The 72,089-nt window shown below is 40.4% G+C and overlaps 1 protein-coding gene and 1 pseudogene across 2 annotated transcripts; one reads left to right on the top strand and one right to left on the bottom strand.

Annotated features, from left to right (window-relative positions):
• Positions 1 to 18,525: 18,525 nt before the first annotated feature.
• Positions 18,526 to 19,150, bottom strand: LOC102954027 (annotated as a pseudogene).
• Positions 19,151 to 20,477: 1,327 nt separating this feature from the next.
• WRNIP1 (WRN helicase interacting protein 1) lies at positions 20,478 to 45,382 on the top strand. Of its 2 annotated transcripts, XM_007073193.3 has the most exons (7): positions 20,481 to 21,680; positions 23,856 to 24,047; positions 25,288 to 25,529; positions 38,928 to 39,157; positions 43,158 to 43,313; positions 44,010 to 44,089; positions 44,673 to 45,382. In XM_007073193.3, the coding sequence occupies exons 1-7, from the start codon at positions 20,865 to 20,867 to the stop codon at positions 44,946 to 44,948; spliced, it is 1,992 nt and encodes a 663-aa protein (XP_007073255.3). In that variant the 5' UTR covers positions 20,481 to 20,864; the 3' UTR covers positions 44,949 to 45,382. The 2 variants fall into 2 exon arrangements, with proteins under 2 accessions (XP_042841798.1, XP_007073255.3); XM_042985864.1 differs by lacking the exon at positions 44,010 to 44,089 and having other exon boundaries at positions 20,478 to 21,680; positions 44,673 to 44,891.
• The last annotated feature ends 26,707 nt before the right edge of the window (positions 45,383 to 72,089 follow it).

Below are 72,089 nucleotides of genomic sequence, written 5' to 3'. Positions count from 1 at the left end.
TAGAAATAGAAGTAAGTGTGAGAGGTTATAACAACGTTTTAAAATAGAGTAATTACCATTTATAGGAGGACATCCTAGGGTTTGGACCACTTCAAGTGCAGAGTATGATTTCCGGCAGATAACGGGAAGTTTCTCAGAGTTCAGAAAGACTGCAAAGTTCTCTGGTAAAGGTCTTTATTCTCAGTCAGTATAAGTCTTCTGAAAAGACAAGCGTCCACTCTGAAAGGAAGTATCCTCTCTCTCAAATGCCACTTTGAGCCCCTGTTTAAACTAATATGGTCCTTGATCTCATGTTGCTCAGCTGTTGCCTTCTTAGTCAGATGGGGAAGAACATTAATTTTAGACACTAGGCTTTTCAAGGCCAATGGCTCCATTTCAGAGGTCAGGTAAGGAGAGGATGTACTGGGAACAGTGGATGAAATATCACCTTCACCTTTTCTTCTCATCAGTGTGGTAATACTCTCAGAATTAACAAGCTGCATTTGCCTTTGGCCCTGTTCTTCTGCCCCTTTTAGACTCATGACGATTTAAGTGCTCATTCCCAGCCAAGAAGATTCTGGGTGTGAGAATCCCACAGCCACCTTTGTTTGCCCATGTGACACTTTGAACATATACAACTAGAATATTAGAGATCTTTTGAAACCTTGACTGCTTAAAAAAACAAAACTAGTAATACACACAATCACACAATTCATCAAGACCTGGAAACTTTTCACCTCTTTGGAGGCTTAGTTGATCCCTCCACTCCTCACCCCAACACCAGCCTCCAGTGCTCTCTTACTTTTCCAAAAGAAAAAAAGTTATTATTCTTAATTCAGATCCATGTGTTCCATAATATAAAAATATATGTTTCCATTTTGAGTAGCATATAAAAATTATAGCAAAATCTTTATAAAGTAAAAATTAGGTGTTTTTGGAGAACTATCCTTTAGGAGGAGTAACTAAGCAAAATTAGACATTTTTTAAAGATAGATTATTTAATAAGGTGGTTATGAAAAGACAACAGATTTGAGGTTATCAATTTTTCCCAGAATAGTTAAATTGTGAAAAAGTGATAAACTGATAAAATGACAAATCTCCTGCCAAAGAAAACAACACATGTGGCCTTCTGCTGATTTGACTGTAATTTTCACCTAGACCATCCAAACAACAGGATCAGATTTTCCATCCCCTCTGTTCCAGCAAACCAGCCACAGGCTCCAATGAACCAGAAAACAACAAAATCTTTACCTTTGCTTCTTTTTCTTAATAAGTTGTTTTATTTTAGAGTAGTTTTAGATCTACAGAAAAGGTGAAAAGTGAAAATATAGTACAGAAAGTTTCCTAATGCCCTGTACCCAATTTCCCCTATTTTTAACACCTACACTGGTCACAATTAATGAACTAATGCTGATATTAAACTCCACGCTTCACTAAGAGTCTATGAGGGTTTTTTTTCCCTAATGTCCTTTTTTTGTGCAAGAATCTCATCCAGGATTTCAGATTCCATTTAGAACCACTAGAATTTGTGATGAATTGGGTCTGGGGTATGAAAGAAAAAGGATATAGACAAGGGTGACTTTCCAAATTTTTTGCTGAGCATTTGAAGGAGGGAGTTGACATTAACTGAGATGGAAAAGGATGTGAGAGGGAGCAACTTTTCTTGGGTGGGCGGGGGGGAGGAATCAGGAGCTCAGTTTTTGATACGTCCATTGGACATTCAAGTTGAATAAGTTGTGAAATAGAAATCTAGACTTCAGGTAAGAAGTCCAGATTGGAGATAAAAATTTGGAAGTCATCACATGTAAATAGTTCCATGCACAATATGTATTGAATAAATATTTGTTGATTAATTACTAGAGGGAAGCTTTTTACTTGTGTCTATTTGTTATAAAAAAAAAGAAAAACCAATTAAAATAATCCATGCTACTTGCCTTCTAAAATTAGATGACTGTAGTCCACTTATGCTATGTCATACTGTCTCCAGCTTCTGATAGCACAGAGGACAAGCAACCTGGTATAATACTTGATCACCAAAGCAGAACAAAACAAAACAAGAAACCAGGTAATATATGCATGTCCATTATGATCTATCTGCCTAGTCTTAGCACCCTAAGTCTATACCCATAAAATAATTGGAATCTCTTAAAGATACTCCTATGCTTGAGAAAGTTCACAGTAAGGCTATCAGCAGATTCAGTGATACGTTTCCTGGATAGCCCTGATATTTTGAAGATATAAACCCTTAAAAAAAAATACCAACCTCAGAAAAACCATATTCCACAGAGTCATGGGAACTGCAGTTCTTTTCAAGGGACATTTTCATTAACTACCAAGAAACTATACCATCAGAAAAGCCACACAAAGCCACGTAAAGTCACACAATGACTATGTTCTGGTTAGCATTCAAACAAGGCTAGATAATGCTTATCACTTCTATTTGTACACAGCATTATGAATATTTCCAGAACAACAAAGCCTCTTGAACATTTATCCATAAAAGTGGAGCAATCTTCACAAATACCAAAATGCAAACGAAAGACTTCCCTGTTATCCACATAACTATTGAATTTTCTTCCTTTCAAAAACCACCATTGAGAATGACCCATAAAAGCAAAAATGGATAAGTTGCACTTCATTGAAATTCAAAATTTGCTCTTCAAAAGGCAGCATAGGAAAATGAAAAGACAAACTACAGAACTAGAGAAAATACTGTGAAGTCACACATTTGATAAAGGACTTGTATCCTGAATATACAACAAACTCTTACAAATCAACAATATAATAACAATCCAGTTGTTTAAAATGGACAACTGATTGGAAAGACATCTCATCAATGAAGATATATAAATGAATGGTTACAAAGCACACAAAAAAATGCTCAAAGTCAGTCATTAAGGAGATGCAAATTAAAATCACAATGAAAACATTTACACCCACTAGAAGAGCTATAATTAAAAAGACAGACAAGAGCAAATGTTGGCAAGGATTTGGAGTGCCCAGTACCCTCATCATACATGTTGGTGGGAAAGTAAAGTGGTACAGGTGTTTTGGAAAACAGTTTAGCAGTTTCTTTAAAAATTATCTCCCATGTGACCTTACAATTCTTTTTCTGGGTATCTACCCAAGAGAAATGAAAACAGGAACACTCAAGGCTTTGCTCATGAATGTTCATAGCAGCAGTATTCACAACAGCCAAAAATCGGCAGCTACCCAAATGTCCATCAAATTGGTCCAATGAATAGAAAGAGAAGATGTGATACATCCATTCAAATGGAATACTACTCAATAATAAAAAGGAATGAAGTACCAATCCCTGCTACAATATGGATAAACAAAAACATTGTACTAAGCAAAAAAAGCCAGAAATGAAGGCCACATACTATATAGTTTCATTTGTTTGAAATGTCCAGAGAAGACAAATCTAGACACAAAAAATAGATTAGTAGTTGCCCGGGTCTGAAAGCAGGAACAGGGATTAACTGTAAGCAAAATCTTATTGGGGCGATAAAAATGTTAAAAAAAAAAAAACTGTTCTGTGGTGGTAATTGTCCAACTCATGAAGCTTCCTAAAACATGGCTGGATTATATACTTAGAGTGGGTGAGTGTTATATGCAAGTTATACTTCAATAAATTAATTTAGAAAAAAGAAAACCTAGTAATACGATAAATAAAAAGTAAACTTGTTCAAAGAAAAAAAGAACAAAGCACTGCTGAACATTTGTGGTAACCAAGCTTTTCCAGGTGACCAAGGCTGGAATCCAATTATACCCAAACTTGTTGGGTTATCTGGAGCCAAAGAAAGGGAAAGGGGAATGGTGAGTGGGGAAAAGTCAAGACTCTTACTCTTCTCCTGGGATGAACACCACATAATGCATAGCTTTGTAATTAATAGAAAAATCAGTGGCAATTTAAAACTAAATTCTATCTCATTTTATCTCAGAATACTTGAAAGGCTAATGATGTTACAGAACATCACGATGTATTTACAACCCAGTTTGATATTAGGCCCTTAATATTTCCAAGTGACAGTGAATAAGTAGCTAAATTCTGTGCACTAAAAAATAAAAATAAAAAATAAGAGGGTTTAAAAAAACTAGATAAAAATATAAATGGAGCCATTTAAAAATTAATCTCCTCCAAAATATTAAGTAATGTTTTAGTTCATTACTTCTGTAATGGTTTCACAATTTGTTCATCTAGTTATATCCTTTTTTTACTTTCATATAAAATGTAAATGCACGTCACTGAGTAAATATACTGTGGATAAAATAATACGTGTGAAATTCAATAGGAACAAAGTACATTGTGAAAATACTATTCATAAATAAATTTCCAAGGCTGACATGACTTTCGTATAATTTTTGTTAAATATTTTTCCCTTTCTCTGACTTATTTATTAAAACTTAAAATTCTCTACAGAGAATTTACATGACTAGAACAATGAATCTCCATATACCCTTCACAGAGATTCACTAAATGTTACACTTAATGTACTATATTTTACATATTAATTAATTACATATTAATTACATATTTATTAGTTACATATTAATTAATTAGTTACATATGTAGCTAAATGTTACACTTAATGTACTATATTTTATATATTCACTAAATGTTACACTTAATGTACTATATTTGCTGTGTCTCTTTTCTGAGAGTAAGTTACAGACCACATGAACCTTTATCCCTAAATACATTGGCATATGTCTCCTGAGAATAAAGACACTTTCTCACATAACGGGATCCATTCACAAATTACACAGCACATTTAGTTGGCATGTCTTTTTAGTCTACTTTTATATATTCAAGAAACAATCACGCAGTCTTTTTTTGTTTTTTAACCCTTCATGACATTGACATTTTTGGAGACTCCAGAACACTTTCTTCACAAAATATCTCTCAATTTGAATTGCCTCATTGTTTCTTCATGTTTGAAACTGGGCAAACCATTGAGCACGAAAACCACACAAGTGATGTGTCTTTCTCAGAACGTCACAACAGGCGGCACATGGTGCAGCTTGTAGCGTGATCCGTTATGTTAAATTTGGTGGTCTGATTAAGGCGGCATCTGCCAGTTTTCTCCAATGTAAACTTACCCTTTTTCTCTTTGTAATTAATAAGTAACTGAAAATTTATGGATATCCTATTCTCCAATAGTCTATAATCCTAAGAGTTTAGTGTTTACTCTTGCCTATATCAATTATTACCACAGGAATTATTAAGTGGTGATTTTCTAATTCTATCATTTCTTCTACATTTATTACTTGGTATTCACCAAGAGAACAGCTCCCCAACTCTATCCTGGTCCCCTTTGCTTATTAGTATCACCATGAACTTGTGGATTTTTAAAAATGAATATATGTCCCCTATATTATTCATTTTGATGCTCAAAGTTTTCCAGATTTGGTCCATTCAGGGCACATCTCAGTGAGTTCCTTGTACTTCTGACATGCCACCATTATTTTTTGAGTATTTGCTTACTTTCTGGCATAACAAGTTGTTCAAAGCTCACATTGTATATTTCCAACTCTATTTCTATAATCTGCCATTTCTCAAAGGAGTCCTGGTTCCTTTTAGAGAATGGTATTTAGAAATTAAGAGAAAGACAATGGGAATGTTCTTTGATACTGGGATGTCATTGCTTCTAGCTGGTTCAGGGACAGAGCTAGGAAATATAACTTTTTAAAAATCATGAGTTCATACCTGTATATTTCTAATTCCAACTCAACACCATAGGATTCTTTCTTCCCCTTCCCTCATTCCTTATATGTATCTCCCTCTCATTATTTGGCCCTGAAAATGAAAAAACACAATAAAATGCTTGCTACAAGGTAAAATTCATGCTACTGCGTGACTATTCTAAACAATGAGGGCAAGTCTAAGAGTGTTCACACCCAATTTTTAAAAACCCCATTCTACAGCATGAATCATCATTTTCTTAGTTTTTGGAATTGGAAAAAGGGTATATTTATGTTTACATTCTTGGGAATGCTTTTCTGCCTTCTAAATTAGAAGCGAATTTCAGGAGCTAGAAGAAGCTTATGATAGTAACAGGGCATGAAATTACAGAAGTGCAAAGCCTAAGTCATGCTCTTCTGACCAAATGTTGGCCTGCTTTTCCCAAGAGGGTAAGGTTCAGGCAAGGAATTTTCCATAGGGAAAAATACTTCAGTACAGAGGGTACTAGTGGCTGATGGGGAGATGGCTGAAAACTTCACATACTTTTAGGGATGTGTTATTTCCTGTTAAAAATAAAACTTGTATTTTTAGGTAGAAAATAGCTATTATGTAATGGTTCATAACAGGTTCTTAGATTTTATGCTCTATGCTCAAAAGCATTGAATTTGTGTGTGTGTGTGTGTGTGTGTGTGTGCGCGCAAAAGGACCATAGCAGCTGGCAAAATGGTAAAATGGCATTATACAGAAACATTTTCTGGGTGGGCATAGAAGGATGAATACCCTCATATACTTCTGATTGGAATGGAAATTGCTATAATCCTTATGGAAGGTAATTTGGCCATATCCTCTGACTCACAACTGCATTCCTAAGAATTTTGCCCCAAAGAGATAGAGTTGTAAACAAAAAAAATCTTTGAAATCATCCATGATGATGACATTATTTATTATATTTCAAACCCTAAAAGAGAAGTACAAGCTGGTTAAGTAGATATGGTACTTCCATGAGAAAGAATATTATGCTTCCATTAAGTCACATGTAGAAGAACGTTTAACAATATGAGAAAAGATGAATGTGAAGGGAGGAGGGGGCAGATTATAGAATAGTATATGAATGAAATTCCAGTCTTGACTAAAAAAAGATACTCTATAAATATATAGATGAATGCTAATACAGATAGATACAGTTTGGAAAAATGGGTAAGGTTGCTATACCCAAATATTAACAATGGTTATCTCTAGAGTAGGGATGAGAATTAGGTTTACACTTTTCAAGAATTGCCAGTTTTTCTAAAAACATGTATTTTCTTTTTAATCTGAAAAAAATTTCTATTAAAATAATAAATGCCTAGAGACTGTTAAAAACTGAGAACAAACTGAGGGTTGATGGGGGGTGGGAGGGAGGGCAGGGTGGGTGATGGGTATTGAGGAGGGCACCTTTTGGGATGAGCACTGGGTGTTTATGGAAACCAATTTGACAGTAAATTTCATATATTAAAAAATAAAAAAAATAAAAAAAATAAAATAAAATAAAATAAAATAAAATAAAATAAAATAATAAATGCCATAATAAAGAGACATCCTAATGGGTAAAGCTTGTGCTTTGAAAACAGCTTAGGCTTGCATTTGAGATTTACTTGCTGTGTGAACTCAGAAAAATTGCTCTGTTTTCCTGAAGCCAGGTTTTTTTCATCTGTTAAATGAAGATAACATTTACCTTACAGGGTCACTTAGATATAAGAAATGAGATAAAAATAGCTGATGCATCAGAGAGACTTGATGAAATATCAGCCTTTATCGTTACCATTGGTAATATCATTGTTATTAATATTACCAAATCTCATTTAAAAATAAATCAATTGAAAAACTTGAAGTTTAAAGTCTAAGGAAGAAAAATACTCCCAAGTATCTCAATTTTCTTAACCACAGTATAAGATCACTTACTGTTACTGTATGCCAGGGCCTTTTCAGCCTATGGCTGCAAACTTGAAATATATTTTTCATTCATTGGAATACACACATTTAGAAAGTACATACAACTATACATACAGCTAAGAAATAATTATAAACCACCACCAAAACTAGAATATTACCAGCATCCCCAAATCCCATTCCTTTGTCCTCTTTCTTGAATTAACCACTAATTTGAGTTTTTTATAATTATTTCTTTGATTTTCTTTGTAGTTTTGCCACTTACATATGCACACTAAATACATCGTTTTGTTTCGCCAGTTTGGGATTTGTATGTAAATGTATTCATACTCTTTGCATTATTTTGTATCTTTTCATCAGTTAAAGCTTTCTGTGATTCGTCATATTATTGAGGATAGCTGTCTTTGTCATTTTTCATTGTTGTGCAATATATCAGGGTATAAATACTATAAAATTTATACATGTACCCTACTAATGATGAACATTTTGGATATTTTTGGTGTGGGACTTGTATGGATATTATTATGTATACATGATGTATATGTATATTTTCAATGTATACACCAGCATAAACTCCTACCAACACTATAAGAATGTTTTTGTTGCTCCGTATCTTTAACAATAACTCTTTTTTTAATTGTTTTAAATATATTTATTTTTGAGAGAGAGAGAGAGAGATGAACAGAGACAGAAAGTGAGCTAGGGAGGGGCAGAGAGAGAGAGGGAGACACAGAATCCAAAGCAGGCTCCAGGCTCTGAACTGTCAGCACAGAGCCTGACACGGGGCTCGAACTCAGGAACCGTAAGTAAGATCATGACCTGAGCCGAAATCGGACACTTAACCAACTGAGCCACCCAGGTGCCCCATCTTTAACAATAACTCTTACTGATCTAGTGGATGTACAATAATACATTATTTTTTGTTTATATTGCACTTCTGTCTACTGAAGGCCTGAGAACACTTTCATGTATGTATATAATTTGGTTTTTGTCTTTTATTAAGTGCATATTTCTTTGCTCACTTTTTATTAAGTTTACTATATTTTTTATTACCATGTATTTTTCATGTATTTTATTATTACTATTAATTAAATTTAAATATTTTTAAATATTTTTTAATAATATAAAAACTGTGCTTGACAGTAATGTGTATTACAGATATTTTCTCCCTAGAAGGCTTATAAAGTCAGAGGAAGAAATAAAAGGTGTGAGGATTTTTTGGAACAAGAGAGAAGGTCAATATCACTCAATAACCACATAACGTTGATGGTGTGCATAACCATGAACATAGATGTAACACTGAGTAGAAATGATGATAGCAGACATCCTGCTTCTGTTCCTGATTTCAAAAGGAAAGATTTCACCATTTCACAGTTAAGATTAATATTCGCTGTAGAATTTTTGTGGATTCTCATTATCATATTAAGAAAATTCCCTTTTAGTTTTCTAAGAGTTTTTAAATGAATGGATGTTAAGTTTTATTAAGTGCTTTTATTTTTGTGAGTCTTTTGAGATGATTGCATGATTTTCTCCTTTAATCCATCAATGTGGCTCTTTATATTATTGATCTTCTAGTGTAAATCAACCTTCAGTTTTTGGAATAACTCAACTTGGTTATTCGTTATTATCCTTTTCATATATTACTGAATGAGATTTGTTAATATTTTATTTTTAAGATTTTTCCACCTATAGTTCTTGAGTAGGATTAGCCTGCAATTTTTCTTTTAACAAAAGTCCTCATGGGGTTTTCAGCCTTCTTTCTGTTTTAATATATGCATTTAAGGCTACAAATTTATCTCTGAATATTGTTTTAGGCACATTTCTCAGGCTTTGAAATGTAATATTTTTGTATCCTTGAGCTCAAAATATATTCTTATTTCCATTCTGATTTCTTCTTTGACTCATGGGTTATCCAAAATGTGTTTCTTTCTCTAGAGAAGGTCTCTCTGTCCCTTTGTCAAGCCCTGGGAGCACTTCTCAGAAATTCAAGACTTAACAAATTTTCGGCTTGAGGCTCAACCCAGGAATGCATGACCAGGCTGCAGATTTCTCACAAAACTGAGCCTGCTGGCACAATACTCAAAGATAGGCACTTTTAACATTATTGTCTCTGTGCTTTTGCTCAGTGCCGAGGGAACCTTCTCCAAGGTCTCAAGGGAGTAGTTATGGGGAGCTGGATTTACTTCTCATTTACTGTCAGCATCAGGATATTGCGCTTTGGAGGGTGCCAGCTTAATGGAGGAAGGTCTAGTAGACCCCTCAGCTTGGGCAGACCCCAAGCGTGCCTACTGTCATCCTCACCATGAAATCACAGTCTATGCTCTTTTGTGTCTGGCTTTTTTCACTCAACATGATGCTTGTGAAAGTCTTGTATGTTGTTGCATATATCAGTAGTTCATTCTGTTCTATTACAAGGTAGTATTGCACTGTGGGAATTGACCACAGTTTGTTTATCCCTTCACCTACTGATTTACATTGTTTCTAGGTGTTTTTTGTTTTAGTTTGGTTTCGAGTTTTTGCTGTGAAGAATAAAGATTCTATAAACGTTCTTCTACAAGTTTTCTTGTGGACAGGTTTTCATCTCTTTTCAGGAAATACCTAGGAGTACAAGTGCTAGGTCACAGGATGAGTGTATGTTTAATTTTATAAGAAACCAAGAAGTTTTTCAAAGTGCTTGTAACATTTATGCTTCTACCAGCAACGTACTACCAACGTGTGAGAGTTCCAGTTGCTCACATCCTCACTAACGTTTGGTATTGTCAGTCATTTGAATTTTAGTCATTCTCATGGTCATGAAATAGGATTTCACCATATTATTAAAAATCAACATTGTTGAGATAAAATTTACATAAATAGACTGCACTCATTTTAAGGGTACAGTTTTATGGGGCGCCTGGGTGGCTCAGTCCGTTGTGTCCAATTCTTGATTTTGGGTCAGGTCATGATCCCAGGGTCATGGGATCGAGCCCTGCATCAGGAACCCGCTTAAAATTCTCTCCCCACTCTCCCCTGCGCGCTCTCTGTCTCTCAAAACAAAAAAAACAAAGACAGGACAGTTTTATGTTTTTATAAATACATACACCTGTGTAATCATCTCCTCAATCAATATACACCATGTTGCTATTGATATCCCCCAAAATCCCTAATATTCTGTCACCATTAGTAATCCCCACCTCTCTGCCCCAGATAGCCACTGATATAATTTCTATCACTAAAGATTCATTTTGACTGGTTTAGAATTTCACATAATTGGAATCATACAATATATACTCTTTTGTGTCTGGCTTCTCTTTTATTCAGCATGTTTCTGAGACTTATTTATCTTGTTGTATGTATTGGCAGTTTATTTTTTACTGAGTAGAATTGCATTGTGTGACTAAACCAAATTTTGTTTTTCCATTCATCTCTTGATGGGCATTTGGGGTATTTCCAGTTTAGGGCTATTATGAATAAATCTGCTATAACCATTTGCATACAAGTCATTTTGTGGACATGTTGTAGACATGTTTTCATTTCTCTTGGGTAAATTTCTTAGGAATGGCATCAATGGGTCATGGGGCAAGGGTATGTTTCACTTTTTAAGAAAATTGCCAAATGATTTTCCAAAATGTTTGTACCATTTCATACTCTTATAAGCAATACATGAGAGTACCAATTGTTCCTTGTCTTCTAACGCTTAGTATTGTCAGTCTTTTTTTTATTTTCAGTCATTCTATCAGGAATGTAGTGGTATTTCACTGCCATTTTATTTTGCATGTCCCTGTGCATGTATCATGTGTTTTTTTGACTATTCACGTATGTATTTTTGCGAAGTATTCTTTTATACCTTTTCCCCATTTAAAAACTGGGGTGTTTTGTCTTAGTATTGAATTGTAATAATTCTTCATATATTCTGTATATAAGTCCAGTTCAGATATTTATGTATTGAAATATTTTCTCTCAGTCTGTGGCTTGTGTTTTTATTTTCCTAAAGGTATCTTTTGACAAGCAGATGTTTTAAAATTTTGATGAAGTCCAGTTTATATATACATATATTTTTAAATAACTAGTGTTGTGTTCTCCCAAAAAATCTTTGCCCCAAAGTCATGAAGGTATTTTTCTATGTTTTCTTGTTGAAGTTTTATTCTTTATTCTATTCTTTTATTCTTTCTTATTAAAGTTTTAGCTTTTACATCAAGGCCTGTGATCCACCTTGAATTAATTTTTGCCTGTGGTGTAAGGTAGAAGCCAAAGTTCATTTTTTCTCTTTTGTTTAATCACATTTTGACAGGATCATTTGTGACCTTCACATTAATTTTTAATGCCTTTTTTAAAGGTCTCTGAGATTCTCCTTTGCAATGCCTCACTCTACCAACCAGTCACTCACTAAGCAGCTCCCAATGTATCCCTTACTTATTTCTGAAAATTCCTCAAAGAGTTCCTTAAATGTGCTACAATCTGTTCTGTCTGCTGCATTCATCATGTTGTGCCTGCAGGGCTCTACTATCCTCGCATAGTGAAGGCCAATCAATGCTCAGGAGTCTCCTTAAAGAAGTCTGACTGCTGGCACTGCTCATGGTATCCATGGTGCAAACATCAAAGTCTGTGCTGTGAGTGCTGTCCACAGTTCTCCTTGAGGTGTTCCTTAAGCTGCCCATCCACAGGGGCCAGAGCAGAGCTGGGGAATATGGCCTCCTCTCCAACTCAGTGCTGCTGGGTCTTCTAGCTGCCAAAGAAGCACCATTTATGCCCAGAACATTCAGTTTCTCACAGTTTGCTCATCTTCTGGTCTTCACCCTTCTCACCATAAGGTTTCAAATGCAGTTTGATTGGCAAGAAAGAAACAGATGTCATGGTATATCCTCCACATTCTCTTCTGTCTTCCATTAACAATCCATGTCTCCTGAGGTGCCTGGGTGGCTCAGTCGGTTGAGTGTCCAACTTCGGCTCTGGTCATGATCTCACAGTCCATGAGTTCGAGCCCCACGTCGGGCTCTGTGCTGACCACTCAGAGCCTGGAGCCTGTTTCAGATTCTGTGTCTCCCTCTCTCTCTGAACCACCCCCGTTCATGCTCTCTCTCTGTCTCAAAAATCAATAAAGTTTAAAAAATTAAAAAAAAAAAAAACAATCCATGCCTCCCAAAAGCAAGTTAGTCTTACTTCCCAGTGGCAATTCTCCACTGTTCTAGGTGACCATCTTATTTTCAACCTGAGAAAAAAAAGTATCTTTTTTCTTTATGGAAGTTTGTCTAAACACCTCCATATCAGCAGAAAGTCTTCACCAAGACTTTCCATGCCTAAAAACCTACCCAGGTGATTTTTTTTTTAATGTTTATTTCGAGAGAAAGAGCACAAGCAGAGGAGGGGCAGAGAAAGAGAATCCTAAGCAGGCTCTGCACTGTCAGCACAGAATTCAATGCAGGGCTTGATCCCATGAACTACGAGATCATGACTTAAGCCAAAATCAAGAGTCGAACACTTAACCAACTGAGCCACCCAGGCACCCCTAGTCAGACCCCTAGTCTTTTTACAAAAGAACCAGAATGCTCCAAATGTGAACCTTAGGAGAAAAGAGTTAAGTCTGTACTTTAAGCCTGCCTGATTGGTTTTATTCATGGATTCCATTCAAGTACATTCCTAGTGTCTACTACATGTCAGGCATGGGGCCTGGCCCTGAGTGTGCAAGGTGAAAAACTCTATCTTATAATGGAAGCACAAACAGGATGCAAAGAGACATGTAAATGGGCAATTATAATGCTATGAGGTATCCATTATAATAGACAAGGTGTCAAAGGGCACCAAAGCATATGGCAAAGAGCATCAAAGCAATCTGGAGGGTCAGGGCAGGTTAACAGGACTTATCTAAACTGAAGGGTAAATAGTAACCCAAATATAGCAAAAGGCTAGAAGGAAACCCTAGGGTGAGGAAGATACATATGTGTGAAAACATGATGAATATCTTTAGTGTTTTTACCATTAAACATAACAATGGCTGCTAGTTTGTGGCAAAAAAAAAATCTTTTTAAGGAGGTATATTTCTCTATTTTATTGGAAGTTTTTTTTTAATCAGGTATTAAATTAGAATTTTGCCTATGTTACTTCAAATTTCACTTTAGAAGATTAAGAGACCTGCTTTCTCCATTAATTTAATAATAGCTAGTACTGGCTAATGCAATTCAAAAAGAAAACAAAATAATAGATAAACGTATTGAAAAGAGACAAGAGTATTGTTCTGACATCAATTCTCTGACACTAACTGGGTGTCCTGTAATTCTTTTTACTTTATTTTATTTTATTTTAAATGTTTATTTACTTTTGAGAGAGACAGAGCATGAGTGGGGGAGGGGCAGACAGAGAGGGAGAGAATCAGATGCAGGCTCCAGGCTCTGAGCTGTCAGCACAGACCCTGATGCACGGTTCGAACCCACAGACTGCAAGATCATGACCTGAGACATCGGATGCTTAACAAACTGAGCCACCCAGGCACGCCAGGTGTTCTGTAATTCAATTCAATTCTGACAACCATTAACCAGGTTAGTATCAGACACCACAGGCTAAGGGAAAGTTCTCCACAAGACTGCCCTCACTTCAGACACCACCATCAATCTGAGGAGCTGCACTCCTGACCAACTGAATACAAATCTGGGGGTTCCCATGATCCCCTCAGTTTTGGTAAATCACTAGAACACATCACAGAACTCAGCAAAAGCACTCTACATGATTACAGTTTGTTGGTAAAGGATATACATAATGCAACGTCTGGAGGGCACCAGATGCAGAGCTTCCATGCCCTCTCCTACAGGGACAGGGCTCATCACACTCCCTGCCCATCAGTATGTTCACCAACCAAGAAATTCAACTGGGCCTTTGTGTCCAAAGTTTTTACTGGAGTTTCATTATGTAGGCATTATGGACTGAATCCCTAGACACGTGATTGAAAATCTCCAATGGGGGCGCCTGGGTGGCGCCGTCGGTTAAGCGTCCGACTTCAGCCAGGTCACGATCTCGCGGTCCGTGAGTTCGAGCCCCGCATCAGACTCTGGGCTGATGGCTCGGAGCCTGGAGCCTGTTTCCGATTCTGTGTCTCCCTCTCTCTCTGCCCCTCCCCCGTTCATGCTCTGTCTCTCTCTGTCCCAAAAATAAATAAAAAACGTTGAAAAAAAAATTAAAAAAAAAAAAAAAAGAAAATCTCCAATGTCCTCCTTCGCAGGTCAGTCTGAAGGTCTAATTATGTGTTTGGTCTTTCTGGTGACCAGCCACATTCCTGAAGCTATGTAGGAACCCATCAGAGGCAACTTCATTGGCACAATAAAGACTCCCCTGTCATTCAGGAGATTCCAAGCATTTTTGAAGCTCTGTATCAGGAACTAGGGACAAAGTTCAGATATATCATTTTTATATTATATCAATAGAAAAATCACTTAAAACTAATAAAAGGGATTCAAAAAAGGCCAAATACGAAATGAATTCATAAAACTCAATGCATTTCTTTTATACCAATAAGACCAGTCAGAAAATAGAACAATCCAAAGGCCTTATTACAATATTAGGAAAATGTATACAATTTATCAGAATAAACTTAATAAAAGATGCGGCATACATTCCAGAGGATACGGGGGAATGTCAAGAAAAGAAAGGAGCATGAGGTTGGGTTAAGGGAGAGGAATCACAAAGCAGGAAGAACAGATAACCATAAGGCTCACTTCTAGGATGGTGAGTAAAAGTGTCAGGGATGTTTCACAGTGGGATTAACGGGATTCGGAATGTCCAATGTACCTTGGGTATGAATATGAGGAGGCAAGATGAGGAGGTTCAATAATACTTGTGGCTGCTGAATAAAGGGCTTATTTGATGGGAATACATCATTCCCATACTGACTCTGGAGAAGGGGGACAGGGAAGATGGTTACACTGCTCAAAGTAGACTGACAAGGCCAGTTGAAAACAATTAAATTAAGCAGTGGGTTATTAAAAGAGAAAAATTAAGCCTGGCTTTTATTGCTTTACAATGTTCTCATTTCCTGCAACCTTATAATACAGTTCAAATTTATCTGTATCTATGCTGATTTTAAAAGAAAGTTTAAATTTGGTTAGAAAAGTTGGTATGGTAGATTCATTTTATTTTTCTACCATCACCATCTAGTGGAGAAAACTTTGAACTTCAGACAGAATGAGCTAGGGTTCAGGAAAAAAAAGAATAGAGGCATTGTGTGTCAGGTACTACACTACACATTTTATATTTATAAAGTCATCTAATTCTCAACTGCAGGTCATGTAGTGCCTCATGGAAGTAGGCATTGTTGTTCCTCTTTTAGATTTGGAAACTCAGTCTGAGAAGTTGAGTACCTTGCCCAAGGTCACACTGTGGCCAGCTCAAACCCACATTCCTGAAGTCCAAGTCAAGTGCCATTTTCACCTCACAGTACATCCAAATAGCTCAGTTTTATTCGTGGAAGTAAAATATACAAACACATATGGAGAATTTTGTCTTTTCTTTATATTTTTCCCTCTTTCTTATTATTTCTTATATACATATACGTCAATATATATGAGCAAGTCATATATAATATATATGAGCAAAGTATATATGTTAAAAGAAAATAAAATTATACTATAGAGTTTTGTATCTTCTAATTTTTACTCCATATTACATATTTTCCCATTACAATAAATACTTTAGATTTACTCATATATACATACTAGGTAACAATAAAGACAGATCATATGTAATCATATGTAATGTAAATATACAGTGTAATCTTGAAATGCATTTCAAAAGACTGGTAGAAGCTGCTAAAATATTAATAAAGCTGATCTATGAGTAGATATTTCTATAATATGTATTATTTCTAAAAACAAAAACAAAAAGAAACATTTTAAGCCTTACAGTTACCAAAAGGAGAGTCAAGAAACTTCACAGTTGTCTAGTTTATTGTCATTATTTAAAAATAATTTGCCTGTGTTAGGGGTGACCATATATGCCTATCTTTCTATAATTGTTTAAAATTAAGATACCATATTACATTTCCATCTTTAGTAATACTTTTCTCACAATCTGTTTTGAAAGCAGCCCTACAACCTGAAGGGTAGCAGGATTTGCCACACAAAAATATACCACTTTCGCAGAAGGATTACAGTTGACCCTTGAACAACAAGGGTCTGGACGGGGTGAGTTCATTTACATACGAATTTTTATCAAAAAAAAAAAAATAGTACTGGTATGTGGAATTTAAGAAACAAAACAAATAAACCAAGGCGGGGGGTGGGGGTGGGAAAGAGAGAGAGAAGCAAACCAAGAAACAGACCCTTAACTCTAGAGAACAACTGATAGTTATCAGAGGGGAGGTGGGTGGAAGATGGGTTAAATAGGTGATAGGGATAACAAGGGTACTTATGACAAGCACACGGTGTTGTATGGAAGTGTTGAAATCACAATACTGTACTACACTGTAAATGGATTTTCTCTTCCTTATGATTTTCTCAATAACATTTTTTCTCTAGCTTACTTTATTGCAATAATACAGTATATAATATATACAACATATAAAATGTGTGCTAATCCACTGTTTATGTTACTGATAAGGCTTCCCATCAACAGTAGGCTATTAGTAGTTAAGTTCTGGAGGAGTCAAATGTTATGCATGGATTTTTGACTGGAGTGGGAGTGGGGGGGCTCCACTGCCCCTAACACTGCAATTGTTTGAGGGTCAACTAAGTGTATTTTGAGGTGAAGGCAACTAAGAAGCAGCAGATACAAGAAAAGCTCTCTACTCTTCCTGCTATTTGCCTAAAAGCAGAACAAAAATTTGTAAAGGTGCCCCCCGCTTCCCTCTTTACCAGAAAGGACACACAGTATATTAGTTACCATAGATAACTCTAGACACTTATCAGCCCACAGATGGCATGAGAGGATCTACATAACAAACTTTACTTACTGGTCCTTATCTTCAATTAGTTTCCCATATATTGACCTCCCCACAATTTGCCACTCTTGAAACAGTCCTTTTCCTTTGTCTTGTCACTCCTCTACAAATTAATTATTCTTTTGTTAAGATGCTATATAACCCCAAGTTCATCACTAAGTACTTCATGTGTATGAGTGCTGTACATGTTAATACATTTGTTTTTCTCTTTCTTTTTTAAACTGGAATATGAATGTATTTATTAGGATGCTTACAAGAATGGCACACTAGCACTGTCCTTCTGATATGATAAAGAATACATACATCTGACCCATATTGTGGCAGGGAGGGGTAAAGGCTCTCAGAACTGATACCAACTATCCACTGTAGACATCTCCATTCACCAGAGAGGATGCTTCTTGAATCCGAACATCTCTGCTGTAGCTTCCAGTCAGGTCTCCATGACTTGCCCTGACTGCATTCCAGCATCAGCTGACTCTCTTTACTCTTGCCACTTTGGACTCCTTCAAGACCTAGGTCAACTTCCCCATGTCTAACTGGCCCAGGTGCAGCCTCTGGAATTCTGCAGCACATCTTTGGTAGGCTGCTGCCCTGGCACCCTCAGGGGCATGTTTAGGAGTTGGAAGGAGAAGTGGGGGAAACACATTACCAAAGCAAATGGGGCAGATTAGCAAATGACACTTGGACATACACCTAACAATCTCACAGGATACATGCTTTGTCCCCAAATGATACATAATCCCCATAGAGAGCAAACGTGTATGGAATGATTTTGTACACCAGGCACAGAGGATAGAAGTGAATGGTGTTTGCATCCATCCTGTCCTACACACAAAAGGAAGTTAGTGCCTGAAAACTGGAACCAGATCTCTATCCTGGCTCTTCCCTGCCTTTGAATGGTGTCACCACTATGTTTCTGCCTGTGCTCGGCATTAGTTCATTTTTCAAAGGAAGGATAAGATGGCACAGAGTAGAATGGGAGATTGAGCTGGGGTTAATACATGCATAACAACCTATAAAACAAAAATAATACAAAAAAGCAAAAACCATATTTAGTACTATAATGCAACAAGAGAAGGTAGCTGGAGATACTACATGCTAACACAGACACTATGACACATGTCCCCAAGGGAAGAACTCAGTGTGGAAGGAGCAGAGGCCACCGTTTTAGACTGAGTCTTTCAATGGACAGCTGAACGGACTGGATTTGCTGCTTCAGCTGTGAGCCTTCTTTGATGGTAACAGAAGAGGTGATGATAATCCTGGAGAGCCCACAGGCCCACCCCAGGGCCCGCTTGGAGCGCACAAACATGTAGGGCACGTTCTTATCCTCACATAGCAGTGGAAGGTGCAGGATCATCTCCAGCAGCTCAGCATCTGCAGCCATTACGATGAACTCAGAGTTGCCTCTGCTGAGGGTTCTGGTGGCTTCATTAGCTCCTTTCCAAAGCTGCTTGTAGTTACATGACTGCTGAACAAGGTCCAGTAGTTTTCTTGGTGAGGTGGGTGTCTGTGAGGGAGTAGGCCTTTGGATTTATCTCAGCCTCAGTCACTGCAACTCCCAGGTCCTGCCACCCATCTGGGAGAGCAGACACATCAGAGCAGCAGCGTGTGCCTAGGCGCTGTTTTTCTCTTTTTAATCTGCCTTTTGTAAATTTAATTTACAGGGGCCAATAAACGTAAGATGGATAGAGGGAAAAGATGTTTTCTCTCCTCCAGAACCTTCTAAGTACTTGGCTTCTGTGATGTTCCTGTGATGGTTGCTCTGGGGATAGGTAAATTTCAGATTATGATCACCAAAGAATAAAGATTCTTAACTCATTTTAGCATACCTTTTCTATTAATCTTATTTTTCCTTTGGGACTTATCTAGTTTGAAAAACCATGAAAAATCAGATCTCACACCTTTGCACAATTACCAGGAAGTTGGGTCACTACACACTTTACAGCCAGAATCAACTGAAACAATGCTTCCTTTACTCTCTCTTTTGATTACCACCTTTTATCTAATTCTGGTTCTTTGTGAGTCATTCCTCTTTCTGTAAAATCATCTTATATAAAAGACTTATAAGATCCTTAGGTGTCTGCTTTGGGACAAGTTTAATGGAGATGTTCTTGTGCAGATTAAATAAAAATCCCATACTTGTCAACTTTTAGAAAAGTGCATCCTTTCCTACAATTCATTATTTTTTCATTCATTCCCCCTCAACTTATTCTCTTCCAAATTATAAAAAAAAGAAAAATGCATGCTTCTGATACATTTTTGAAGGAGAGCTTTACAGAAAGTAGAAAATCACAAAAAATGGTAACCCTATCATTCGAAGATACACAATACCACACTTGGGTGTTTTAATCTCATTTTTTTTCTATTTATGGTGGGCATTTTCTATCACTGCCTATAATGTAACTTTAACTGGCAATAAAATAACATTTTATTGCTATGGGGGTAAATATGCCTAACTTGACTAACTCACCTCATTTAGAACTAAGTCTAATTTTTAACTATTAAATGTAGAAGACAGGAGACAAGCATCTAAGTATGTGCTTCAGGTAAAAGGCTCGTGGGTAAAAAGGCCAAAAATCTAAAAGAGGGTGAGGTGGAGGATGTTCTCCTTATTTGCATTTCTCTGAGGTAAACATTTTTTTTTTCATACGTGTAGTTGTTGCATTGTTTTCTTTTGTTCCGGTCCTTTGTCCAGTTTTCTTCTGGAGCGGTTTGGTATTTCCCAATTTCCCTTTAATTACCAACAACCTGAGGGGCCTCCTCTCCCCGTCCGGCCGGCCCCACACGCCCGCTGGGTGTGAAAAGCCGCTTTCCCAAGAGCAATCTCGGCGCGTTTTCACCGACTCCTTTCCGGTGTCACCGGCCTCGAAGGGCGCGGAGGGACGCCGTTATCGCCACCGCGCACTTCTGCGCACGCGCAACCCGCCACCCTCACGGCCCCTCACAAAGGTGGCTCTCGCGGCCGGCCGGAAGTGGACGCTCAGCGGTCAGGGCGGGGTACTGTGTACTACACTTCCCGAAAGGCTGCGGCAATACGATGCCAGCGGCGGCTTGGTCGAACTGCCGCGGACTACACTTCCCGACGCGCCGCGCGAGACGTTTCCAGCGGCTGCTGAGGTAAACGGCTGCGGACTACTCTTCCCGACGCGCCGCGCGAGACACCGCCGGCGGCCGGCCGAGGGCGGGCCGACGCGGGAAGCTCCGGACGTGAGGCATGAGCTGCGCCCTCCCTCGGCCCGCGCGCGTTCTGCTACCTCCCCGAGCGAGGGTCGCGCGGCGCGGGGCCTAGCGGCGGGCATCTCAAGCCCTCGGCGTGAGCAGGAGCTGCTGCGACCGCGCCGGGAGCCGGCGAGGGCGGCGGCCACCATGGAGGTGAGCGGGCCGGAAGACGACCCCTTCCTGTCGCAGCTGCACCAGGTGCAGTGTCCCGTGTGCCAGCAGATGATGCCCGCCGCGCACATCAACTCGCACCTGGACCGCTGTCTGCTGCTCAACCCCGCCGGGCACGCGGAGCCCACGGCCGGACCACACCGCGCCGGGGAGCGGGCCAAGGGGCTCTCGCCGCCCAGCGCCAAGAGGCGGCGGCTCTCCGAGAGCTCGGCTCTGAAGCAGCCGGCCACCCCGACGGCGGCCGAGAGCAGCGAGGGCGAGGGCGAGGAGGGCGACGACGGAGGCGAGACCGAGAGCCGGGAGAGCTACGACGCGCCGCCCACGCCCAGCGGCGCCCGCCTCATCCCCGACTTCCCGGTGGCCCGCTCCAGCAGTCCCGGGAGGAAGGGCTCGGGAAAGAGGCCGGCGGCAGCGGCCGCCGCGGCGGGCAGCGCATCTCCGCGGAGCTGGGACGAGGCGGAGGCGCAGGAGGAGGAAGAGGCGGTGGGCGATGGCGACGGGGACGCCGATGCGGACGGCGAGGACGACCCGGGCCACTGGGATGCCGACGCCGCCGACGCCGCTGCCTTCGGGGCCAGCGGTGGGGGCCGCCCGCACGCCCGGTCGCTGGCGGCGGAGGAGATTCGGCAGATGCTGGAGGGCAAGCCGCTGGCCGACAAGATGCGTCCCGACACGCTGCAGGACTACATCGGGCAGAGCAGAGCCGTGGGGCAGGAGACCCTGCTCCGGTCCCTCCTGGAGACAAACGAAATCCCCTCTCTTATCCTGTGGGGACCGCCCGGCTGCGGCAAGGTGAGTGCCGCCTTGACTGAAGGGTTCCGAGTATTGATCTCTACGGGGTCGGGCGTGCATCTAACGGTCAGAGAGCCCTGGCGGAGGCCGTCCCCGAAGAATCCGCCCGTCCACCCTGGATATTGAGATTGAGGCCTGAGTGCAGGGCCTCAGGTACCATCCGAGCCGGGCAGTGCCTGGCCCACAGGTGGAATCAGTGATGGGTGTAGAAAAGACACACCCCACCAGATTTGTAAGACACGTTTTCTGGTCATTTTCAAAATGAAGATGTCTGAATTCATAGGCTTACAAAAATATTTGGACTCTTAGATTTGATCTTTGTGTTCCAACGTGCGCCCCCACCCTCCCATTAATGACCCAGTTCTCAAGGAAACGACGTGTTATAAATTGCAGAACATTTGTATATTTTATTTGTAGGTATATGGGTTCAGCTTTGGGGTGGGGGGGGAATCAAAATTTGTTTTTGTTTGTTTCAGTTGTGTTTCCTTCCCCTCCCTGTAGCTGTTGGTTTAATTTAACTGATTTTTTTTTTTATCTTTGAGAATCTATTTATTTAACAAGACTAATAGAAAACTCTTTTCCTTTTGCAAATTGTCTTGACCTAGCATTTCCATAACTCTCCTCATAATGCCTTCTACTTTAGAGAAGAAACATCAATGCATTTTGATGTCCATCTTGTTAGGAACTAGCACATGTCCAGAGGAAGGCAGTTAGGATACTGGGGTCTGTAAGACATGTCATTAGAAGAATACTTAAGAAACAGTGGCAGAGTTAAGCAAGGTAGAGAAGGCTAGAAGGTGTTTAAATACTTTTTTCTATCCACAGAAAGAGAGAGGAGGATGAGCACCAGTGAGTGAAAGGCAAAATTCAGGATCAGAGTGTAAAGAGGCTCTCTTAGCTTTGTGACTCAGACTCCTTAGTTAGTATACAAGGGCTTTAATGATTTTTTCCCCAGTTTTTCTTTCCAGCTTCATCTGCATCTTAATCACACCTTCCTTTGCTCCAGTTCCTAGAATGCATCTTGCTCATTTTGTGTTTTCTTCACACTGATACTTTCCCTTTGGCCAGGAATAAATCAGGTCTATCCCAGATAATATTTTACCATGGTGGTAGATTTAGTAGTTACCCCATTTAGGAGACTGAGCAGGAGTATTATTAGTAGTTGTTCATGAACTCTGCATAAGATCATGAGCATGGCTAATCAGCTGTCGGTGAACCAGATGGCAAGAAAAACTCCCTAGGAAAATGAGTAGGGTAAACTAATAGAAGATGCCAGGCAAGAGATGTAATGGGCCGCTCAGTGTAGTGATTGGTGATCAGGCACAAGCCTAGGTTTATGTGGGAGTCTATAGGCTGGGGTTTGATAAAGAAGCAGCCACAGTATCTAATGGTACCATACAAATTTTAGAAAATAAAGTGCCACCTTTCCATTCATTCAGGACCAAATTTGTTCTTCTCTGTAAACATAGTTTTTCTTTATCCCTATTCTTACTATTATACTTTACTGCTAACAATAATAATGATGTTAATAACAGCATATGCACATAAGCACATTTATGGGGCACCTGGTTAAGTTGACAGTCACTGATCTCGCCATCATTTTCTCATGACTGCTAACATGATCCGAGTGCTATTGTTTCATCTACTTCCAAAGTAGACATTCAGAGGTGGCAACTTGCAGTGCTCTTAAATGCTTGGGAATTGTCATTGGTCTTACAGTGCAAAGGCTCACTCCTTTTCTAGGCTTCACTGATAAGTTTCCAGTTGTAGAATTGATTGATTCTGTGGTTCTGACTCACATTTCTACACCTAGTCCTTCAGCAATAATGCTTTCTTGGCTGGAAGAGGTCACAGCTGTCACTCAGGCTCTGCTAAATCAAGACAGCCACCCTTTATGGGGATTCCAAAGATCTTAGAGTCCCCAAAAACGGAATCAAACAGGGTTAGGTATAAAGGAGAAAAGGTCAGGATTGGCCTAAGTTTTAGCTACTTTCCTGTTTTATTTTTAACATTTTTTTAAATTTTTAAAATTGTGGTATGGTATTTTGGATTGTATCTTTGCTGCTGAGCATTCTTAAGAGTTCAAGTTGCTTGGTAAATAGTGCTGATGCTGCTTGTGTTAGTGCCCATGGGTGTCTGATCAGCTTTCCAAACTCTGTGTGTCATATTTTCTAGACCACTCTGGCTCACATCATAGCCAACAACAGCAAGAAACATAGCATAAGATTTGTGACATTGTCTGCAACAAATGCCAAGACAAATGATGTGCGAGATGTCATAAAACAAGCTCAAAATGAAAAGAGCTTTTTCAAAAGGAAAACCATCCTTTTTATTGATGAGATTCATCGGTTCAATAAATCTCAGCAGGTATATTAACTTCTTTCTACGTTTTGGTCATTATGAACATAAACTATGTGAGGTCACTTTGAAAAGCGTAAAAACGCAAATGATAAGGACTGTTGTTATTGTTAATTTTCTGTCTATAGAGAGGTTTAGACTATCAGTCCATCTCCTTTGAGCCTGTTTCCCCACTTCGTCTTATTGGGTTTTTTGTGGTTTTTTTGGTGACAAGAAAATGCTTTCTCTATATGATAAATGAAAGTATTAGTATGGCCCTGAGCTATACATATCAGAAAAGCAGCTTGGGATCAAGTTTATCATTTTTACAGATTTGAATCTAAATATTAGGAGTCACAGTAAGCAGTTTACCTTGATTGTAAGATCATTATTTCAACATTTTTAAACTTCTCTCCTACACAGTGTTACTTTTTCATTTTCAAAATTAAAGAGTGTTTTCTGTGACCTCAGGTTCTCAGCAGGGTAAATGTTACAAGATCTAATCATTACTATTATTTAAATGGCTTTCTGAAATAAAAGTACAAGGACAATTTATTTTTATAAACAAAGCCAAGCCATTTTTGCATTCTTTCTAAATAAGCATTAACTTTTTTTTCAAGTATACTTCTTTCTTTGATTTATTGCAGCTTTTTAATCAGAGAAAGAAATATTTTACAAAACCCTACTAAGCTTTTGTTCCTGATCTGAATCTCTTTTTAAGTGGACCCTTCAGAGTTCTGACAGGTTGTTATTGCTCTAGGTTTCATTAGACCATTGACTCATCTTAGTATTTCTTCCCTGTAAGGCAACATCCAGTGTTTATATAGTCACCAATATGTATTTACCAGCTTTGTTAGGAAGAATAACTATTATGATTGAGTACTCACAAAGGAAGAAAGTTTTAGAAATCCTAATGTTTTTGTGTTTTATTAGACTTCTACAAATAAATAGCTGCTATATTTAAGCTATCTGGCAGGATAGAAGATACTTTTCTAAGTAAAAAAAATCATTTACCTAGAAACTACATTAGAATAATACTTTGGGCTATTAGTGTACCAGCAAATGGCCAGGCTTAGACATTCATATTCTAAAAGATGTGTTTTCAGCTTAAAAAGCCTGAGTTGCACTCTCCCAACAGTGCATCCATATCCAATGAATATAAAGCTGTTCCAGAATTCAAAATTAGGAGAAGGAAAGAATAACCAACTTACATAGGATTCTGCAGGTTGTTGACTGGAATCAATTTCTTCTGTTTTCCTCCCATGATTAGGACACTTTCCTTCCTCACGTGGAATGTGGGACGATCACTCTGATTGGGGCAACCACGGAAAACCCTTCCTTCCAGGTCAATGCTGCTCTCCTAAGTCGCTGTCGGGTTATTGTTCTTGAGAAGCTTCCCGTAGAGGCAATGGTGACTATTCTAATGCGAGCAATCAACTCCCTGGGAATCCACGTCCTAGACTCCAGTCGTCCTACTGACCCTCTGAGCCACAGCAGCAATAGCAGTTCAGAGTAAGTTGACTGTGGGCAGTATCTTGGGGGCATACACCTCCCAGAGATTCCCCTGGCAGAGGGCCAGAAACGGCTGGATGGCAGTAAGGAGAGGGTGGGGACAAAGAAGAAATGTTGATCTAGTAATGAAAACAGAAGTAGAGGGAAGTGGTCAATTATACCAACAAGTGTATCTTTGCAAGCACTTCTTTTAAGATGGATTTTATAGCCCTATACAGGGTGCATCTAATTTTTCAAGCTTTAACATCTTTTTGCCTGTTGTTTTAGTTTTTGGGTATTTGCTTTGTGCTTAAGGATTTTGTTCTTTTTCTAACACTTTTTTTAAAAAGGCTTGGAAGACTATGAGAAGGCTTATTAATTATTTTCTTTCATGAAATAGACTTACAGATCTTTCGAGATTTGTATTCAGATTCCAATTTCTTTTTTCCTGCACTTCTCTTTTAGAAATACTAAATAAAAATTAATGTGTTATCAAACATTTTTAAAATTTTTTTAGAATTATTTTTGCACACTTTAAAAGTCAAACTCAATTCTATGAAAGTAAAGAAATTTTGACTGAAAATAATACATTAAAAGCTCTCTCTTCCTTTTGGCAATCTATTCCTGTATCATGAGTGCCACATGAGTTCATTAATACATAGAGTATATATGGTGTATAATCAATTAGATTACTTGGGTCAGAGGTTTTCTTTATACTCAGATATATTCTTCAGATGTCATTTATTCATGTGTCAACTGAAATAACACAGTGGAACATAATCTGGTCTGATGAGAGACTAATGCCTGCCTCTTCATGCTCTGGACCCCACAGCTGCTGGTGCCTGCCCTGAGGCCAAGTTCTGGAGCCACTCTTCTGTGAGGATTAAAGTACAAGACATAGTTTTAGATTCAGGGTTTAGGTTTCAAAAGTCTCTCCCTGTGTGTTTGGCCTCTCCCATTTGCCTCTGTCTCTTGGAGGAGGAATTATGCTGTGCCTCATGAAAGCCTTGAAACATGGCCAAGGACCCCCAGGCACAAAAGGTCACATCATTTTAGGGTGGAATTGTGATGGCATAGCCATCAAAATTATGGCTAAAAAGACATATGGAACCTGCTGGTATCAGTTAATGTACTCACATCTAGTATAGCTTTCCTTTAAACAACATTTTCACTATAAAAATACATATAACCAAGTGATAAACATGATAAGAAAGGGGGAGAAATATCGCAACATATTTCTGTGTATTTTTTTTCTGTGTGCTGATTATCGTAATATATCTACAACTTTGTATCCTGCATTTTTATTAATTTAGGGTAATTTTATTGATTTCATTCAGGTCATGATTTCATGGAATTGTTGTTCAGATACCCTCAGGCTTTTTTCTCCAATCATTGCCATGCCATAATTAGGTGAAATGAGAAGGACAGTGGAAGAACCATGGAGCTCATTTTAAAAAGGATTTTTACATCTTAACAGGATCTCTGAGTCATTTGCATGCACATTAAAATTTGAGAGGATCAAGTGAAAGAATTAAGATTTCTCTTATTATTGAAACTGGGAGCCTGATACAAAAGTGAGCCAATGATCCTTAATCTGCTAAAATTGAATTTCAGTCAGAGAAAACCTACCATGTCTAATAGGTTGTTTACTTTTTCCACTATCCCTCATTTGAAATTGATGCTAATTATTACTTATTTTCATTCACTTGTTTATTTTGTTATTCCCATCCCTCCCCTTCCTGGTGAGGGCTAAGAAGATAAGAATTTGTCCTTCTTATTCAGATTCCCAGCACAGTGTCTAGTGTATATGTGTTTAATAAATGCTTTTTCAATGAGTAAATTCTGACTTTCAATATGAGAGAAGTAGTTTGATTTTGATTTTGGAGTGTGTAGCATAAGGGTTGATTGCTCCATTCCTCAGGTATCAAGAACCTTTTTCTTTAATATTGTCTAAGCAAACAGTGAAATCAAAGTTTATTAAACTTGAATAATTGGTCTACTTGTTAGCAATTCTGACAAGAAAGTTAAGTTGGGAAATGGCATAGGCCACAGAGAGAACTCTTGTAAGTGACTTCCTAACAGAAGCACCTGACCACCCTAATTGCTGTGGAGAATTAAAAATGGATTTTATTTTCTTTCAATTTTAGGTAAAATTAAACTTTCACGTCTATTGACTGGCTTCAAATATATATACATTCTTGTGGGTGTAAGTTAAATTTGGTTACACTAATCCAGCTGGAAGGATAGGAAAGACTTTTAACCCCAAGTAATTACTTTCTCTGGGAAGCCATGAGTGCATTTGTAGTCTTATATTTTGGTGTCCTAGTTTACAGAGAAGTCTAGACTGTTTCAGGTTGTAGATGAGATGAGCTGAGCAGGTACTGGTCTGAAAATGAATCAAGCTGATGCTTACCACCATTCTTGATTTTTCTTGAGGAATTGTGAATTCTTATGTAGTATATACATTTGTACATGACATATTCCCATTAGAGTGAGATAAAGCCTTCTTTTTAAGCTTTTCCCTCTGTGTTTATTTATTTAACATAAATTGAAGGCCCTGCATATGCTAGACCTTGGCTGAGTATTGAAAAGCACATTCCTGTGCCTTTAAAAAGCTTAGTGTGTGATAAGGAAATAGAAGAGTAAATTGGCTTCCCAGGGACATATGATTGCAATATGACCAAGGAGCAGTGGGGGATAGAGAAGAGGCATCTAGAATATGTGAAATCAAATATTTCACCTGCTGGATGAGGGAGATGCTGAGTTAAAGTTCGGAGGGTAAGCAGAACTTAACTAGATGAAATGGAAAGCTCATTTTGGCAAGGGGATACAGCATGTAAAAGGCAAGGTGGTAATAAGTAGTATGATCCATTCATTATGGCTGAGTAGAAGAGTGGATGTGAGGAAGTGATGGTCAGTGAAGCCAGAGAGGGAGGCAGAGCCAGATTATGAAAGACTTGTGCTCTAAAAGTAAGGTGAGTGATGTGGAGAGCTATGGGAAACCAAAGAAAGTTTTTGAGCGAGAGAGTAAGTGACATGCTCAGCTCTGTATTTTAGGAAGAGGAGTATAGCATTGGAGAGGATGGGATGAATGGAGTCAAGTCCCATCTTCCCCACCCCTCACCAGGCAGCAGGAAGACCAGTTAGGAAGCTATTGTAGTGATGCCGAAGACAAATGACAAATGCAGGTGACTTGAACAACAAAGCCAGGATCTGCTCTGAAAAATTGCAAAATCAGGTCTGTAGGCTTGGGTGTGAGGAGGGAGGAAAAAGGAGTGTCCAAGATGACTTTGATACCTGGTGACTGGGCAAGTAGTTGTATGCTTGAAAAGAAAGATACAAGGAGATGTGGAGTTCAGTTTAGGACTTGTTCAGTTTGTGGGGCCTCTGGATGATTCAGATGGAAAGGTTTTCTAGGCAGTTAGATAAAGAAGTCAGGAGAGCAGTAGAGATGTTTGAGCCCAGAGATTTGGGAGCCACCGGCATTTCAGGGATCGTATATCCCATGTGTTTGAATAGGAGAGCTAAAGAGGGCGAGGAAATAAGGGCAGTGAGTTGAGGACTTACCAGCATTTATTTTGTGAGAGGAGACAAAGTCCAGAAAGATAAAAAAACCATAAGGATGCTTCAGCAAGGAGGGAGTACTCAACATTATGGAACCACTTAGGGTTAGGTTGGGTTGCATATAACAGGGAAAAGAATCAAATTAACTGGCATAACCAAGATAGAACTTTCCTTTTCATGTAAGAGTCTGAAGATAGACAAGCGTAAAAAATGCAGTTGCTAGTCAGCCTCATGGCATCCTCAGGGACCTGGGCCCTTATCTTTCTGCTCTACCACCTTTAGCACATGACTTCAACCTCATGCCCCAAGTTGCTCTAGCCACCATACCTGCATTCCAGGCAACGAGATGGAAGAAAGGCATCTTCCCTATACTCTCCCATGTTTACCACCTCACAGCTTTAGTGAAACATCTGCAAAATAGTACTCTGTTCAATTGTGAGTTGATTGTGAAGAGAAAGATAGAGATAAGTTGGTAAGTTATGTTGAATTATCTGTACCATGACTCTTTTGGTTTGTATGGGTAATCAGTAGTGTTCATGTATTTTGCTAAGCATTTTGGTCACATGGTACAAACAGCGAAGCACGTTATCTGTGCACTGGGTTAATTTTGGAGACCAGGAGAAAAAAAAAATCCATGGTCTATTATCCATTGAGCTTGTAATGCTGGAAATGAGGAAGTGAACTAGTGGTTAGTCACTCCAAGAACTTGCAGCTTTGAAGGATTATAGATTCCACATAATAGGACACACACATATCCAAAAACCCCCTAAAGAAGCCGTTGTTTGTGGGCCAGATAACATGCATTCATTTCTGGATATGAAGAGAGAGAAGTGAGGAGCCATGATTGCCTTGTCACTAACTAGGCAGAGTTCCAACAGTTGGTTGGAAGAGTTAACATGGCTCTGTCCTTCTGATGTGAGGGTGCTGTGGCTTAACTCAGACTGGGGCTTTTCTCTGATCACAAAGAGGAGGACCGAGACAAAACAGCTGTAGGATCATTTGGTTTGTTTTTATTAATATTATTATTAATATTATTACCTGCCTTTCAAAAATAACCTTTTCTAACACTGAATGGAAAGAAAGGTAGTGGAACACTAGAATAGGAAGTACCAATCAGGAGTTACAGGTTTAGTTAGAGTGGATTTTAATAACTCTCCTTAAAAATAATTTGATACAAAGAAAGAAAGGTACATTAGCATACATTATAAAAATTACAACAAAAATAATGGCAACCAGAAACATCAATCAGTTAACAGACCTTGTATCTGTTTCCTGTTCCTGCCATCACAAATTTTGGATATCCCCTGCCTTTTGAAAGTTCACATTACACCACTTCACATTCACAAAAGACCTACATTAATACCTATTGTCATTAATGGAAGAAATTTGAAGAGGATTTTCACTCTTACCCCAAAAAAAGGCAAAAAGCAAAAACAGCATTCAACACTTGTTTTACAGTGAATCATAGAGACAATGCCCACCTAGCAGGGAGAGTGGCACCACCAGGCCCCTTCCCCGGCAGCTACACTCCGCATCTCGGCATCCTGCCACTATAGTTTTGGATTATGTCTGTGAGCATGTGCTTTATCTCAGTCCGTTTTGTACATCTGTTGGTAAGATGTGTCCTAAGATACCAGAAAAGCCTAAGAGAGGTCACTTTTGGGGTTTGAGAACACTAAAAAATTTTCATTATAAATTAATGGTAATTGCCTCTTCAATGCCATTTTGCCTTGTGAAAGGTTTCAAGGGTGAAACCTTTTGGGTGGGGGGAAAACCTGTACCACAAACTGGGTGGCCTACAACAATATTTTTATTGTTTTATTCTCTCACAGTTATAAAGACTCTGAAATCCAGCTGTTGGCAGGCCACATTCCCTCTGAAGGCTCTAGGATAGTCTTTCCTTCTAGCTTCTGGTGGTTCCTGGCATTCCTTGGCTTGTGGCAGGATCAATCCAGTATCTGCCTCCATCTTCACATGGCAGTCTTTGTCCCTCTGCCTTCTCTCTTATTGTCTCCTGTGAGGACATTTGTGATTTAGGGCCCATACTAAATCCAGGATGATCTCATCTTGAAATCCTTAATATAGTTAAATTCACAGGTTCAGAGATTAGGATTTAGGCACAGCTTTGGAGGCCACTATTCACCTCACTATTCCCTACCAGGTATAAGCTATAGTGTAATAAGGAAAGATGTGTGCCTCCATGGGATTAAACACAAAGGGGATTTATGTCTGTGAAGTTTAGGTTCTCTCTTTTTGGAGAAAGTAGTTTTGTTTTGTCTTATTTTTAGTCTTGTTATCCTGGAAGCAGCAGAGTTGACTCTGCCTTGAAGATTTGCAATTCTAGAGAGAATGCTACTGACTAGACTAGTTAAAATGATTCTTACAAGAAAAATGGCTAATGTTTATTGAGTGTTCATGATGTTAGGCACTGCCCTAAGATTTTATGTCTTATTTAATTCTCTCTGATGTCGGTATTGTTATCTCCTTTTATTAGATGAGGAAACTGAGGCACATTGCTTGAATGCAATGGAGCCAGCTTCTGAAGGCATGTTTCTAACTACAGTCATCCTTTAAGACATAATTTGAGTTTGGTTCCAAAGCACTGCAGTTAAGCTAGTGAGATGAATTTTTGGCTCTCCATTGAGTACAAAAGTTACGTGTATACTACACTAGAGTGAGTTAAATGTGTAACAGCATTATGTCTAAAAAAACAACATACCTACCTTAATTTAAAAATAACTTTACTGCTGAAAAATGCTGTACATCATTTGAACTTTCAGCAAGTCTTAATCTTTTTGCTGGTGGAAGGTTTTCCTTGATGTTGATGGCTGATAACTGATGAGGGTGGTGGTTGCTTAAGGTGGGGTTACTGTGGCAATTTAGTAAAATAAAACAACAATGAAGTTTGTTTCATTTGCATCAATTGACTCTTGCTTTCACAGTTTCTCTGTAGCTTGTGATGTGTTTGATACCATCTTACCCACAGTAGAACTTCTGAAATTGGAGTCCATCCTCTCAAACTTGTCACTGCTTTACCAACAAAATTATCTAATATTCTAAATCTTTGTCATTTCAACAGTCTTCACAGCATCATCAGCAGGAGTAGATGCCATCTCAGGAAACTATTTTCTTTGCTCATCTGTAGGAAGCAGTTCCTCAACCATTCAAGTTTTGTCATCAGATGGCAGCAATTCAGTCACATCTTCAGGTTCTACTTCTAGTTCTCTGGCTGTTTCCACCCCATCTGCAATTCCTTCCCCCTCTGTAGTCCTGAACCCCTCAAAGTCATCTGTGAGAACTGGAATCAGCTTTTTCCAAACTCCTGCTCATGTTGATATTTTGACCTCTTCCCATGAATCACAAATGTTCTTAAGGACATGTGGAATGGTGAATCCTTTCCAGCAAGGTTTCAGTTGACTTTGCCTGATCCATCGGACGAATCACTATGGCAGTTCTAGCCTTACAAAATATTTTCTAAATAATAAGACTTAAGAAGTTGAAATGACTCCTTGATCCATTAGTCACAGAGTGGGTGTCGTGTTAATGGGCATGAAAACAACATTCTTCTCCTTGTACATCTCCATCAGAGCTTTAGGATGACTAGGTACAGTGTCAACGAGCAAGAATATTTTGAAAGGAACCCATTTTTTCTGAGCAGTATGTCTCCACAGTGAGCTTAAAATATTCAGTAAGCCATGTTGTCAGTAGATGTGCTGTCATCTAGGCTTTGTTGTTCCGTGTATAAAGCACAAGCAGACTAGATTTAGTATAATTCTTAAGGGCCTAGGATTTTCAGAATAATAAATGAACATTGGCTTCAACTTCAAGTCAGCAGCAGCATTAGCCCCAACCAGGAGAGTCATACTGTCCTTTTAGGCTTTGAAGGCAGGCTTTGGCTTCTCCTCTCTAGCTATGAAAGTCCCTAGATGGCATCTTCTAATAGAAGACTGTTTTGTCTACATTGAAAATCTGTTATTTAGTGCAGCCACCTTCATTAGTTAGATCTTTTGGATAACTTGCTACAGTTTTTACATCAGCACTTGTTACTTCACCCTGAACTTAATGAAGATGGCTTCTTGCCTTAAACCTCATGAATCAACCTCCACTAGCTTCAGACTTTTCTCCTGCAACTTCCTTACCGCTCTTAGCTGTCACAGAACTGAAGAGAGGGTCTGGCTCTGTTAATTTCCTTCAAGAACTTCTCCTTTGAGTTGATAATTTGGCTAACTCTTTAGGGTAAGAGGCCTAGCTTTTGGCCTGTCTTGGCTTTCAACATGCCTTCCTCACTAAGCTCAATCATTTCTGGTTTTTAAAGTGAGAGACATGCAACTCTTCCTTTCAGCTGAACACTGAGAGGCTACTATAGGGTTATTAATTGACCTGATTTCAGTATTGTTGTGTCTCAGGGAATAGGGCATCCTGAGGACGAGAGATACAGGAATGGCCGGTAGGTGGAGCAGTCAGAATTCAAATATTTATCAGCCAATAAATTCTCTGTCTTATGTGGGTGTGGTTTGTGGCACCCCAAAACAATTATAGAGTAGTAACATCAGAGATCACTAAACTTACAGATAACAAATAATAATGAAATAGTTTGAAATATTGCAAGGATTATCAAAATCTGACCTAGAGACATGAAGTGAGCAATTGCTATTGGAAAATGACACCAATAGATTTACTCCATGTAGGCTGGCCACAGACCTTCCAATTTGTTTAAAAAAAAAAAAAGCGTGGGGCTCCTGGGTGGCTCAGTCGGTTAAGCGTCCGACTTCAGCTCAGGTCACGATCTCGCGGTCCGTGAGTTCCAGCCCTGCGTCGGGCTCTGGGCTGATGGCTCGGAGCCTGGAGCCTGCTTCCGATTCTGTGTCTCCCTCTCTCTCTGCCCCTCCCCCGTTCATGCTCTGTCTCTCTCTGTCTCAAAAATACATAAATGTTAAAAAAAAAAAAAAAAAAAAAAGTGTGGAGTCTGTGAAGTGCAATCAGAAGCACTGTAAGGGTGATGTGCCTGTACTCAGTTTAGAAGGGATCTAGGAGCAAGTGAAGCGAGTTACTTTCACTTAGTACCAGGTTAAAATGCTACTGGTGAGGGACACCTGGGTGACTCAGTCAGTTAAGCGTTTGACTTCGGCTCAGGTATGATCTCTTGGTTCGTGAGTTCGAGCCCCGCATCGGTCTCTGTGCTGACAGCTCAGAGCCTGGAGCCTGCTTCAGATTCTCTCTCTCTCTCTCTCTCTCTCTCTCTCTCTCTCTCTTTCTCTCTTTCTGCCCCTCCTCTGCTCGTGCTCTCTCTCAAGAATAAACATTAAAAACAATTTTTTTAATGCTACTGGTGAGTATTAACATTCTAATCTTTCTCTGTGTTCCTTTGTATGAGAACAACACTTTTAATTTGTAAAGGATTAGGAAAAAAAGATTCTCATCTATAACTTAGCAGTAGTGCCCTTTTTTTTTTTTTAATTTTTTCTTGTTTGTTTATTTTTGAGAGGAAGAGAGCACAGGCTGAGCTGTCAGCACAGACCCTGACGTGGGGCTTGAACTCATGAGCCATGACATTACGACCTGAACCAAAGTCGGATGTTTACCCGACTGAGCCACCCAGGCACCCCAGCAGTAGTGCCTTTTAACCAGATCTATACACCACATTTATCAGGAATACATTTTGAAAATATAATTGACCCCTGAACAACATGAGTTGGAACTACATGGGTCCACTTATACACAGATTTCTTACAGTAGAGTACTGTAAATGGATTTTCTAAATAATCTTTCTCTAGCTTTATTGTAAGAATACAGTATGTAATACGGATGACATAAAATATGTGTTAATTGACTTTTTGTTATTGGTAAGGCTTCTGTCAACAGTAAACTATAGGTAGTTATGTTTTGGGAGAGTGCAAAGTTTTATGCAAATGTTTTTTGTGTTGGGGGTCATTTCCCCCTAACCCCCACATTGTTGAAGGATCAGCTGTTCCTGTGCCCCAGGGACGGGGGGGGGGGGGGGGGGGGGGGGGGGGGGGGGGGGGGGGGGGGGGGGTCTGTCCCTGGAGATTTTAGAATCACTAAATCTGTGGTTAGATACATACATCTGTATTTTAGGATAGTTCTCTGTAATCTGATGGACATCCCTGCTTGAGGACCACTGTTAGGCAATTGTTACCCTGACCATGGAATGTTCCCTTTTCTTTAGTGAAAGATTCACAGAGTATTGTTTTATAACTTAGGGAGAGAGTTTAACTGAGCCATACATATTTTTTTTTGTTCTGCCATGAAGTAACAGGTACATTTTCACTTATTTCACTCCTCCTCCAACTTAAACATCCCACCATCTAAAAAGAATTCTCCAAATCTCAGTATCAACCACCAGAAAAACAGTGTACAGAAAGATTCAGGCCCTTGGAGAAAAAAGGAAAGGAGGAAGTTTTCTTTGCAGCTTGCTTCCCATTCCTGCTAAGACCAAAGTATTTTTCTTCATTTAGAGAAATGAGGCTAAGTCTTTTATTTCTACATCTGTAAACTGGAAATCTCTTTTCCAATGCACTTATTTTAACCATTTTTTAAATTATGGAACAGTGTTTTACAATGTAATTTATTATCTGTTTCTTAGGAGGATAATGTGAAAGTTCAGACACTCTATCCCCAAAGTAGATTTTGCCTTATTTAATTCCGTTCTAACTTGGAAAGTTACTTCCAAATGGAAAACATTTTATAGGTTTATGCTTAAATTTTAAAATAACATCTTTGGACTAGGAGCACTCTTTCAAGATAATTTGTACAATAGTTACTATCTGCTAAGGAGTTTTGCAAATCTCAATATAAATATTCCTTATTTCATTGTTCTTGGCATGAGCACTCTCATGTGTTCCCTCTTCTAAGATCACAAGATATTTTAACACATTTTATTACTCTTCAGAACCAAGGTAGTGTAAATTGGGGTTCAAGATATATTGGAGGATAGATAGAACTTTTTGAACATCTGTACAGTGTTCTTAATAGCAAATTTCCATTAGGTAATTTGCTTGTGTGACCATTGTGAGTGCCTTCAGCAGTCACCTTTTATTACTTGAACAGAGTTGCTGACAGATTCATTTGTGTTTAAAAATACTCATCATTTTGGACAGGGGTGAAATTTGGAATGTGGAACATACCAAGGGGGAGAAAGAATGGAGCAGTGGGAGCCTGGGTGAAAGCTCTCAACTCTGGTTTTACTGTAGTAGCTCTCTCACTCCCTGTGATGCCAAATGTGATTTAAAAGGATACCAATAGAATAACTCGGACTTTAATTAAGAGTTTAAAAATTAAAGGAAGGCTCCTATTTTCTAACCACATAAAATACCCATTTAAAGGCCCATTTACATTATGCTGTTTATATATCTATGGAGCAGTTTGCTAGTTGGCTTCTTTCATAATTAATAAGGCCTGCTTGCTGACTGTATGAGGACCAATGGAAATGGGGCAGGATAGTCAATGCTGGGGTATATAAGGACACCCATCTTTTTTCTGTCCCCAAAGCACTTCATGCCACTAAATATATGTAGTGGGCAAATTCATAGCAAGAGGATATGTACCAAAATACTAATATTAAGGTAGTACAGCAGTAGATAACTTTCATTCCTTTCTCTCTCTCTTTTTCAAGTTTTATGTACTGTACATTTTGTAAAAAAAAAAAAAATACTCAGAGTTCTGAATAGCTTGTTTTTCAAAATATTATATAATTGTTAAAGATGCAAACTATAGTATGATCTCAGTTTTGTTTTAAAATTTAGATATAAAGTTGATGGTTGCATGGGTAGATGGATCATAAAGGAAATTCAGCATAATACCTAGTAGCTATTATCTCTAGGTGGCGCAGAAAAGGGTTTTGTTGTTGTTTTAATGTTTTTTCATATGTTACAATTTTTAAAAAATAAACATCTCACTTTGAGATTGTGGGAAGAAATTGAAATTAGTCCATTCATTGTGCAGATATTGAATGTCTATTCTCCATCAAGCACTAGGGATGTAAGAAAAGAATAAAACATAATTCCTGTCCTTGAGGCCTCAACATTTAGTGGAGATAAATGACAAATGGGATCAACAAATGGCCCAACTCCATTGGACTGATGGTTCAGTCAGTTAGGATTGATTAGGGCTCCTGCTTTATTCTTTTTCCTTCCTGTAAATGATCTTGTGGGCTCTTTGTTGCTAGGAAGCTTTCCAAAGAGGTAGAAGGCTTTGCTTTTGTTAGTTCTGAGGCTGAAATTAGATGTTCAGGCAATTTTGTTGCCTCTACCCCCTCCCCCCAATATGCACACATGTGTGCGCACACACAAAGACAATGTGCTGTAACCAGGCCCCAGGAGTGCCCTTCCCTTTAGGGTACATCGGATGCTACCACACTCACTCTGATTGTTAGTCCCTCCTAACACATTTTCTTTAGTATGTGTTGTCTGTCGTCTTCTTCCAGATCATCTAGAATCTGCTAAACAGTGTATGTTTGAGAAATGCTTCCTTGGCTTTACAGAGTGCCAGTGATGTGGGCCTCGTGTATTTTTTGAGTATCTGTCTGGTCAGGAAGGGAGGAGGTTGGATTTCTAAACTGTAACCATGACTCTGGGGCCCAGGCAGCTAGCTGTCAGGAGTCTGATGAGAGAGTCATTTCATTATCAAGCTAAAACAAAACAGGTGCCTTATGTGTGGTGAGAGATGAGAAAGTGGAAGTCTTGGCTTTGATAAAGATGGGATGAGATGAGGCAGTCTTTAAGATGTTAGAAACATCTTTTAGTGAATGAAATGCAACTTGGTGTTATTCAAGCTATTCACCAAAGTGAAGTAGTAGGTGATGGGTGTATGATAAGGAATTATGCATGGGCCTTCATAGACAAGCTGGGTCCCCTTTCATGGACTGAACCCCCCTCCCCACCATCCCTCCTTGACCCAGCCCAGTAGGTGCCTGTGCATGGTTTTCCAAGTAGCTGATTTGGACAGTCCTAATCAGCTTATTAATTACTAGAGACATTTTCAGCTGAAAGTTGGCAGTGACATGGGGGAGCTGTAACTTTGAAAAATTATTTTTTGTTTTGCAAATGTGCAGCTAACAGCTATCCAAGAATTAGGACCCTTCTAGGTAACTAAATATGTGAGATATTTTGTCTAACTAGAAATAGAAAAGTTTACTGAATTAGACTTGACAATAAATCCTAATTAGACCTGTATGCAGGTCCACATTTAGAAATGTGATGGTAGGTGCCTGACCTAAGGTCTTACAGCCAAGTTCTGTCAGAGTCTTCTGTTAGATGCCCAGGCTAGTGACCTCTCTGCTACTCTGTGTAGGCTTTATGTAATTAATACCTAACCTCTTGGAAGCACGCCCCAGGCCAAAATCCCAGAGGCCTGCTTCTAGTGCCTTTGTCCAAAGTAGCTGGGAACCTGATGTGTTTGTAAAATGAGGGAATTGAACTGCATGATTTGATGCTGGCCCTGCCCTGTTTGGAAAGTGATCTGAGCACACCTGTCTTGTCAGGTTGGGGACTGTGTTTGAAGTATGTTTTCTGTACACTATAGTGAAGTCCTAGTGTTCCTGTGTTTTTCACTTTTCTGTAGGATAGAACCAGAGAGACCACATATCTTTCCATGTCTCCATCATACATGGCTTATATGTGTGTGCTTACACAGTAAAATAATCGTGACTCAAGGTCAGTTCTCCGTCTAGGTAATGCTTAACATTGTTGACAACATGAGTTAGGGAGAGAGGGCAGAAGCCTTGAATCTAAGGTAGCTTTTTAGTGACCTTGCTAAGACACAGCAGTTCTGTAAGAAGTACTACAGAATAAGTGCAGAACATGAAAGTGGTAGTAACTAACCATGCTTGTGTTGCAGGCCGTCCGTGTTCATAGAGGATAAAGCAGTAGACACTCTGGCTTATCTTAGCGATGGGGACGCCCGAGCTGGATTGAATGGACTGCAGCTGGCAGTGCTGGCCAGGTTAAGCTCTAGGAAGATGTTTTGTAAGAAGAGTGGGCAAACCTATTCTCCTAGTAGAGTTCTGATCACTGAAAATGATGTGAAGGAAGGCCTCCAGCAATCTCATATTTTATATGACCGAGCAGGTAAGTAACCGAAATGTGAAAAGAGGGAAACTTTAATGAAATAAGTTGTGTCCATATACTCACATCCCAGGCTTCTGACTTTCAGCTGAGTTCAAAACATGAACTTGATTCTCAGTTGGATCTCCATATTGGTAATTGAATTAAACCTCCAACTCAGAGCCTGATTTCAAAGACCTAGCTTCCTGACCTTTCTTGTGAGAGGCACAGAACAGAAGCTGTCCTGATAAGAATTGAGAGCTTTCATGTTTGAAATTGCAGGCTTCAAACTTTCCTTATAAGGTAGGTTGGTATTTTTCCATTACTCTCTGGTATAGTGCCTTTTAGAATACCAAGTATTTTTGAAAGCCCCTACATTCACAGTTGATAGTAATTTTTGTGATCATTTATAATGGCAGTAAATAACAAGAGGACTTTTGCAATAAGTGACTTATTTCTATTAGTTTAATGAGAATTAAAATGGTTAATTTCTAGAGTCTCAACTAAAAATGAAGTTAAATGGATCTTGATGTGATGCTTTTAGTTTAATAGCTTTTTTAAAATACTAATTTTGCTGTGTACACTTTTCTGTTTTTATAGCACTGCATTTACAGTTACCAGATTTGAAAAAAATATTAAATGTCATAAGCACAGCACAGTCATATCTTTTGGTAAAAGAGATGGATGGTGAAGATAGCATACGGTAGATTAGGCTGGACTCTGGGGCTTGTGTATTTGTGTGATTCTGGATAGAATCATATTGTAATAACTGGAATAATTTCCATACCTTTAAAAGCTATGCCAGAAAAAGAAGCTGAGAATTGAACATTCCAGATATCATGTAGGCAGTAGTACCTTGTCTACAATATTTCCAAATGCTTTTTGATGATGGAGAATACTTCTTACTGGTTAGAGAAGGGAGGTGGAAGAGCTTAAATGACTTTTGGTTCCAGGCACTGCCTCCTGTTGAGTTGAACAGAAAACTGTGTGACTTTGGGGAAATGACAGAAGCTCTTCAGCCTTAGTGTGCCTCAAGTGATTGGGGGTGGGGATGGGGGGTGCTAATAAGCACTATGGACATATTAGTAAGGACTCCTTAGAGGCATTTAACAAATAACCCTACTTTCTGATGTGAACGTGCCTCTTGGCAGGACCTCTCCTAGCAGAGCTCAGAGATCCCAGGTGGCCAGCTATCTGTGCTCCTGAATGTCATATGAATGCTTAGAAAACCTGAAAGGTAAAGCATTCTAGTCTTGGAGCTTTGCTTTACTTTTGACCAAATACAAGAATTGGGGACACGAACAAAAGTTTAAATTTTAAGAGGCAAAAATATTCCCACGTACTGGACTCTCCATTGTTGGTGTTCCAACAACAGGAGTTCTCTCCCTGCTTGTACATGTCCTAAAGGAGATTCTTCATTTTGACTGGATGGATTGGAACTATTTTTTCACATTTTATCAGACTGTCATTTAAAAACCAAAAAGCTACCATTTAACATAACATTAACTAGCATTGAATATTTAAGTATCTTGTACATATTGTCTTTTTTTTTTAATTCTCACAATTACCATAGGAGGTAGTTATTATAGCCCCCATTTTACAGATAACAAAGCTTGCCTTAGTTCACAAAACAAGCGGTAAAACTCATTCTTAACTCCAGGTGCCAGACTGGTTCCTAGGACTGTGTCCTTCCCCACTCCAGCCCCACCCTGAGGTCACCAGTTTCCCACTAGAGTACACTCACACAGTAACACACACTCACGTGAGTACACTCACACCCATACACACACAGTGGATGTCAGACATGTCATAGGGTTTCTACTTCTTAGGGCTCATATTCCATTCAGGGGAGCCATGCACAATGGGGACCACTTTCTCTGTGGCTCTTGTGCTGCCCCAGGAAGGACTGGGGACAGTAGGAGGCTGCCTGGGGTCGGGCCTTGAGAAACCACACATTCTACAAGTCAATCCTTAATGTGACCATCCCTCCCCTCCCCCCACCTCCAGCATACTCCACTGTAGCGTAACAGCACAACCATGGATCTGTAGACGCTCATACAGTTCATATCCTAGAGAATTGTTCTCTTCCAAGCTGTGTTCCATAAATAGGGATGATCGAAGCATTGCCCTGGAAACCTGCTAGCTTATACTCTTGGGCCTTTTTATAACTCTGGTGAGACAAAAATCCCCACCCCCACGATTTTAATTATTTCTTTTAATGTCATCTAGTGTATAGCTACTCACATGTAGGATCCAGTAACTAGCTCAGATATTTCTGCATCAGAGTAAAGAAATTTCCAAATGAGAACAAATTCTCTGCCTTGCATTAAGGTCAGGATTCTACATAAATAACTTGAAATTTTAGGTTAAAAAGTGGTATATGATAAAAGCAAAAATGAAAGCTAGCCTAGAGCGGTATCTAATGCTTACATGTTTCTGGAGTGCTTACTGCATACCAGGCATACATTAAGACTCAATCCTATGAACCACGTAATCTTCTAATCCCCACATTACAACTGAGAAGCCTGAGGTGTAGAGAGGATCAGTAACTTGCCCGTGGTCATGGCTAGTAAGTATGGCACTCAAACCCAGGCTGCCTGACTTTAGAGCTCATGCTCTTAACCGTATTTACCTTTCAGCGTTGACCTGCAGTAAAGGCATGAGAAAGTGAGTAATGTTTGTGTCAGGGAGATTCATTGCCGTGTTCTCATTTACATTTGACAGAAAGTGAAGCAGAAGTGGCTTCTTTCATCTCCCGTATATCCATGAAACGGTCAGGTCTATGAATGAGGGGTGTGCCAGAACCTTGTGGAGTTCACCCAGAACATTCTCACAGCCAGTCTCCGTGACATTGTGACTTAGCTGAGGAAGCCGTGAGCTAGAGGGCAACTCTGCTTGTCCACAGAAATCTGGTGGCTGAGCTGAAACCATTTATCTGCCTTCTTCCTGAACAGGAGGTGCTCAGGTCCCTGCAGTTAGCCTCTTGGGTCTTTCCTCCTTGACAGGCCAGCATCTTGTCCCATGAAAGCCATAAAGGCCAAGTATTGTCTTACCAGCATGGTCAGATGCTGGGACTTGTTCCCCGGGCTCAAATGCTATGCAGAGCAGGTCATGATCTCACTGTCCACATTGGTGCTTGCTTGGAAGGGCTAATACTAATAAGAATAACCCCCCAGCTCTCTCTCAAGAAGAGGCTGCCCTCTCCTCGAACATAAGAAAGAGATGATGGTCAGAAAATCGTGAAATGTGTGCAAATACAAATATTTAGATAAAATTTTCTCTTCTTAAATATGTTTTTTAAAACCACATTTCACTGATTTGTTTACATGTGAATCCTGGGTGAAAAGTGGGAGGAGACCAAGTGGTGAGGGCAAGGGACTACAGTGCTTTCCCGGTGAGAGCTGTCATTCCATGTGTCTGCCCTTCTGGGATCCTACCACATGGGTGTCCCAAACCAGATTTAAATGACCACAGCCTTCAGATACCAGAAAGGCAGCTGAAAAGGACACTGAGGGACAAAAGGACTGTAACAGCTGTCCTTGCCACTTGACTCTCCATCCTAATGGCTACAACCAGACCCAGGGTCAGTTTTCCTCAAAATGACAGGGGGGCACATGGTAGAAATGGAACATCAGAATCCCTCTCCTTCCTCGCTTGGCTGTGGCAGTCCAGTGGGGCCCCGGAGAACCACCTCTCCTCGCCTGGTCTGTACTCCCTCGCCGCATGGACAGCACAGGTTCTAAGGCAGCCTCCTTCTCTGAGTGGACCAGGTTACCAGACAGCCCCACGGGCCGTACGGGAACTGCATGGGTCTGCTCCATGCCCATGGCATTGCACCCTCCCGCCAAGCAGCTTGAGGATGGCTGTCAGATCTCACTCTCCCCAGGCTTTCCTGGGTCCCTTATCCAGGCTTCCTTAAAATCAACCCAGTGAAGCAAACCTATGGCTCAGATGACCCTCCTGTGAGCTTTGTGTGTTCCCACTTCTGGCCCACAGTTGAGCAAGTACTTTTTGTGGTGTCTAGGAGAAGAGCATTACAACTGCATCTCTGCACTTCATAAATCAATGAGGGGCTCAGACCAGAGTGCCTCCCTCTACTGGCTCGCACGCATGCTTGAAGGAGGAGAGGATCCGCTGTATGTGGCAAGGAGGCTTGTGAGGTTTGCCAGTGAGGACATAGGTGAGTGTTCTGGGAAGGACCCAGACCCTGGTGTTCACAAAGGATGGGGTTGCATGGTGTTGGGGGCAGGAATGCTGCTGCTTTTTGGCCTAAGAATTTCTTGGTATGATGTGGACAGGTAAGGAGAAGATAAGACAAGTGTGAACTCACGGGTTTATTTCTTGGCATTGAGTGTGTACTTTTGAGTATCTATGTTCCTAAAGTCATCACTGTTTCCTCTTCAGTAGTGATTTTCCTAACATGAGTATTGAAATGAAATATTTTAAATGCTTTGCAGTCACGTGTTCAGGTTTTCAGTGGACACCTCCTGAAACAGAAATGGAAGGTTCTAGACACTAAAGAAAAAGATTAGAAAAGCTTTACTTTTCTTTGATGTTAGTAGATGTTTTGGTTTTCATGTGTGTGTCCTTGTGACTGTGTCTGCATGGCCTTTGCTCCTCATGTTTGTTGTATATACGCCCTTTTCCTACTAGATGTAGTTTTTATCCATGAGGAAACACTTTACCACTCAGTAAATATTTCTTGAATAAGCTAATGAGATCAGAGAAAAGTCTGTCCATTTTGCTAAATGGGATTTTTTGGTCAACAAAGTCCACAGGCAGTGGTGGTCTCTAGTCGCAGCAGCTCGCTGACTGGCCTGGGTGGGAGTGTGCACTGTGACTTAAACTTTCCTCTGTCTTTCTGTGTGTGTGACAGGTCTGGCAGACCCATCTGCGTTAACACAAGCAGTTGCTGCCTACCAAGGCTGTCATTTTATAGGCATGCCCGAATGTGAGGTAAAGTCATCAGCCAGTTCTTTGTAAATCAGTTCCTTTCTCTTGTGCTGTGTCCCTTTGTGGATTTGAACATCCATTCTACCATCACCTTTAATGTGTGAGCCCACTGAGGAAGCTGCTTGGCTTTTTAACTCTCATTTTAGAAGCTTAGACACTAGAGAGAGAGGAGACCTTAGGTGTCAACAGCAGAAACTTTTTAGTAGTCCTGGTTTCGGAGGAGGTGCTCAGGCTTTCCTGGGGGCAGAAGTGTTGAAACAGCTGAACAGGAAGTTTCTGTAAGTTCACCCACAAACAGAGCAGCTTCATATTTATCTGTTTTCTACGTTGGGGTTTTAACAACAAAAAAATCATTTAGTAAAAAGTTCTGTTTAACAAAAAAAAGGATATCATTGGTCTAGTTCACCTCGCGCCTCCTGTAGGAATTTCTTCTTCCCATCACAGGTGGTTATCTGGGCTGTAGGCAGAAAAGGGGGTAATGAAAGCATGGTGGGAATCTTTTCAGAGTTAACCAGAGAGGTCATAAAATATTCCACAAGACAAACTTTCTGGCACCTTCATTATAAATGTTCCCTTCTTGCCGTAGGTGCTTCTGGCCCAGTGTGTAGTCTATTTTGCCAGAGCCCCAAAGTCCATTGAGGTGTACAGCGCGTACAACAACGTCAAAGCCTGCCTGCGAAACCACCAGGGGCCTCTGCCCCCCGTCCCGCTGCACCTGAGGAACGCGCCCACCAGGCTGATGAAGGATTTGGGCTACGGCAAGGGCTACAAGTACAACCCCATGTACAGTGAGCCTGTGGATCAAGAGTACCTGCCAGAAGAATTGAGAGGAGTCGATTTCTTTAAGCAGAGGCGATGCTGACTCTTGTAGGCTTTGATGGCAGAAGGATGTGTCTGTTTTTTAGGGAGAGAAAGAGTAACTGGATTGTGAAGTTGGTTGCCTGGTGGAAGTTCAGAGAGACCAACATTTTGTGCCAGAAATGTCAGAGTTCTTAGGTGGAGGCACATGTATTTCAACTAAATGTGTAACATTGAAATTGTGTTCATTTGCACTCTGTGCAATGGTTATGCTTATGAAAATATCTGGCAGCTTTGTGCAATGAATTAATGTTATAAGGAATTATCTATTTTGTCATAGTATTTAAGTCATAATGTCATTTCAGAATTCAGTTCTGTAGGATTTTTTTCCTTTAAAAGATGTATATTCAGGGTAGTTTGAATTGGTAAAAAAAAAATGTAATTGTGATTTAATACTGCATAGTGTTTTGGGTATTTTTTTTATATGCAAAGGTCTTATGAGCCAATAAAACTATTTCAAAGTACTCTTCAATTCTTTCATGTCTTTGCCACCTGGGATCCTAGCTACCAACATCGGTTACCATCACACTTTGGTAGGTAAATACTGTGAAAGAAAAATTCCCAGAGGTGAGAGTTTGGAAAGCTTAGTGAGAAATCAGTGTATCTTTTTGAAAATCAATTTTAATTTTTAAAGGAATACATAGAATTTTAAATGGCTTATAAAAGAATCCAGTAGTCTGTTCATGCCTCCAGTTTCTTCTTGCAGCTCCATGTTTATAAATGATACATTCCTGTTTTACTTTTGTGTTTCCTAAACTTAAATTTACCACACACACACACAGCTTAGTTGCCTTTGTACCTACTGCTAATTCTTTCCAAACTACTTCATAGCCATCCACAAGGATGAGCCCATCAATCAGTTTGTCAGTTCTGTTTACCCCCTTGGTGTGATCCCTCCAGGGCAATGCCACTGCTCTCTGGAATGCTGCACAGCTCATGTCCTCGGACTTCCTCTGCCTTTCTCCTAAATGAGAATTCCTGTTTTCTCCATAGTATTCCCTACCTTCTTGGTTTGTTCCATCATTTCTGCACAACACATCCTTTGCTAGTTTTACCAGGCTACAGAGATCGTGAGATTGCATTGTGCGAAATCCCTCAGACTGGACTGGTTGTGCTTTAGTGCACATTTGTCATCCCAGAATCTCCCTTTCTTGTGACCCTGAACATCTTTGTGCATGCCTCACATGTTCTGGTTTGCAGGATTCTATGCTTTCCTTTTTCTGCTTAGGTGATCCACATGCTTTAGTCGCTTTATGGAGCAAGGATGCATAGGAGGCAAATTATCCTTAGATCTTAAGAGTCTGAAAATGCTCTTATTCCACCTTCAGACTTGTCTAACAGTTGGGGAATAAATTTTAGGCTGGGAATTGTCCATTGTCTTGCTCTTTACCATGTTACGATCGAGAAATTTGAAAACATTCTGATTTATGTCCTCAGCAAGTGGACAGAATCTTTTCTCTTTATTCCTAGTGTTTGGAAAGTTAGCAGTGGTTTTACTGGGTGTTTGGTGGACACTTTCAATCTGGAAACTCATTTTGAGTTCAGTTCTGGGAAAGTTCATTTAATAAATATTGAGTGCCCCATGCTAAGCACTCTTTTTGGGAACACATTAGTGAAGAAAGTCAAAATTCCATGTTCATCAAAATATGAAAAATGGCATTGTAAAATGTCACAATGATAAGGGCTATGGAGAAAATAGGGAACAGGTGGGAATAGGTGCTCATGGTTTTATTTGGAGTAGCCAAGGTAGACCTCATCAAGAAGGAAATGTTTGAGTCAAAAATGAGAGGAAGTGAGGGGCATCTGGGTGGCTCAGGTAAGTGTCTGACTTTAGCTCAGGTCGTGATCTCATGGGTTCAGGAGTTTGAGCCCCGTGTTGGGCTCTGTGCTGACAGCTCCAAGGCCTGGGGCCTGCTTTGAATTCTGTGTCTCCCTCTCTCTGCCTGTCCCCCCGCCCTCTCTCTCTCTCTCTCTCTGTCTCTGTCTCTCTCTCTCAAAATAAAAAATAGGGAGAGGAAGTGATTATGCCATTCACGTATGTGGGAGATCATTCCAGGCAAAGGGAACAGCAAGTACAATGGCCCTGAGGAAGAAAGATGTCTAGGAGGCTCAGTGCCAGTAAAAAGGTCAGTCTGATTAGAGGAGAGGAAAGGAAGTAGTTGAAGTTGAGAAAAGAAAGACGATGTGGGTTTGGACAGGTGGAACCTTTTTGGTCATGGGAAAGACTGGCTTTTACTCAAGGTTTCTAGCAAAGGAGTGTTACAATGGGACTTAAATTTTGTAAGGATCACCTCTGCTGCATTGATGAGGAAAGGCAGGGCAAAGCGAGGAGAGTGGAAATCAGAATTTGCAGTAATCTAGTGGAGATGATGGTGGATGATTGCTGGTGGTGAACATGGTAAGTGGTTTGATAAGGAATATATATGAAGGGAGAGTCTGCATTTTTCTCATCTCCATTTTCTCTGGTGTGTCGGGAACTTCACCCTCTTGAACTGGTCCCTGTCTCTGTCTTCCCTCATTTTCCAAGAGCTCACTTTCAATGTTCCCTTTTTGTTTGGAGTAGCCTGTGTTTACTTGCTGACTCATTTGTTTGATGACTGCTTTCTCTCTAAAGGATATTAAATTTGTTTTTAATTTTCTCCCTATGTATTCTCTCCTTCCATTTTTTTTTTTTTTTTTTTTTCTGTTTGTTTTGGTCTCAATATTTCAGACTGGAAGCTCTGAGCCTGTGGTGGGAGTGGACTCTGATCCCTGCTGAGCCATGGAAATTCTGAAAGTCTGTGTACTTAAGCTCTTCTTGGACTGTTTAGGGCCCCTGAGAAACTCGTCTTTTCTCCTGCTGAGTATGTAAAGGTCTGGCTCCCCGTGTTCTCAGTGCCATGTAGGCAATCCTTGCACAGCAATCTGTGTGCCTATGTCCCCTTGATCTCTGAATATGAAACAGTAGCCAGGCCTCCAACTCAATCCGGGTCTAGTTCAGAATTCTCCAGTCGCCTGGAATAGGAAAGCATACCCACCACTGCCCAAGCCTTTGAGACACCTGCCACATAGATCAGGTGGGTTTTTGGCTTTCCCTACTGAGATCTGCCAAGTCAGTTACCACTTGCCTGCCGTCTTCCCAACCTCTAATGTTATGGCACCATTATCACTTGTTCTCTCCATATCAAGGGTTGATGGCTTTTAAAGATTCCTTTCCATGGTTCTTTGTAGGGTGAGGGTGCTTGAGAGAAAAAAATTAGGTGTGGGTTCAGTCCATCATCTTTATGGATATTTAGGATATTTAATTTAAAATTAATGAAAATGTTTACAGCTCGCAGCCACAGGAAACAATTCCAACTCAAGACCTGAGGAGGCAAGGGAAGGGAGCTGAGAGGAAACCCTGAGACTGCCTTCTGATGAGGATTGTGACTGTAAATAGAAGTGGAAGAGCTCAGGAGCTACTGTACCTCTTGGCAGATACAGGGGAGCAAAGGGTCGCCTGGGTAGTTCAGTCAGTTAAGCATCCAACTTAACCTCAAGCCATGATCTCACAGTTTGCAGATTTGAGCCCAGCATCAAGCTCTGTGCTGACAGCTCGGAGCCTGGAACCTGCTTCAGATTTTGTGTCTCCCTCTTTCTCTGTCCCTCCCCTGCTCACACACACACACTCTCTCTCTCTCTCTCAAAAATAAATAAACATTAAAAAAAATTTAAGGGGCGCCTGGGTGGCTCAGTTGGTGAAATGTCCGACTTTCGCTCAGGTCATGATCTCATGGTTCATGGTTTCAAGCCCCGCATCCGGCTCTGTGCTGACAGCTCAGAGCCTGGAGACTCCTTTGGATTCTGTGTCTCCCTCTCTCTGCCCCTTCCCTGCTCATGCTCTGTCTCTCTCTCAAAAATAAAACATTTTTTAAAGAATTTTTTAAAAAATGAAATAGGAGAGCAAAATTTGGGGAAAGGAAATGAATAGCCTGACCTGTCTCCTGCCCTCTCTGATCTCTTGCTGTTGCCTCCCATTGGCAGGACCTACCCAAAGCTTCCCTGATTGAAAAGGAGCATAAGAAGGGTGGAAAGTGGATTTAAAGGAACAAGTGGTGAATACCTAGAATAGACAGGTCTCTGAGGCAGAGGTACAACTACTGTATTTTAGAAGAAAATTCTGCATTACTGTATACCTTGAGAACCAGAGAGAATAGTCTGAAAAACTAATAGTCCAAGAAAATGGTTGGATGTTAATACATGAAAATTAATAGGTTCGGGACTACTAATTATAGACAGAAAATATACCAAGAAAAATATCCCATTCTCAGTAACAGCCGGGGAATAGACCATAGTCTCTGAGGAGCAGGACCAGCGTGAAGAAACTGCCATACTATCGCGACATAAAACTCCAACTAAAGGAAAGGCAAGTCATATTCCTTAACATAATTTTATTATAAACATAACTTGTAAACATTACTTAAACTTGTTTTTATATTCCCATCGTGCTTCATGTTTAGAATGTGATCAGTACATACTTGTTGAATAATAAAATGAGTGAATAAGTAAACTTCAACAAGCTATTTACATAGATGTCTTCAAACAGAAGTCTGTCTTTGATACTTCTGTCCACCAGGAGTCAGGCTTCAGCCGTGACCGATGAGGCAATGCTTAAGTATCTCATCAGAGAGCCCACCTGACACAGGTGGCCACACTCAGCCAAGACTGGGTTCACTATTTGAGATTAGCCTCATACAAGAATAAACAGTTTTTAAAAGAATTTACTTGATTACAAAAGCGTGTGATCATTGCCAAAAAACTTACAGGAGAGGGTACGGCAAAGCAAACAAACATGCACACACAGAAAAATAATAAAAATCACCTTTGATATTTCTTCTTAATGATGTCTACTGTTAACATTTTAGTATATGTCCTTCGGGTATTTTTCCAATGGGTGTGCGCACACGAGTGTGTGTGTGTGTGTGTGTGTGTGTGAAAATTGGAAGCATATGTCATCTGCTTTATAGCTTGCTTTTTCTCACCTCACCACATGATTTTTCACATCCTGAAATTAGTCTGTTAGCAATATGACATTTAATGGCTGCATACAGAGCCACCAGGGGGCCACCCATTTTGTGTGTTGCACGACACCAGCTGGGCCATCCACATAAGGTATGACACGGTGGGCACTGAAGAACTGGATTTGGTAACCATCAGAGAAACAGAGAAGAAATATTCTATGGGTCTTGAGCCACTTCCTTCTTTGCCTGCCGTCTGGACTTGCTGCCCTCTTTTCTTTCCTGACCTTGGCACACTCCTTCCCCCCGCCCTCCAGTCTGCACAGTACAGCCGGGGAGGAAGGAGACCTGTCTGATCTCCTACCATCAGCCCTTTCTACCTGCTGCTTAAAATCCTTACATGGTGTTTCTCTGCTCTCGGTATAAAAACAAGCCCACGATCTGACTCCTACCACCTCCCCAGCCTCACTTCACCCCACACTCCTGCCCTCTAGCACCTCAGCCCCTGGGTCTTTCAGCTCCTCCACCAATTTATGTAGAGTGAAGAGCATGGGCCCAGGGATCTGTCTGCTTGGGTTCAAATTCTATCTGTGCCACATCTGTATTATGTGACCTTGGTCAAGGTTATCACCTTTTTCACTTTCTTCATCTGTAGGATAGGGATCAAAATAGCGTCTAATCAGAACGGGGATTACCTGATTTAAAATACATATTGTTGAAAGTAATGCCAGGCACATAGTAAGGGTTCATCAAGAGTTAGGTATGACTGTCACTCATTCTGACCTCAGCTGAAACATCACTTTCTTAGGAAAGCCTTTTCAGACCCATCAGGCCAACGGTGCTTTTGCTCGCAGCTCTGTGAGCACCTGTGGTTTTCCAGGGCTGCAGCGTGTTGGCTGGATATTGCTCTGTTCCTCTGGACTGTGCAATATGAGAGGCTAGTGCCTGACCACATCCTCTTTCATTTCCTTCCCTAAGTGGCCACACTGAACCGGGGAGGCCAGCCGGGGGAGGTGGAGGGTTGCAGTCTTCCCAGGGACACTTGACACTTAATTTTGGCTGGTGTCAATAGTTGCAAACGTGTGTGTACTGACTGCTACGTGTTGGGCACCATTCAAAGTGTTTTACATTTCTGATCTCAATTTCCAAAATAACTATCTGAGCTAGTATTGTTATTACGTCTATTTTAAATATAGAAGGGGACTTTGGGTCTTAGGGAGGTTTAAGTGACTGTCCCAGGATGACAGAACCAGGCTTGAAACCCATGTGGTCTGGCCTGCCAGGCCATTTTCCCAGGGATTCTCAACTCTCATGTGCCTCAGAAGCACCTGAAGTTCTTGTATAAACCCCAGAATTTCTGTCAGTCTGTGATGGGCCCTAAGAATTTGTGTTTCTAGTAAGTTCCCAGGTGATGCTGTTACTGCTGGTCCATGCAGATCACACTTTGAGAATCACTGCACTATGCTATGCTACCCGACATCAGTGCTCTAGAAAGAGGTTTCTCAGTGGCAAACAGACTCTTTTCAGACCAAGGGTAACATTGCTAACCCGTATACTCATTTATCTTTTCTTTATTGCTATAGTCAGGGACTTATGAAGCCATGAGGAGACCTGTCCAAAGTCTTCATGCCAAGTGGGCCTGTCTCCCTTCTCTCCCCACTTTTCCCTCAGCCCCTTCAAATAGTTGCTGCTAGTTTTATCCGAGTGCAACTGGTTTAAGCCATCCGCACTTGAAATTGGTACGTGAGTGGGGACACAGAGCTGCCAAGCATGTACCAGCCAGGTGGGCCCAGGGGCAGGCCAGCTGAAACCCAGAGGAAAGGGCCTCTGTTTCCCATTCTCATGGAGGCACCGCATGAACTGGTGGGCCCTGAGGGAAGATAGATTTGGGGGCAAGATGATTTCAGTGTGTCTTGACTATCCTGATGAACTTTTAGCTTCTACTGAACACACAGCTTTTCCCTGACTTGGCTCCTTACTGAGGAATGAGATATATGGACCTTATCTTGCAGCCAGTGAATTCTCTGTCTGACTGGCCACCTCCTCACTATTACAATGAGAAGAAACAGGTATCGTGATCACAGAGAGTCTCTCTCAGTGGGCCGAGAGCATGGAGAAAGTCAGACCTGACCATGGATTTGGGAAGCTTGAATCACAAGTGCACACACAAAGAAGGTTCCTTGTTCCTCAGGAGGAGCTGTGCCCTGGTTAAAACCAGCTTTGAGGAAGCCAGAGTCCACACAGCCATCTCCTTGGGCAATCTTCAGAATTATAGTTCTGGTATTTCTTTACCATGAGTGGGAGTTACATAACCGGCAGCCTTATGACACACACATATTTTCTGAAGCAGAAAGTATTTCTTCCATTATCAATTTTTTGAAATCTTGCCTCAAAATCCAACAAAAATGTGAAGTCTTCCCTAAACCAACCAGTTGGAATTAATTGCTTCCTTCCTCTGCTTACATCACACCGAGCAGCCAGCATTGAATACAATTGTGTCTTTTGGGATACTGATGATACCAATAATCCGAAGGCAGTGATAGCAATAATCATATTAACTTCACAAGGCCTGTCTCTTACTAGGTTTTCAGCAAGCATGTGTTTAGTTGACATTACTTGCTAGAGAAGATAATGATATTCAAGAGTAGATATCTTCCTTATCTCAGTTGGTGCAAGTGTGAGACTTCCCTGACTCAGGTCAATGGGCCAGTCACATCCTGAGCTGGTTTTCCTTGTCTGGCTTGCTGGACTCATGTAGAATGACTGAGAATAATAGTGTGGTTTAGAATAAGGCATGAATTTTCTACTTCTGCACTAAAATAAGTAAATAAATAAATAATCAATCAATCAATCACAGGATCCACCTCCTTTTTGCGATATATATATTTAAGAAATAACCTGGATTGTAATGCCAGTGTTTCTTTACCTTTCCATGCTGTTTTAATGGAGTACAATAAAAACTATATAATTAACGTGATTAAGGTGGTAAGTCATGAAACAGATTCGGACAACTTCTGGGATCACAGACTACTAATTAGTCTCCTCTAAACCTCTGCCTCCTTATCTCTTAAAGGAGGGTAGATTATAATCATCCCTAAAAACTCATGAAGTTTGAAGATGCATGCTTGTTATTCACATCATAAAACCTCTTAAAGGAAAGTCCCCCTTTCGATGATGAGTCATTCAATTAAAGTGCACATTGTAGATCCTTCTAGCATTCTTCAGTGTTGGGAAAATAAGATTTTGAGACAAAGCCATTATCCAATCTCTGGAAAGTCACATAAATTCCTTGGGCCTCAGTCCTCTCAGCTTTACAGTGAGGATAACAGTGGCTGCCGAGCTCACTTTCACTTTGGAAGTTTCTTATGAAAGTCAAGTAAGGTAACACAGGTAGCAGGTACTTTATCAACTGTCAGCATAATCTAAAAATAAGGGACTGTTAATTTTTTTTTTGGCCCTTTATAGGTGAGAGTGTTAAGAAATATTAGCAAGTATCAGAGGTCTAACACCATGGAAGTCAGATTTTTCTCAACAGGTTGCTTGATGGTCACACAGGGATGGAAGGCACTCCAGAACACTGCTAAATACGGCCTCCACTCCTGTCTCCCTGTCTCTGCATCACCCTGTGGTCTTAACCACTTCCTCCACTAATGGCCCTGAGCAGCCACAGACTGGAATGAATTTCTGCTCTTTGCCCTCCTTGGTGGTGTTAGCCGAAACTTTCATTGCCTATTTGCCTCCACCTTACCATTCTCAGAATAGGAACTTGGTGATGGTGTTGAAATCATGAAAGATCAAAGGAGAGGAGACCTCAGGCCAGTTCACATCAGGAACTTCTTTTCTAGTTTCTATTGTCATGTGTGTCACAGCGGCACAGAGGACAGAACAGGGAAGACACCAGAGAAGATGTTACAACACTGAGGTTTAGGAAGTCTTTGCAAATGTTTTCCCAAGTCATGCTTGAACTGGGAGTGTCATTTGACTCCAGTGTGAACAATAAATCTCGTGGGATTCTGCAGCACAGCCAGCTCTGTCTTCTCAGTCAACATTACTCAAAGTGGGGCTGCCCACCCAGCAGTAGCCTTGAAGCCTGTGAGGAACGCAGGGTGTGAGGCTAAGGGCTAGGGTCCAGGAGTCTGTTTTAACAAAGTCTCAAGTGATTTCTGTGCCCGCTAAATTTTAAGAAACAATGTTCTAAGTTCTTCTAGGACATAGTGGTCCCATAATACTAGGGAAAGGGATTGTGGTTCCGTAACAGTCACATAATATCAAATAGCGAATCAGGTTCTCCAGATTCTTCTCGATCTTCTCAGGAGTCTCACTGGGACTTCCCTTTCCATCTACCTAGAATGCAGAGATCTTGCTCATCTTCCCACAGTCCCAGGAAGTTTGCAGGGAAGCTCTGGAGGTCCTAAAGTACAGGGAGGAGGAGAGAACAGACGGCTCCATCACCCACCCAATCACCCAACTCCAATCACCAGCTAGAAACGTGGTGCCCATCTCCTCTCTTCTTTTCCTCAACTCCAAATCTCCTCCTAGAAAGAAATGTCCAGGTCACACCAAGGCTGGACGTCCCTCAGTAGTGAAAACTCTTACTCAGATGTTGGTATGTCCACAGCCCACGCTATTACTTACTATAGTAACCCATTCCTTCTGGATTTGGGGGAAAGATACTAGGGGGCCCTGGGAATGGGAGGAACTATGCGGGACAGCCCCCATGCTGGGCCACACAGCACTGACATGGAGCTGGTTGTGTCTGTAGGACCCAGCACACAGAGAGGCGGAGTCTGAGCCATTAATGGTATTTGCAAATTGACAAAGCAGACCCTCAGAGGAAAATAAAGGAGATGAAAGGAAGTGAGCCAAGTTTGACTCTGAGGTTCTAAGGCCTGGAAGCCCAAAGTTAAACCCATTCCTGCAGCTCTGCAGAATTCACCCTGGTTTCACCCTGGCCCCCTCATCCATGAGTTCAGACTCTAGGTGACAGAAGCCTCTGAGACTCTCCATGCTGATTAGGGTGGGAGAGAGGGAATGGCCCCCAGTGACAGGAATGAGCCAAAACGTGTCCCTGCAAGCTTATGCTAGGTCCAAAATGGAATGTGTCCTCGGTTCTTCCCTTCCATCCTCTGCACTCTGCCCACCCCACCCCAAGCAGCCCACAGGCCGGGGCAGAGCAGGGTTCCCAGGAGCAACCCCTCTGCCCTCAGTCCCCAGTGTGCATGGGAGGTCTCCAGGGGACAATACACCCACTGGAGGGAGCAGGGGTGGATTCACTCAGATTTATACAAAGAAGCCATCAACCTGAAGGCAGGGCACACGTTTCAGTCATCACCTGGATTCACCAAAGGTGGGGTGTTGTCTTCTAGTCCTTCCCCAAGTTGCTTTAGGCGATTCTGGGAGGAGACGCAGAGGGAGCCATTTTCCACTTTAAAATCAGATTCCACTGTGACTGCAAGCTTTGAGTTCCACTTTATTCAAATGCTTCCCTCCTCTGCATCCGAATTTGTTTAAAGGCCACAGTCAACTTCCTTCAGCATCAAAATACTTTTAAGTAAAATATTTATTAAGATTTAAAGATACATTTATGAGACAGTGAATAAGTAAATATTATTTTCAGCATAAAATTCATGTAAAATCCTCTGTTGGATTTTAATCCTTGATATAACGTGTCACAATATGGATAGCTACTGAATGAATTTCCATGTGTCCTCCTCCCTGGCAGTGGCCCAGAATGCACTTACAGAGATTTTCTTGGGCAGTGATGGTGGACACCTAGAATTTTGTGAACACAGACCAACCATTCCTCTCTTCAAGGACATTATGCTCCTCTGCTCTGAGCATGTCATTTGAAGGGAAATTGTGCCTTCTGTATGCCCAGTAAGCCCCGGCCCCAGCCCAGGGAGCCAAGTTCCATGCACTCGGCTTTGTTGGGCGCCTGATCTTCAGGCCCTGATCCCTTGGCCCCAGTTCTTCCCAGACCAGAGAGGCAAGGCCCAGATCTTCCTTGGTCATGATACTTGGATGCGAAAATGGGTTTCCTGCTTTATGAAGAAAGCTCATATGAGGAAATAAGGCTGACACAGGGAAAGACATAAGCAGAGAGAAGCCTGGGAGCATTGGAGGCTTCAGTGAAGATGCTCCGAGGGCAGGCACACCCCTGCCATTTCTGTGGTAGCTTTAAGTTTCCAGTAATCTCCCCCTTTGTTTTTAATCCAGTTCATCATATTTGGCTTCTGTAACCTGTTGACTAATGAACAGCATGAGCTCAAGAGCTGGGATGGGGAGGATGTAGCAAGAAGTGGAGGCCATTACTCAGCTGTGACTCAGGCACTGTCAGAATGCAGTGGATAACCGACAGGTCGAGGGCGGCTCTCAAAACCTCACACCCAGTTTTACTGGTAACTTGGTATTTCAAATTTCCTATTTAAAAAGCTCCAATTTTGTTTTGAAATGGAGACAAAAGAGAAGGTCTTTGTCTCCGAGAACTACAAAAGTCTAGTAGAAGCATCTTTCTCCCCTATAATTTTTTGACTTCAAAAGCAGCCAGGGTCATCTGTTGCTCCTCTCTCCCTCTTACAGCTGTCCCTCTTCCCTCCAGGCCTATCCATCTGTCCCTAGCACATTCCCTGATACCACAGTTGCTCACCAAGAGGTGCAGAGGAGTGGTGAGGAGAGCATGGGGTTTGGAGTCAAATGTGGATCAATTCATGGCTCATTAGAGCTACACTCTGTACCTCGGTCTCTTCACTGGTGTAATTGAGCTAATGACACCTACTTACAGGGCCAGAGAAAAGTGGAAATAATGACTATAAAATGCTTAGCATATAGAAGGTGTTCTGTTATCAATCTTGAAAGACCCCTATGTAATAACCTTTTCTGAAAGTAAAGGTTTGTTTTCTGATTCTGGGTATTTTCAAAAGTGGGCAATATTGTTTCCGTGTGCTGGGACTGTCCAGATATGATTTTCCCTTCAACTTGTAAAGTCAGGTGTGCTAGACATTCCTTCTGTGATTTACTTCTGAGGATCCTTTCCCTTGTGTTGTTAAAACAAACAGAGCTGGCTGGTGGTCTCTGTTTTAGCCTTAAGAATAAATTCCTTATAGATAATCAATGCTGCCTCAAATAGCATCATAGGACTGTAAAGGAACTTCTGAGTCATTTAATCCAGGCCCTACAGAATCACCCACTGCCCATGTGACAGACATTTGACTATGGTAGTAAAAGAAAAGATCAAAATCACAGTTACTTTGACAGATCATTTGTTCAGTCATAACTTTTCCATTAGTAGACCTAGTGAACACCATTCCATAGTTAATCATCTTGATAACAGTCGTGCCTGCAAAGAAAATATAGCACATTAAAAAAATAATAAGAGTAGGCTTTTACTAGAGACCTTTTACTTGAGAGGGTTTTACTTGAGACCTGATTCCTCTCAGTGAGTATGTGATTAACAAGCAAAGTTAACTCCCCTACTGGCTCTGTGCACTTAAGCAAATGCCCATGACCTAATGTAGTTCATTCAGTGGCTGGGGATATTCCAGGTGTGCTGGAGAATGGTCTAGAAAGGTTTCCTTTAAAATGAATGTAAAAGCAAGAAGTAGGAGATCAGCATGCCATTTCAGAATCATCTCCACCTGACATGACAGCACAGCATCTCAATTTATTTTATTTTATTTTTTGAGAGAGAGACGGAGCATGTGCATGTGAGCTGGGGAGAGGGACAGAGGTGGGGAGAGAGAGAGAAAGAGAGAGAGAGAGAATTCCAAGAAGGCTCTATGCTCATGCTCAATGTGGAGCCCAATGCTGAACTTGATCCCATGACTCTGGGATCACAACCTGAGTTGAAATCAAGTGTCAGACACTTAACCTACTGAGCCACCCAGGTGCCCCTCAATTTAAATCCCTATCTGGTCATTGGACATGGTTACCCAATTGTATTCATGCATTCATTCATTCATTCACTCATTCATTTCCTTCCTTGCTCCTTTGATGAAGATTCCATGTTGGGAATATAAAAATCAGCAAGAAAACTTCCAAGATAAGAAGGCAGAATAAATATACACACAACTAAATTACTTTCAAATATCATTGTAAAAGAGTTGGAACTTTGTGTCAGATAGTAAATTTGCTAGTAACAGGCAGGTTTGGTTTGATGCCATCTCCTGAAAGCCTCTCAATCAGAATTCATTTTTCTCTTCTTTACACTCGAACAAGACTCGTACAGCATCTTTGATACAATAGTACTTTCCATGGTCTGTTTCCTCTTTTAAATTACTATGATATGAAGAAGTTATAAAAAAATAAATAAGTAAGATGTGGGTCTTTGCTCTCAAGGAGTTTACAGTCTATTAGCAGCTTTAAGACGGACACCAGTGATCATTTAAAGAAGTATCTGGTAAGTGTTAAAGGAGGTCACACAAAGAGCAACAGAGGGCCAAGGATGCAAGCAAGAATACTGCCACACCAGGAAGAGATTCAGGTGGAAGAGGTGGAGGTGACAGGGGTCTTGAAGGTTAAGTAGTATTTTGACAGTTACAGAGGGTACAAATCAGCATCCCACAAAGAGGAAAGGGCACACCCAGTTCTGCTTTAGTGTAGAAAAGGATTTCTCAACCGCACTGCTATTGACATTTGGGATCAGATAACTCTTCATTGTGGGGAGAGTCCTGGGCATTATGGGATGTTTAGCAGCCTCCCTGGCCTCCACCTACTAGATGCCAGAAGCACCTCCCCCCAGTCACCACAACCAAGAATGTGTCCAGATATTACCACACATCCCTGGGATTGGGGGGCAAAATTGCCTCAGTTGAGAACCCTGGTATAGAATATATACACACACACAAATGCCTACATGCATACATACATACACACACAGTTTTTGTCCTGTGCTGCTGTTTGAACTAGGTCATGTCCTTCAACTTGTCTGAAAGTGGGAATGAAGGTAATAATGCTTAAAAGATTATAGTATACATTAAATAATGTATGTAAAGTCTTTGGCACATAGAGTTATTATTGTTCCTTTGGTCGGTGGATCTTGGGACTTCTTGAAGATTTTGGAGCAGGGATTGGTGTGTTCTTAGCTGGATTCTTTTTAATCTTTTGGCATCAAAGAATGGGTTGATTGAGGACTATTAAGCAGGGAAAACTCTAATGGTGTAAAGGTGTAACTGTAGAGCAGACAACATATAAAAAGGGCCTGAACATAGATGGTGTCAGTGGGGATGGAAAAGAAGGAATGGCTGTGGGAGAGGAATTTTAAGCAGCTTTATTGAGCTATATTGACATACAATAAACTGCACATGTTTAAAGCATATAATTTGCTGAGTTTGACATACATATAAACCCAGAAATCCCTATCACCATCCAGATAGTGAATGTATTCATTAGCCCCCCAAATTTCCTCATTCTCTTTTGCAATCTCTCTCTCCCTACCCCCAGTCCCATCTTTGTGTCCCCACACAACCACTGATCTGCTTCTTGTCACCTTAGATCAGTTTACAATTACTAGAATGCTATATAAATGGAATCATGCAGTATGTACTTTTATTTTGGTCTGGCTACTTTAATTAAATGTAATCATTTTGAGACTCATCCATGTTTTGAGTATATCAATAATTTGGTATTTTTTTGCTGAGTAATATTTCACCATACGCCACAACTTGTTTATTCCTTCACCTATTGATTTACATTTGGGCTGTTTTCAGTTATTACAAACAAAACTGTTATGAACTTTTGCATATAAGTCTTTGTGGGGACATGTGCTCTCTTTTCTGGTAAATACCTAGAAGTGGAGTGGCTGGGTCTTATGTTAGGTGCTTATTTAGCCATTAAAGAAATTGTTTTCCAAAATGGTGTTGTAGTTTACATAACCCTTCTAGTGAGCAAGCATCTCACTGTGGCTTTAATTTGCATTTCCCTAATGACCAATGATGTTGAGCATCTTTTCAGGTGCTTATTTACCATCCACAGATCTTCTTGGCACAGTAACTATATACATCTTTTGCTTATTTTTAAAAATTGAGTTTTTGTCTTGTTATTATATCTTAAGTATTCTTTTTTTTAATGCTTATTTAGTTATTTTTGAGAGAGAGAGAGAGAGAGCACGAGGGAGGGGCAGAGAGAGAGGGAGAGAGAGAGTCCCAAACAGGCTCTGCCTTGTCAGTGCAGAGCCCAACATTGGGCTTGCTATCAAAAACTATGACGTCATGACCTGGACTGAAACCAGAGTTAGACGCTCAGCTGACTGAGCCACCCAGGTGCCCCGTAAGTATTCTTTATATATTCTATATAATGCCTTTTGTCAAGCATGTGTCTTACAAATATTTTCTCTTGATCTATGGTTTGCTTTTAAAAGGCAAAGTTTCCTGTTTTGTTTTGATTAGATCCAATATACCGTGTTTTTTTTATAGTTTGATCTTTTTACGTTTTTTTTTTTTAAGGTACCTTTACCAAACCCAATGTCACTAAGATTTTCTTTTATGTTTTATTCTAAATGTTATGTTATTTTAAGTTCTTACATTTGGGTCTGTGTTTTTGTAGTTAATTTTTGCATATTAAAATTATATATGAGAAGAATGACATCAGCATCATGGCAGCATAGGCCAACCCTCATTTTGTCCCACTCTCAACAACAAAAAAGTCAGCATTTATACACAAATAAAAGTGGCTTTGGAATCCAGGGCCACACTCAAGGGACCCAGGAACAGTCCCACCCACCTGTTAGTTAAGTAACAGGCAGCAAGACCTTGGTCTCTATTGTGGACCCTGAAGTGGCCCATGAACCAGCTCCAGCCCCTCTTGGCCATGGTCCAGGAGCCCCTGGAAAACACTATCTTAGACAATCACCCACAGATGAGACCAGATGTTTTCACTGGTGAATTCTACCAAATATTTAAAAAATTAATGTCTATCCATCTCAAACTCTTCCAAAAAATTGAAGAGGAGGGAAACACTCCCAAACTGATTTTATGAAGCAAGTATTACCTTAATACCAAAGCCCAATAAGAACATTATAAAAAAAACTACAGACCAATATCTCTGGTGAACATAGATGTGAATATTCCCAACAAAATATTTAATAGCATATTTAAAGGATTTTACACTATGATCAAGAGGGTTTTATCTCTGGGATGAAAGGAGGGATCAATATATGCAAATCAATGAATATGATACACCACATTAATAGAATTAAAGGTAAAAGTCATATAATTATCTCAATAGATGCAGAAAAGCATGTGACAAACTACAACATCCTTTCAAGATAAGGACACTCAATAAATTGGGTATAGAAGAAACATACTTCAGCATAATAAAGACCACATATGACAAGCCCACAGCTAACATCACACTCAATGGTGAAAGGTGGAAATATCTTCCTCTAAGATCAGTAACAAGACAAGGGTGCCCACTCTCAGTATTCCTATTCAACATATTACTGGAAGTCCTAGACAGAGCAATCAGACAAGAAAAGAAAAGTCATCCATATCAGAAAGGAAAAAGTAAAATTGCAAACAAAATGACTTTGTTTTCAAGTGATATGATCTTACACAAAAACTATTAGAACTAATCAATGAATTCAGTAAAGTTACAGGATAAAAAAATCAACATACAGAAACCAGTTATGTTTCTGTACATTAACAACAAAATATTGAAAAAGAAATAAAGAAAATAAAGTGATTCAATGAAACATAATAAATTAATGTAATAAGAAATAAAGAAATAAACATAATAAGAAATAAAGAAAATGAATAAATAAATGTAATAAGAAATATAGAAAACAATCCCATTCACAATAGTATCAAGAACAATAAAATACTTAGGAATAAATTTAACCAAGTAGGTGAAAGATCTATACACTGAAAACTATAGGACTTTGATGCAAAAAAACTGAAGAAGACAAAACCAAATGGAAAGATATCCATGTTCATGGGTAAGAAGAATTTATATTGGCAAATGGTCACACTAGCCAACGCCATTGATAGATCAATCAAAATTCAAAATTCCAACGGCATATTTCACAAAAATTGAAAAAACAAAAATTTGTATGGAACCACAAAAGACTCTGAATAGCAAAAGCAATCCTGGCAAATAAGAACAAAGCTGGAGACATCACACTTCCTGAGTTCAAAATATATTACAAAGCTGTAATAATCAAAACAGTGTGGTATTGGCATAAAAATAGAAACCCAGACCAAGCAGAATCAAGGGCCCAGAAACAAACTGTCACATATACAGTCAACTAAATTTGATAAAAATACTCAATAGGGAAAAGATCATCTCTTCAATAGAGGATATTGAGAAAACTGGATAACCACATGCAGAAGAATGGAATTGGACCATTATCTTAACACCACTCGCAAAAAGTAACTCAAAATGGATTAAACAAACATAAAACCTGAAACCATAAAACTCCTAGAAGAAAACATAGGAGGAAACCTCCTTGACATTGGACTTTGCAGAAATTTCCTGAGTATAGTATCAAAAGCACAAGTAACAAAAAGAAAAATAAAAGTGGGACTACACTCAAGTAGAAAGCTTCTGCCCAGCAGAAGAAACAATAAATGAAAAGACAATCTAGAGAATGGGAGAAAATGTTTGAAAAATCATATATCTGATAAGCAGTTAATACCCAAAAATATAGAGGAGATCCAACATGCCGGAGAACTAGGGGGACCTGAAGTTCCCTCATCCCTCAAACACAGCAGTGTTGAGGCCAAAGGACTTTGAATTCCAAGAGTCCGGGCTGCAGAGTGACAAAGACATCTCCAGGGACCCACGGGGACAACCTGGCAAGCCATAGGTGCATGACTGCAAACTGGGAGAGATAAAATGGGCCATGTAGGCATGGAAGGGAGGGATCCCCTTCTGTGGAGAGACAAAGGGAAGAGAAAGAGAGGCTTGGAAAGCGTAGGACTGTATCTGGAGGAGAGAAAAACCACGGACTGGGATGGACAAAGATCCGATCTCTAACTGTGGGGCTTTCTCCAGACTGGACCCGGCTGCCAGGATTGCTCACCTAGCGAGGAGGGGAGCCAGCCCCAGGCTCGGTAACTACTTCAGAGGCACAGTCTGCAGTGGGAGAAGGCAATCCCCTCCCTGGAGTGCTGTGGGAAGAAGGTATATAGCCATTCAAAGGACAAAGACTGCCTATGCCTGCCAGCCAGAGGCCATATATCTGTGGCACAGAGTGGCACTTCCCTGGCACTGGGGCGCACAGAATGCACCTGTTAAGATATTGGGGTTTAAGTGCCAGCCAAGCACCAGGGAGGCTCGGGAGTCAGCAGAGCGGAACAAACCACCTTGTTCACACCTGCAGCACTGTGAGGATGGCCTGAACAGAGTGGTTTGGGACACCAAGTCCAGAGAGGAGAGACTGGGGTGTCGCCATTTTTCTCCCCATCACCAACAAGGTGGGGATTCATGGAACAGACAGCGGGGCCCACAGTGGAGGTGGGACCCGCCCACACCAAGCCACACCCTCTGTGCCTGGTAACTGCATTATCTACTGGAGTGGGATTGATGCTGCTGAACCTGAGGGCCCTTCCTCAAGACCAGCGTTGTTGCATTGCCTGGTTTAATTACTGGACAATTCTTATGATATGGATATATTCTTCCTTCCTTCTTTCCTTCTTATCTCTTCCTTCCTCTATTCTGGTTACTCTGGTTGTTGGTTTGTTTAAGCAGACATATTTAATCTATTCTCTTGATACATGTTCTATATCTCCTTCTTTATTCTCCCCCTCTCTCTCTCTCTGGATTAAGCCATGGAGTTTCTCGGCCTGGTCAATTTTCTTTTCTTTTCTTTTTACCCTGCCCTTGTCATATATCACCTTGTATGGGATAAGGCCTCTTCCATCAACAATGCCACCACCTCATTGTTTTGCTGTAGCTGGCATTTTTTTTTTCTGTTTTCTTGTTTGTTTGTTTGCTTGCTTGCTTGCTTTCCCAGGACTGCTTCAGTGAACAAATCAAAGCACACCTGGTGGAGGATCCAAAACATCACCACAGGTAAGGAGATAAAGCAACCAGGGTCACAATAACAGAGAACAAGTAACACAACCCAAAAAAAACTCCTAAAGGGCCAGGCCCTGGACAGTGTATGACCCTCTTTAATAGTGCTCACAGGTACAGGACACATAACAACCTTTAAAACACATAAGGGACAGAAAACTAGCCAAAATGATGAAACAGAAGAATTCTCCTCAAAAGGAATTCCAGGAAAAAATGATAGCTAAAGAATAGCTCAAAACAGATGTAAACAATATAACTGAACAAGAATTTATGATAATAAACATAATATTAATCACTGGCTTTGAAAAAAGCATAGAAGACAGCAGAGAATCAATTGCTGTAGCGATCAAGGAACTAAAAAATAGTCATGATGAATTTAAAAATTCCGTAAATGAGGTGAAAAATAAACTAGAGGCAATGACAGCCAGGATTGAAGAGGCAGAGGGGAGAATAGGTGAAACAGAAGATGAAATTATGAAGCTGAGAAAAAGAGAAATGAAAAAATCTGGACCACAAGGGGAGAATTAGAGAACTAAGTGATTCAATGAAATGTAAATAATATCCATACCATAGGAGTTCCAGAAGAAGAGAGAAAGGTACAGAAAGGTACTTGAACAAATCATAGCTGAGAACTTCCCCAGCCTGGGGAAGGAAACAGACATTGAAATCCAGGAGACACAGAGAGCTCCCTTCAGATGTAACAGGAATCAATCTTTTGCATGACATAGCACAATGAAACTGGCAAAATACAAGGATAAAGAGAGAATTCTGAAAGCAGCTAGGAATAAACGGGCCTTAACATACAAGGGTAGATACATAAGGATAGTAGCAGACCTATCTACTGAAACTTGGCAGGCCAGAAAGGAGTGTCAGGAAATTTTCAATGTGCAGAATAGGAAAAATATGCAGCCAGGAATCCTTTATCCAGCACGGCTGTCATTCAGAATAGAAGGAGAGATAAAGGTTTCCCCAGACAAACAGAAACTTAAGAAGTTCATCACCATTAAACCAGATCTACAAGAGATCCTAAGGGAGACTCTATGAGTGGAATGTTGCAAAGACCACAAAGGACCAAAGACATCACTATAAGTATGATACCTACAAAGAACACAATGACACTAAATCCATATCTTTCAATAATAACACTGAATGTAAATGGACTAAATGCTCCAATCAAAAGACATAGGGTATCAGAATGGATAAAAAGAAAAAAGAAAAACAAGACCCATCAAATTGTTGTCTACAAGAGACCCATTTAGAGGACACCTTCAGATTGAAAGTAGGGGATGGAGAACCATCTATCATGCCACTAGGAGTCAAAAGAAAGCTGGAGTAGCCATACTTATATAAGACAAACTAGATTTTAAACTAAAGGTTGTAACAAGAGATGAAGAAGAGCATTATATCATAATTATGGGGCCTATCTATCAAGAAGAGCTAATAATTATAAATGTTTATGCACCAAATTCAGAGGAACTCAAATATATAAAACAATTAATCACAAACATAAGCAATCTTATTGGTAAGAATGTGGTAATTGCAGGGGGCTTTAACACTCCACTTACAACAATGGACAGATCATCCAGACAGAAAATTAATAAAGAGACAATGGCCCTGAATATGATACACTGGACCAGATGGACTTGACAGATATATTCAGATCTTTTCATCCTAAAGCAGCAGAATACACATTCTTTTTGAATGCACATGGAACATTCTCCAAGATAGACATACTGGGTCACAAAACAGCCCTCGATAAATATAAAAGAATTGAGATCATTCCATGCACACTTTCAGATCACAATGCTATGAAACTTGAAATTAACTATGGGAAAAAATTCTACCAGACATTTAAAACAGAGTTAATACCTATCATTCTCAAGGTGTTCCAAAAGATAGAAATGGAAGGAAGTCTTCTGGACTCATTCTATGAAGCCAGCATTACCTTGATTCAGACAGAGATCTCACAAAAAAGGAGAATTACAGATAAATATCCCTGATATTGATCCCTTGATCATGGATGCAAAAATTCTCAACAAGATACTAAAAAGAATTATTCACCATGATCAAATGGGATTCTTTCCTGAGCTGCAGGGCTGGTTCAATATTCGCAAATCAATATGATACATCACATTAATAAAAGAAAAGATAAGAACCATATGATCCTGTCAAAAGATGCAGAAAAAGCATTTGACAAAATACAGCATCCTTACTTAATAAAAACCCTCAAGAAAGTCAGGATAGAAGAAGTATACCTAAACATCATAAGCCAAATATGAAAAGACCACAGCTAATATCATTCTCAATGGGGAAAAACTGAGACCTTTCCCCCTGAGATCAGGAACACAACAGGGATGTTCACTCTTACTACTGTTGTTTAACATAGTGTTGGAAGTCCTAGCCTCAACAATCAGACAACAAAATGAAATAAAAGACATCCAAATTGGCAAAGAAGAAGTCAAACTTTCACTGTTTGCAGACAACATGACACTCTATATGGAAACTTGAAAGACTCCACCAAAAGGCTGCTAGAACTGATACATGAATTCAGCAACGTCACAGGGTACAGAATCAATGTACATAAATTGGTTGCATTTCTATACACCAATAATGAAGCAACAGAAAGAGAAATCAAGAAACTTATCCCATTTACAATTGCACTGAGAACCATAAAATACCTAGCAATAAACCTAACCAAAGATATAAAAGATCTATATGTTAAAAAAATATAGAAAACTTATGAAGGAAATTGAAGAAGACACAAAGAAATGGAAAAACATTCCATGCTCATGGATTGGAAGAACAAATATTGTTAAAATGTCCATATTATCCAAAGCAATCTACACATTCAGTGCAATCCCAATCAAAATTGCACCGGCATTCTTTTCAAAGCTAGAACAAACAATCCTAAAATTTGTATGGAACCACAAAAGACCCTGAATAGCCAAAGTAATATTGAAAAAGAAAGCCAAAGCTGGAGGCATCACAATGCAAGACTTTAGCCTCTACTACAAAGCTATAATCATCAAGACAGCACGGTTGGCACAAAAACAGACACATAGACCAATGGAATATAATAAAGAACCCAGAATTGGACCCATAAATGTATGGCCAACTAATCTTTGACAAAGCAGGAAAGAGTATCCAATGGAAAAAAGACAGTCTCTTTAGCAAATGGTGCTGTGATAGAGGGACAGCAACATGCAGAAGAATGAAAATAGACCACTTTGTTACATCATATACATAAATAAATTCAAAATGGATAAAAGACCTAAATGTGAGACAGGAAACCATCAAAACCCTAGAGGAGAAAGCAGTCAACAACCTCTTTGACCTCAGCCACAGAAATTTCTTTCTCGACACATTTCCAAAAGCAAGGGAATTAAAAGCAAAAATGAACTATTGGGACCTCATCAAGATAAAAAGCTTCTGTACTTCAAAAGAAACAATCAACAAAACTAAAAGGCAACCACGAATGTGAAAAGATATTTGCAAATGACATATTAGATAAAGGGTTAGTATCCAAAATCTATAAAGAACTTAACAAACTCAACACCTGAAAAACAAATAATGCAGTGAAGAAATGGACAGAAGACATGAATACACACTTTTCCAAAGAAGATATCCAGAAGGCTAACAGACACATGAAAAGATGGTCAACATCACTCATCATCAGGGAAATACAAATCAAAACCACACTGAGATATCACCTCACACTGGTCAGAATGGCTAAAATTAACAACTCGGGAAACAAGAGATGCTGGCAAGGATGTGGCGAAATGGGAACCTTCTTGCACTGTTGATGGGAATACAAATTGGTGCAGCCACTCTGGAAAGCAGTGTGGCGGTTCCTCAAAAAAATTAAAAATAGATCTACCCTATGACCCAGCAATATCACTACTAGGAAGTTATCAAAGGATACAGGAGTGCTGATTCATAGGAGCATGTACCCCAATGTTTATAGGAGCACTTTCAACAATAGCCAAATTATGGAAAGAGCCTAAATGTCCATCAACTGATGAATGGATAAAGAAGATGCAGTTTATATATAAATGGAATACTACTTGGCAATTAGAAAGAATATAATCATGCCACTTGCGGCAACATGGATGGAACTGGAAGGTTTTATGCTGCATGAAATAAGTCAGTCAGAGAAAGACAGATATCGTATGTTTTCAGTCATATGTGGATCTTGAGAGACTTAACAGAAGACCATGGGGGAAGGAAAGGGGGAAAAAGAGTTACAAACAGAGAGGGAGGGAGGCAAACCATAAGAGACTCTTAAATACAGAGAACAATCTGAGGGTTGATGGGTGGGGGAAGAGGGGAATATGGGTGATGGGGATTGAGGACAGCACTTATTGGGATAAGCACTGGGTGTTGTATGTAAGCAATGAACTACAGGAATCTACCCTCAAAACCAAGAGCACACTTTACACCTGTATGTTAGCCAATTTGACAATAAATTATTTTTTTTAAAAAATAAAAAAATAAAGAGATGATGACCCCATTTAAGATCATTCTAACAGAGTAAAGACAAGATGGCGGCGTAGGAGGACGCTGGGCTCACCGCGCGTCCTGCTGATCATTTAGATTCCACCTACACCTGCCTAAAGAACCCAGAAAACCGCCAGATGATTAGCAGAACGGAGTCTCCAGAGCCAAGCGCAGACGAGAGGCCCACGGAAGAGGGTAGGAAGGGCGGCGAGGCGGTGCGTGCTCCACGGACTGGCGGGAGGAAGCCGGGGTGGAGGGGCGGCTCGCTGGCCCTGCCACCGAGTCTGGCTGGCAAAAGCGGAGGGGCCGGACGGACTGTGTTCCGACAGCAAGCGCGACTTAGCATCTGGGAGGTCATAAGTTAACAGCTCTGCTCAGAAAGCGGGAAGGCTGGAGGACAAAGGGAGGGAGAGATGCTGAGCCCCCGGATGGCAGAGCTCAGCTTGGCGGGGAACAAAGGCGCTCGCCAGCGCCATCTTCCCCGCCCATCCCCCAGCCAAAATCCCAAAGAGAACCAGTTCCTGCCAGGGAACTTGCTCGCCCTGCGCAAACACCCAACTCTGTGCTTCTGCGGAGCCAAACCTCCGGCAGCGGATCTGACTCCCTCCCGCTGCCACAGGGCCCCTCCTGAAGTGGATCACCTAAGGAGAAGCGAGCTAAGCCTGCCCCTCCTGCCCCCGTGCACCTTGCCTACCCATCCCAGCTAATACGCCAGATCCCCAGCACCACAAGCCTGGCAGTGTGCAAGAAGCCCAGATGGGCCATGCCACCCCACAGTGAATCCCGCCCCTAGGAGAGGGGAAGAGAAGGCACACACCAGTCTGACTGGGGCCCCAGCGGTGGGCTGGGGGCAGACATCAGGTCGGACTGCAGCCCCGCCCACCAACTCCAGTTATACACCACAGCACAGAGGAAGTGCCCTGCAGGTCCTCACCACTCCAGGGACTATCCAAAATGACCAAACGGAAGAATTCCCCTCAGAAGAATCTCCAGGAAATAACAACAGCTAATGAACTGATCAAAAAGGATTTAAATAATATAATGGAAAGTGAATTTAGAATAATAGTCATAAAATTAATCGCTGGGCTTGAAAACAGTATACAGGACAGCAGAGAATCTCTTGCCACAGAGATCAAGGGACTAAGGAACAGTCACGAGGAGCTGAAAAGCGCTTTAAACGAAATACAAAACAAAATGGAAACGACGACAGCTCGGATTGAAGAGGCAGAGGAGAGAATAGGTGAACTAGAAGATAAAGTTATGGAAAAAGAGGAAGCTGAGAGAAAGAGAGATAAAAAAATCCAGGAGTATGAGGGGAAAATTAGAGAACTAAGTGATACACTAAAAAGAAATAATATACGCATAATTGGTATCCCAGAGGAGGAAGAGAGAGGGAAAGGTGCTGAAGGGGTACTTGAAGAAATTATAGCTGAGAACTTCCCTGACCTGGGGAAGGAAAAAGGCATTGAAATCCAAGAGGCACAGAGAACTCCCTTCAGACGTAACTTGAATCGATCTTCTGCACGACATATCATAGTGAAACTGGCAAAATACAAGGATAAAGAGAAAATTCTGAAAGCAGCAAGGGATAAACGTGCCATCACATATAAAGGGAGACCTATAAGACTCGTGACTGATCTCTCTTTTGAAACTTGGCAGGCCAGAAAGGCTTGGCACGATATCTTCAGTGTGCTAAACAGAAAAAATATGCAGCTGGGAATCCTTTATCCAGCAAGTCTGTCATTTAGAATAGAAGGAGAGATAAAGGTCTTCCCAAACAAACAAAAACTGAAGGAATTCGTCACCACTAAACCAGCCCTACAAGAGATCCTAAGGGGGATCCTGTGAGACAAAGTACCAGAGACATTGCTACAAGCATAAAACATGTAGACATCACAATGACTCTAAACCCGTATCTTTCTATAATAACACTGAATGTAAATGGATTAAATGCGCCAACCAAAAGACATAGGGTATCAGAATGGATAAAAAAACAAGACCCATCTATTTGCTGTCTACAAGAGACTCATTTTAGATCTGAGGACACCTTTAGATTGAGAGTGAGGGGATGGAGAACTATTTATCATGCTACTGGAAGCCAAAAGAAAGCTGGAGTAGCCATACTTATATCAGACAAACTAGACTTTAAATTAAAGGCTGTAACAAGAGATGAAGAAGGGCATTATATAATAATCACAGGGTCTATCCATCAAGAAGAGCTAACAATTATAAATGTCTATGTGCCGAATACCGGAGCCCCCAGATATATAAAACAATTACTCATAAACATAAGCAACCTTATTGATAAGAATGTGGTCATTGCAGGGGACTTTAACACCCCACTTACAGAAAGGGATAGATCATCTAGACACACAGTCAATAAAGAAACAAGGGCCCTGAATGATACATTGGATCAGATGGACTTGACAGATATATTTAGAACTCTGCATCCCAAAGCAACAGAATATACTTTCTTCTCGAGTGCACATGGAACATTCTCCAAGATAGATCATATACTGGGTCACAAAACAGCCCTTCATAAGTTTACAAGAATTGAAATTATACCATGCATACTTTCAGACCACAATGCTATGAAGCTTGAAATCAACCACAGGAAAAAGTCTGGAAAACCTCCAAAAGCTTGGAGGTTAAAGAACACCCTACTAACGAATGAGTGGGTCAACCAGGCACTTAGAGAAGAAATTTAAAAATATATGGAAACAAACGAAAATGAAAATACAACAATCCAAATGCTTTGGGACGCAGCGAAGGCAGTCCTGAGAGGAAAATACATTGCAATCCAGGCCTATCTCAAGAAACAAGAAAAATCCCAAATACAAAATCTAACAGCACACCTAAAGGAAATAGAAGCAGAACAGCAAAGGCAGCCTAAACCCAGCAGAAGAAGAGAAATAATAAAGATCAGAGCAGAAATAAACAATATAGAATCTAAAAAAACTGTAGAGCAGATCAACGAAACCAAGAGTTGGTTTTCTGAAAAAATAAACAAAATTGACAAACCTCTAGCCAGGCTTCTCAAAAAGAAAAGGGAGATGACCCAAATAGATAAAATCATGAATGAAAATGGAATGATTACAACCAATCCCTCAGAGATACAAGCAATTATCAGGGAATACTATGAAAAATTATATGCCAACAAATTGGACAACCTGGAAGAAATGGACAAATTCCTAAACACCCACACTCTTCCAAAACTCAATCAGGAGGAAATAGAAAGCTTGAACAGACCCATAACCAGCGAAGAAATTGAATTGGTTATCAAAAATCTCCCAACAAATAAGAGTCCAGGACCAGATGGCTTCCCAGGGGAGTTCTACCAGACGTTTAAAGCAGAGATAATACCTATCCTTCTCAAGCTATTCCAAGAAATAGAAAGGGAAGGAAAACTTCCAGACTCATTCTATGAAGCCAGTATTACTTTGATTCCTAAACCAGACAGAGACCCAGTAAAAAAAAAAGAGAACTACAGGCCAATATCCCTGATGAATATGGATGCAAAAATTCTCAATAAGATACTAGCAAATCGAATTCAACGGCATATAAAAAGAATTATTCACCATGATCAAGTGGGATTCATTCCTGGGATGCAGGGCTGGTTCAACATTCGCAAATCAATCAACGTGATACATCACATTAACAAA

The sequence above is a fragment of the Panthera tigris genome, chromosome B2 (genome assembly GCF_018350195.1).
Source record: "Panthera tigris isolate Pti1 chromosome B2, P.tigris_Pti1_mat1.1, whole genome shotgun sequence".
In the NCBI taxonomy this organism is placed as follows: Eukaryota; Metazoa; Chordata; class Mammalia; order Carnivora; family Felidae; genus Panthera; species Panthera tigris.
Note: the sequence above shows the minus strand (reverse complement) of the source record. Positions and strands in the feature narration are given on the sequence as shown.

Excerpts from the sequence above, each read along its gene's own strand:
- WRNIP1 (XM_007073193.3), top strand. The coding sequence starts at position 20,865 with ATGGAGGTGAGCGGGCCGGAAGACGACCCCTTCCTGTCGCAGCTGCAC. Across the intron at positions 21,681-23,855 it reads GACCGCCCGGCTGCGGCAAG|ACCACTCTGGCTCACATCAT; the intron begins GTGAGTGCCGCC and ends CATATTTTCTAG. Across the intron at positions 44,090-44,672 it reads TAGGCATGCCCGAATGTGAG|GTGCTTCTGGCCCAGTGTGT; the intron begins GTAAAGTCATCA and ends TTCTTGCCGTAG.